Genomic DNA, 72,089 nt, shown 5'->3' with positions numbered 1-72,089 from the left:
CCACACTAGTATACTTTACAATGCAGGCATGCATTCTGAGCGGAATGCATGCCTGCATTGAGAAAAGCAGGGGTGCAGTTCATCCCTGGACCCTGTGGCCGGCACCCCAAGGGGCCTGCCACCGAGTGCAGGGATCGCAGAGGGGCACCATAGATGCCCCCTGGCTGCCATTTGGCAGCCTTGCATCCATGGGGGCCCCCAGAGAAAGTTTCGGACACACCGGCATGAAAAGGCAGTGAAAAACTGCCCTCGTACTCCCTTGGTCGTAAAGAGGTGACTGGGGGAGTACTGAAGGATTTTCGGATGGCAGATGGGCTCTCCGAGCCCGTCATAGGCCATCCGGAAATCCGAGTTGGATTCCATTCCGATTGAGCCCATCGGAATGGCTTGGTCGGAAAGGAACCCGGCCAGCACTAACCGATTCGGTTGGAAGGGCTCCGAACATGGTTCGGAGCCTTTCCTACCGGAATCGGAATCAACCTGTAAGTATAGATCATGTCACCAATAGCAACTCTGTATACTAAATTAAAAAATTAATAGCCCTGGCCTATGTACCAACAACTGAAGTAAAAAAATTACACAGAAGGGGGCCCCTGAGCAAATACGTCGGCAGGGGAAAACATAATCAACAAACAAGAAACCCTGTTGCCTGAAACGTATTAGGAAAACATGCTGACCGTCACTGATACAACATCAAAACAGCAATGTCACATACCCCGAAGAAGGCAATACAGTGTGCTAGAGGCCAAGATGGCCACACATATGTCAAAAACTAACAAACTTTAAACATGTTTGTTGAAAATAGTGATATCAAATTTATTAGAACAAAATCTCAAAAATGCCAATAATACATACAATTGATAAATATTGAATAATATACAGTACAATATAAGAAAAACCCAGGCGCATCACTCACACTAAAGAACCACTCATTCTCTCAGACCAATTCATACTCATTCATTCACACATACATAAAAAAAATTATACATGTACTCCAGTCTCCAAATTCCATCAGTTGGTCATTCCCCACAAAAGGCAAATAACACTGTGATGACTACAATAAACTAAGTGGTAGAATGGTAATTCAATAATATAATTTCATTGCATGAAGCCAAATATTGACACAATTTATTTAAACATTTCACTAATAGATAACCAATCTTGGGGGGAGAGATGTAGAAGACAGAGGACTCCAGCGCCAACGCGCATTTCGGCATGCGACCCCAATTCGTGAGTCTCACCTTCTTCAGGGCGCATTGAGGTGTGATGGCAAGTAGAGACAGGGTAGAGCGCCTGGGAAATATAAAAACAACAACTATTGAAGAATAGCACCAATTTGACTGATATGTAAAAAGAAGCAACACTGAAGGCAAAATGAATAATGGGGGGGTCGAACGCTAAAGGATTAAGGAATGACGCCAAGTAAAGGGAACGGAAACGTGCATGGAACACAGGAGAATCAGAGGAAAAAAGATAAGAAAAGGAACAAGGAATACCCAAGTTATAGCGTAGAAAGCTGTGAACTTACACCTGATCCAAGGTGATTGGAATAAGAAAAATGTGCGTAAGAAAACTTGCCCTCACAACTCCTCACCAAAGAGTGTGTAAAAACCTAGGAAACAATCAGTTTTATCTGAGTTAACACAAAAACATTCCAACGCAGGAAGAATCCAGGGACATCCAGATATATAGAGCGAGATGAACTGATGTCCTTTCAAGAAAAGAAACACAAAACATGTATATAAGCAAACTAGTTCTAAACAGAGGTAACAAAAACCATACCAACAGATGGCCAGGTAGGGACACCCTCTCACCAACTATCCCACACTTACCCAACAGCAGATAGCAGCCACTCGTACTGATAGAAAAGATGATCTATATTGAAAGACTGCCAATGTAGGCCAAACTGGTAGGTTAAAAGACCGTGTCCTGGTCGAGACACCCGACATTTTGAGGTGGAGGGAGGAATACTCGAGAGACGTCTTGAAAGGCTACGCACTAGAATAAAGAAAACATGTGCTATTGCAACTAGGAGGGAACATCAATGGGTCGGTAGAAAGGTGGCCCAGCTAGGGGATCGAATTTCTATGTTTCCAGAATAAAGGCAGGGTGGGAAAGTAGATGGCGATGAGGGAGTCAGAAAGGTTTAGAACAGACATGATTCAGTACAGGATATAAAAAGCCTTCCACGACAAGTCAAGGTAAATTGAATATTGGTGGAGCAGGGTGCTCCAAATGATAGAGACATGGCAAATAACCAACGGGAAATTTCCACAAACTCTTCCCACACGTGCAACTCTTACCGTAAGCGGTAATTAGCTCCAGCAGGAATAGCTAGCGACCATCCTACGATGCCGACTTGGGCACAGACAGCATGTATCAGATGGACAGTGGTGTTCCTGCTAATGCTTAATTAAATCATAGGGACTAAACCATATAAGGAGGAATCGGCAGGGCAAAAGTAAACATGCAGGACCGACAACTCATAAATTGGCAAGTCCTGGGGGCCTTACACAAAATGGGCTAAGGCATCCACCTTGAACCAAGGGCAATATGGTCCTCCCGAGCAGGAAACTATAATTAACGTGGACCATCACTTACCCCCGATGAGGCTTGCGAGATGTAGACACCATTTCCTACACTGGTAGTCGTGAGAGCAGACCTCCCTCAGCGTGCACACGTCGTGCTGAATGCGCGTCCTATCAAGTGACGAGCATGTTGGGGCGGCGGAGAATCCACTGTCAAGGTTACGAAGAAGAGGGCCATATTGAAGTGAAGGCGAATGAGCCAAAGACAGTCTGAATTTGGGAGATACTAACCCACCGATCTCGGTGGAGACAAGAAAGGGGAACAAATTAAGTATAATACACGAGGCTGCCTATGTGAAAACAACCAGAGAGGGTGAGGAGAGGGAAAGAATGTAGCCTTACGGCTAGAGCGGTCGACCTCGGACCTGGGAAACCGGGTCCATGTCTCGGCAACAACGCTACACATCCTGTGATTCTGGGCAAATCACTTAGGGGCCGATTCACTAACCTTAAACTACTTTTGGTATTCACAGAATGCATTTAGTAGTAGTAAAGTTAGGATTCCTACCTTTACTACTACTAAATCCCTTTTCTGAATACCGAAAGTCGTAAAGTTAGGATTTTGTCTCAGTTTAGTAGTAGAAAAGTTAGGAATCCTAACTTTACTACTACTAAATACCTTTTGTGAATACCGAAAGTCGTAAATTTAGGATTTTGTCTCAGTTTAGTAGTATTAAAAGTTAGGAATCCTAACTTTACTACTACTAAGTGCATTCTGTGAATACCAACAGTAGTAAGTTTAGGATTTTGTCTCAGATTAGTTCTGTGAATCGGCCCCTTAGTCTCCCCCGTGCCTAACAACAACAAAAAAATGAATGCGTTTATCTGCAAAGAAACTGGTGCTCATATAAAGCTATCTGATTCCAATACCTTGGGTCTAGTTTGTGCTATATAAAAATCCATTTTTTTTATACAACCAAAATGAATCTACAACAAAATACAGAATCCTGTAAAACATTGTTAAACGGGTGGCCAAAGGCCCACCAATATTAAAAAGTAAGAAACGCTGTCCCAAATACGGTCACAACACAGACAAGACCAATATGAACAACGTCCCTCTAATAAATGTTCTTTAGGGAACAGATGGGGCAATTACTGCCCAAGATTTCGGAACCAACAACAGAGAGGATATTACCAAGAGCAGGAACAACCACAGAAATATCTTCAAACCCGAAGTCAACAGTATTGGTGAACTTAACCACCACCCTAGTATTCAATTTATCCTCAGATAATATTGACACTAATACTGAAACTCTCCTTACTAGAGGTCTGTCATTTGTTCCCACCACCATCATCAACAGATTTAAACTTACAAAGATCTGTTTTCTTTTTTTCGGAGAATTAGATTAAAAATATTATTCCAGACCAGACAAACTATCAATGAAGAAAACTCCTCTGGACTGAAACCTTCGTCGAACTTTATCTCCAGCTCTTCTTGGTCCGGAGGTGGAGATCTTTGAAAAGTCAGTCATTTGTAAAGTACAAAAGGCCATCAGGTTTGTCCCCAAGCCCCTTTTTAATATGTCTAAAGAGGAAAACATGGCCCTGAAATTTCTTAAAGACAACAACAGGGTCATTGTTAAGCCTTGCGACAAGGGGGGAGGCATTGTGATTTTTGACACAACACAATACAGTGAAAAAATGCTTGAACTGTTGGGGTCGCATAGGCATTACAAGAGGATCATCAACAACCTGGAACTCACTCTGAAACGAAGGATTGCCAACATTGTAGAAAATGCATCGCTAGTGGTGCGAAAAAGACGCGGAATTTCTCACTCCAGTGTTCACACGAATACCCATTATATATGGCATCCCCAAGACAAATAAGGATGAGGTGAACCCTACTCTGAGACCTATTGTTTCCACTATTGAGGCGGCAACCAAACCCCTATCCAAATATGTGGATATATTCCTCAAGTTCATCGTTCACAAACTTCCATCTTACGTGAAGGACACTGGACATTTCATCTCAAGAATAGAGGATCTCCCCTTCAATGATCAGAGAGAATTCATAGTCACTATCGACCTGGAGGCCCTCTATACTCATATTCCGCAAAAAAAGGTCATGAGGATCATACGAGAAGTCTTGGAAAAGGAGGCCGATTGTACCAACTCAGCATTTATCCTGGAGTTTTTGGATTTGGCTCTCAGTGAGAATTTTTTGTAATTCAATAGGGATCTTTTCCAACAGATACAGGGGGTAAGCATGAGGGCCGCTTGGGCCCCTAGCGTTGCCTGCCTATATATGGGCGACTTTGAATTCCATCATATATATAATGAAGTGGCACCGTTTTTTTAAAATGTCCTTCATTGGTCACGCTTTATTGATGACATTTTTTCATGTGGAGGGGAGACCAGGAAATCCTGGCAGAATTCATACTATGGGTTAATGTGTGTGTGATCCAAACCTCAAATTCACCGCAGATACCAGCAATTTGAAAGCTGAATTCCTGGACGGGTGGGTGGAACACCACAATTCCCATCTAGTGGTGTCATTATACACCAAACCCACAGCCAGGAATACGCCACCACATTTTAGCAGCTTTCACCCCCAATGCCAGAAGGATGGAATCCCATTCAGTCGATTTCTCTGATTAAGAAGAAATTGTACCACCATCACAGATTTCATGATCCAAGCAGAGATCCTCAAGTACAAACTTATCACCAGAGGATACCCAGCCAGATTGAGTAAAGACTCCATGAAGAGAGCAAGATACTATGACTGGGAGACCATGTTTAGACCCAATAACAAACAAAGCAAGATAAATTGGTTTGCTTCACTAAACACTCTAACATCAAAATTCGCCAAATTATCAATACGCAATGGCACCTACCTAACATCAATGACAGTGACCATAAATTTCCCAGACCTCTCTTTGCCTTCAAGAGAAATAAGTGTGAGAAAGTGGCTCTATATGTACTGGACTAAAGTAAGGTGCACTGTGTATAGAGGCCACCAACCCCAGAGGAATAACAGAGGTTAAAGTCAGGGCTGACCTTACTCTCAAAAGTGGTAGCTTGTTCGAGCAGTAAGGCAGTACCAGATGACAGTGTAAAAGCATTTGTTGTACAGTCAGTAAAAGGATTCACACACTCAAGGACTGAACTCCAGGCCAACTGTTTTTATATCAAAAGATATAGTTGTTTTATTTTTAGAACCAACAGGTATCAAAATATACTTTTCTCAGTGATGAGTAATCTCAGGTTATTGCTTTGCAGAAAGGCAATAACTTTGTAAACACAATAGGTACAGGGGTTGCAATAGGCAACACAGTTCTACACACAAGTTAGCACTGAGCTCAATGGGTTTTTCTACACAATTACAGTTGATTACTTTGCAGATTACTTTTGTAAGTCCAAGACTGGAACCTAGATTCAGTCCTGGGGTTTAAGCTGGAAGCAGTTTAGTAAAAACGTTTTGGTTATTACAATGATTTCTAAGGAATAAAAAGGTATTTCAAAAGTTCACACTGTGAAAATCTGGCAATGTTATCCAATGAGAGAAAATTCAGGTTACAGGTGAAGTATGTTCTCGTTACTTTTGTAATCCAGTACTGGGCTCCTAGATCCAGCCCTGGGATCTCTACTTAAGACAGGTGAGTAATTACGTTTCAGTAGTATGTGCGAATTTGAAAGAATATTTCAAGTTTTCAAAAGTAGACAGAAAAAATTTCATAGAAAAGCAGACAATGGATTCCTATGAAGAAAATGCAGGTTCGTGCTTAATGGTAAACCCGGTTCGGATTACTTTTGTGGTTCAATACTGGGCTACAAGGTACAGTACTGGCTTCTCTCCTGATCACATGTGAGCACTTCGGAATTCGTTACTCGGTTGATTTTATAGGAATATTTTAAGTTTTCAAAACTTCACACTTAAAAGATTTTTCGAGTCAAACCAGTCAATGTTATCCAATGGCAGGTAAGTGAGTTACCGGTTTACAGGTGAGTACTCGGCTGGTGAAATTAAGGTTCTGGGCATAGACTCAGGGGTCCCCCAGGGTCAGGTAGATACAGTTGGTTCACCCTCAGCGGCACAGGACCAGCCGGGTGGAGAGGTAGTTAGGCCCAATGTTAGCCAAAGAGGGGCAGGGGGCCTTCGGTTGGTGGCTGCTGGCTAGCAGGCCACGCGGCTGTGGGAGTTGGGCTCCTGGTCACTTGCTCAGGGCAAATGGGGAAATAGGATAGGGCAAAGGTTGCACTGCCAGAGGCACTCGTGCAGCTGGGTGCAGGGTGCTTTTGAGCCGTCGGGACCTCAATGTTATTCAATAGGAACGGTAAAAAGGGAACAAAGGCTGGAGACTCGGGGACGGTGATTTTCCAGGTGCGACCACCACTTTGAGGGGTAAGTTGGGATCCTGGAGAAGAGGTAGGTACCCCAAAGGGAGGCGCAGCGAGCCGCAGGGCGCCAGGTACAGGGGTGTCTTTGGGTGTCAGGAAATCTTACCCTCGGCTGGTCGCGGTTGGACGGGTCCCTGGTTCTGAGGCTGCAGGCTTCGTTTGGTTCGTCGAGGAGGGTCTTTGGTCACTGGACTTCGGGTCCCAGTCGCCGGGGGGATGTTCTCAAGGTCTTGGATCACTCAGGTACGGACCGGGCTCGGCGGGTGCAGAGTTGGCAGGTCTTGAGCTTCCTGGCTGGCACCAGGGGTTGGTTGTTGAAGCAGAGCCTCTGCTTATGGGAGTCCCAGTCACTAAGAGGGTCAAAGCAGGCAGGTCCTCCGCGTGTCCCAAGGTTGCTGTCCGCAGGAGTCGCCGGGATTAAGCAGGAGCAGGTTCCAGGCTTGACAGGCCGTTGGGGCTGGGGCCAACTTAGTGGGTATCGTCCTGTTGCTAGCAGCTGCACGACGGGTCTTCTTCTTCTTGATTTTCTTTCTTCTTTTCTCTTCGGGATCTGAGGAAGGAAGGTTCAGGGAGCCCCAAAATACTGAATTTAGGGGAGTTACAGGTAGGGCAAGGGCAGGGTCCAATAGGTCCCTGTCCTGAAGTGGGTACACCCCCTAGCCTGCTCCTCTCTGGTGGGAGGGTGGCAGGACCCTAGCAGTGATTGGGCAGGGCTTCCAATCTTCAAGATGGCCGGAGCCCGGGTCGTGCTTCACCTCACCTCCCCCACCTGAGGGGTGGGGTTGGCACAGGTTGGCACACCCCTCTCCTGATGTAGGGTTTCCCGCCAGTCTTCCCGCCAGAGTGGGGTCAGAACTAGTGGGGGCCAGTTGCTGGGTACAGCAAATGGTCTGGAGAAGCTCACAGAGACGGCCTGCCTTTGAAGCTTCCCCCTGCCCATCCTGGGGAAGGAGACCTAGCACCTCTCGCAGGATGTGCATTATTGCAGGCCCAGGAAAGCGAGGGGATCTCCACCCAGGGGTCCAGCAACATGTCTGCTGTGTGGCAGCCTGGGCAGCCACTCAGTCCAGACGTGGAATGTAGGTTAGGTTTCAGGTGGCATCTCTAAGATGCCCTCTGGTGCATTTTACATTAAACCTCACACTGGCATCAGTGCAGGTTTAATGTGTTGAGGAGTTTGATACCAAACTTCTCATTCTTCAGTGAAGCCATCCTGGTGCTGTGGCGTTCCATATACTCTTAAATGGCAGCACTGCACTTACAGTGCCCAGGAATGGCCCTGGGTACTGTAGGGGCACAGGGCTCATGCACCTGTGCCCACACCACTGTTATAGGGCACCCCGCTAGAGGGGTGACTGATATATGCCAGGGCAGTGGGGTTTGTGGGCATGGCACACAGGGATCTGTGCCATTTCGACTCTCTGTTTAGTTCTGTACAGGGCCCCTAAGAGCCCTTAGGGTTCTTCTCTGGTCACCATGCCCTGAGTACCTAGGGTACTATTTCCTAGGGGTTGTTATGTGGCCAGAGATGCCAATTGGGTTGTGTTTCAACACAGCTTTAGGGAAGGAACACAGGCCCTGGGTACCTGGTTGGCAGGGGCCCAGGGCACACTCAGTCAAAGCACGTTAGCAGTTCAGAAAAAAGTGGGGACATACCAATGCAAGAAAGATGGCACTTTCTCACAATAAGTACTTACGGAACCTCCTTGCCAGGGTGAAAAAAACAGAAAAGGAGAACTTCTGCCAAAAATCCATTTCAGAGGGTGATACCATCAAAGGTAACCACAAATGTGGTTCCTGCCAAGCCTTCCTCAATGCCATTGTGGCTGATAACATCAGGATAAACAACAGAACTATGTTCCTTAAGGACATGACCAACCTGCCTTTCTTCTAATATCATATATCTTATCCTATGCCCATGTGGCCTGGCATATGTCAGTAAAACTGACCGCAAATGTAGGAAGAGAATTGCAATCATAAATCTAACATCCAGATCGCTAAACATTCGGCTCCTTTAGTCCATCATTGGACGGAAGACAACCACACAAAGGGTGAGTTGAAGTGGATTGTTTTGGAGAAGATAATACCTCAGCAGGACAGGGACACCGCCACCATGCATAGGAAAAGGGAAATCTTTTAGATTTTCAAATTGCAAACCAAGGAAAAAGGATTAAACAAACAAATCTCATGGGAAATCACAATCTCCTAGTAGTCTTCCCCCCAGATCCGGGGCGACTGCCTTAAGCTCCCATTTGAGCCTGCCTGTCTCTCCTCTAGATGCTGTGGTCATCCCATCCCAGTAGTTTAATCTCTGAGCTGGGGTTGAGGAGCCCACCCCCCAGTCGGGATTCTGCCCCCCTTTGTGATTGTGGTCCAGACATCTGATTGCCCTTTGTCTGCCTTGTTGAATGGATGTGGGACTTCTCTGCCCTGGTCCTTACTGCACAGTATTTTTTGCTACAGTTATTATTTTGTGATAGGCTTTTTCTTTTACCGCCTTTCAGGGGACATGTAGCCTGTGTGGGGCTCTACTAACCAGCCCACTTTTTCTTTGGTTTTTGATATCTTCATTCCCATCTTTTCGAGGTCACTCTTTCAAGATGGCCGCAACCCTCTTACAAGCCCAGTTATTATTTGACTATCTTACTGCTGTTGCAGATGTCATTTGATGGTATGAGTGTAAAAAGCTCTTGTCCCCTGTATAGCTGTAATGTTTTATGGTTTTGTACTGTGTTGTGACCGTATTCAGTAGGGAGTGTTTCTCACTTTTTAATATTGGTGGCCCTTTGGCCACCCGTTTAACAATTTTTCACATGAATTTATGTTTTTTTGTAGATTTATTTTGGTTGTTTTTACTTAGGTAGCCTCATGTATTATACTTAATTTATTCCCCTTTCTTGTCTCCACTGAGATCAGTGAGTAAGTATCACCCAAATTCGGACTGTCTTTGGCTTATTCGCTTACACTTCAATATGGTACCTTTTCTTTGTAACAACAAGGAACTAAAGAGGGAAAATATACGCCAGATCACCCTCCAATCATCAAATATTCAAACACAAAAGATCTGGCAACATTGGGCAACACCCATGTATTCTAAGTGAGACTGGTATAGGGGGTTTCTACCTCAAACCAACCACTGCTACATCAGTTATAAAGTCTGATCCAGTCCCCTGTTCCCATCTTTCTAATGATTTTATTAAAAAAAAGGGGGAAGAATGTAGATCAGATCACTCGTAAAACGACATACCCTCAGCAATTAGGTGTATGTGTATCACAAAGAAAAATGTGTGGAGAAATGAGAAAGCACCTGCTTACAGATCCGCCCGCCGCAATGTTAATGTCGAGGATGCGCCCGCCAGTGTGACGGGTGCATCCTAATTTGCATGGCAGAACCATCGCAACTCCGGCGGTCGGTCCCGTGCTCTGTTGCTGTGTCCGCCCTCCATCGTAATAGGCCCCAAAGTGTGCTAGGTCCTGATTGGGCAAATGTTCCTAACTCATGTGGCATCTGACTTCATGGTGTTTTTAGGAGCACGTACACCCACCAGCCATGTGTACCTAATTAGGGCAATCTCCCCTAAACAGAGTAATGTCGCTTTGCCTATCTGGAATTGATCAGGGTTTCCTTCCTGAGTGTTTGCCTGCCAGCTATGCACCCCCCACCCGTGACCCATCAATCCTGGTCCTAGGTTGCTGGGCCTGCCTGACCACATACTTACATGTGGAGGTAGATGTGGAGGTCATAACGGGTGATTTCAAATGCATTGATGTCCATATTAGTATTTCCCCTCTCTAGTTGATTCTTCAATTACACTATCTAACTCACTTTTCTGTACCATTATTTTATAAGAGGTCCTGCTGTTCTCTATGCTCAAATTTGAGTACAACAACATTCCTAATTACTTGCTTTTTACCTAGTTTGAGGACTGCATGTAAACAGCAAGTGATCCCCAATTGTATAACCCTGCAAACCAATAGAAACACAACAATAACTGGCATCAGTGATTTACACAGACCCCACATCCACTGTGGGAGCCAGGAGAGCCAATTAGAGAACCACTGCTGCTCAGGGGCACCCCCTTCTTCACACATTCTTCTCTGTAGGTTATGCAGTGCTTGGATGGCAAGTGTCAATGTTCCATTGTCCATGTCGTTCGCTAGGATGAAGGTGTAGCAGGCACCACATATCTAGGTGTAGACCCCTCCCTCCATTTCACTCATTAAGTGCAGCAAATATCCGTTATGCAGTGCTTGGACGGCAAGTTTCAATGTTCCATTGTCCATGTCGTTCCCTGGGATGAATATGCAAGAGGCACCACATATCTAGGCGTAGACCCCTCCCTTCATTTCACTCATTAAGTACAGCACATATCTTTGATGCACTACCATGTGAAGGAAGGCGCGTGTTTCTTCCTTGATCGAATTGAGACTGAGCTCAATGCTGTTCCTCATCTTGAGCTTTTCCTACTGGGTAATCTGGAGCCAGTGGACATTTACTTTTGTCTTTAGGGTGAAGAAGGGTATCACCCCCCCCCCAACCCCAGCTGTGCTTCTGTGAACAACCTGAATTCTTCTGGAATGTATTTAAACTGAGCCCAGCTAAAGAATGGTCTGCCACTCTTCTCACAAGCTTGGTGCAGCAAGGTGGTCTTTTTCTTTAATGGGTTCTGGCACAACTCTGTTAGTTCTTCTCTGTGAACTACCAGGGTCAGGGTGTGCAAGGTCCCAAAGGAGCACAGTCCCCTCTAACCAGGAACCAGTTATGGATAGGCATGTTCACTGCTCTTCGGGTAAAAATCCATCTGTGTGGAGGTGCGTAATTGCATATCCAGAATGTGCAGAATCACTCTGCAGTTAGCATCGGTGTCCATTGGTAGCGTTCCTTTACCTCTGAAACTTAGGGAATACAGTGTAGGTTTCCCTGCAATAAAGTGTTGACCTTTCCCTTCTATTCAAATGTATTCACCCACCATGGTGTGCCAGATTTCCTGACATGGGTTAGCCATACTTTATTTGAACCCTCCCCCATGAAACCCATTCCCCTTTTAATCCCAAAGCTGGATGGCCCTATACAGGAATTCCATTTCGGGAGACCACTTGTTGTTCAAGAAGGCTAAGGCCCACCCTCGGCTCACAGATAGTTGCTGGAACAGACATGTTTGTGCACTGAGTTTGGGGTTTTGCTACCTCCAAGAATCACTTCTCTGGGAAATCTCGGGATCAAACAGTATCTTCCCTTATGGTACCCTTCCTACGCATTCTGTCCAGCTCAGTTTGTATATCATATTGAAGAGGTATAACGTTGGAAGGTTGGTGACGTATTGGGTCAGGTTTTCAGCTACCCTATGTGGTTCTAACTTTCTTGGCTGGATCTTGGCCCTTATCCTACATAAGTAAAAGGGAATGAGGCACTTTTCTTTCTCAGGGGCTACATCTTGGGACAGGTAAAGCCTATCTGTGCCTACCGCATGTAAGATCAGCGAACAAACACAACATGAACTAGCTAATGCTTTGGAGCCAACAGAGGGCATGTGTTGGTACCAATCGTTATGTAGGAGGGCACTATGTAGTGCATGCAGGATGCTAGTTTTTGGTTTAGTGTAATTGTAGTTGACATATGAGAAGTCCCTACACAGGCACTGTAGTTCCCCATTTGTGAATCTCTTTTGACCCAGAAGTTTCCTCAACAGTCCTCAAATGTGGGACTACTCTTAGTAGACAGAGGGTACATATACACAGAAATATAGATATTTTTGTTGTGACATTCTAGTTTAAGTTTTGAGTCCCCTGTGAGTCTTCTGTGCCCCTCCAATAGCGGTGTTCCTCCTTATCAGTTCCCCCCAAAAATATTCATGGTTTTTAGTTCATGAAGGTTTTGTCATGGAAGGTTTTAACCTCACGTTGGAGAGATTGACCCACACACTTTTTCCCTCCACTTTGAGGGTCATGAGTGTCGTGGAAATTACCAGATAGGCCCCCTCAAACTTGGCCTTTATACATTTTCTTACAAAATTCAGAATATACACTTCTTGTCCATGCATGATAAGGCAACTTAGTGTTGGTGCACTTGGGTGTTCGGTGGCTGACCTGTTTTGAAAGGACTTTGTTGTGTGTTAATTCAGCTAGTCAAACGTGCTCCATTATTGATAGTTTGAGGAGACCCAGTGTTTTGCCACTGGGGTGTGGTCCCGGCAGCATAATAGTCACGATCTAGTGAAGCATTGGAAGTCAACCCCTGTTAAAACATCTTTTAATGGTTTAAGTAGTGAGGGTTATTGTTATCCTCTAGACGGGTCTTATTTTTTATATGCTGTTGCATCCTCCTCCACCTACTCCCCTTGGGTGGTCTTTTGGGACCTCAAAATGTCTAGTCTGGGTGATCAGGCTGATGTTATGTATGTTTGTGAGGTGGTTCTTATGAGGACAGGGAGAGATAGGACTGTGGCTCCAAGAAGGAATACTATGTGTGAGGCTCAGTATCGCTATAGGTGCGTGGAAGTGTGTGGGGAGTGTGCCGTAGCAGGAAGCTGCAACCTTCCATGCCAGGACCATAAAGCTGAGGTCTTGATCCAGCAGATACACAGACTTTTCATCCTGGTCTTAGGGACAGGGACGGGGCCATACAGCCTGGCCACAGAAGGTCTGCATTGAATAGGGATGGATTGCCAAGGAGCATCAACTCAGTCTTGTTACCATTTAGTTTTAAATATGATTAATTCATCAATTTGAATACCTCTTCTAGACAGGGACAAAGGCCGATAAAGGCATTATCAGAGTGGTTCAGAGCTATGACCAGTTGGGTGTTGTCAGTGTGAGTCACTATATGAACCCCGAATGAGAGCACGATTTCTGCAAGCGGAGTCATATAAACATTAAAACTGACGGACTAAGGGACGACCCCTGAGGAACTCCGCAATGGAGACGCAAAGGTTTTGAGGTGACATCACCCTCAAAAACATGGAAGGAGCTCTCTTCCAAGAATGATTGCAGCCATGTTAGAGCTACTCCTGTCCCCCCAAACTTCTGAGCCAATGGATCCGAATTTGGTGGTTGACTGTGTCAAAGGCTGCGCTGAGGTCCAAGAGGATAATCGCTGTTGAACCTCCAGCGTCGAGAATCTTTTTAGATTCTTCAACAACTGCCAACAGCGCAGTTTCTGTTCCTTGGCGCGGGAGGAAGCCTTTATTTGTTACGTGTCTTGTTGTCTCACCTTGTCATTCCTTTTACTGTAAAGCGCTCTGTTACCTTCGGGTCTTGTTAGCGCTATAGAAAACTTCTAAATAAATAAATAAATAATAAGATTCCAGATATGTCGAAAGTTCTGCATTGACATGATTCTCTGCTATTTTACTAATCCGTGGGAGGAGCGAGATAGGGCGGAAATTACTCAGTAGCTCTGGATCAAGACTAGGTTTTTTCAAGAGAGGCTTTACCATCACTCTTTTCCACAGGGGCTGTTGGCACTGCCACTCCAGTCACAGGGTGTCTGAAATCCTCACACATTGTGAAGCTCTGAACTAAAACGTTCTGACTAGTAGAGATTGCACTGAGTGTTTATGATGGAATAAAAAGGACTACTAGTCCCATGATTCAAAGAAAAAAATCCTGGACTGGGGCAGCACATTGCGCATGGTCTTGGAAATTTATGCCAGCTATGTTGTAGAGTATCAGGTAGCACACCATTCCAAATGACTCCTGGAGGGACCTAGTCTGAAGACTTTGACTGATGGCCTCCTTATATAAGAGGCTGCTATTCAAAGGCCCTCATAGGCTTAAACACTGTGACTATCAAAACTTTCTTCTCAGAAAACCTCTTACGTGGAGGGACTCTGAGTCTGAGAATTTTTTGCGTTGAAAATCTGAATATCCTCCTACATAAAAAAAATGATTTTACATGATTTCAAACTTGTGAGGTTCAATCTAATTTAATCAACACTAAGCAATTCTGTTTAATGAATTACATATTTTCACATACCTTTCTACAGTTGTTGCTACTATGTTGTTGGTGTGCCAAGGGCCCGTGCATTACTTCTTGGGATCGGTTGCCACACTGTGTCAGGGCGATGCTTCTGATTCTAGTGTTGATGCTCGGTTAAGCCAAGCAGCTGCTTAAACCATGCAAAAGCAGGAAATCAAGCTTGAGGATGCCCATTGTTTCAGAAGGCTACCCAATTATGCCAGGGGAAGGGTGGTATGCTCTTAATCGTATTGTGCTGATACTGCTGCAATACATACTCTGTAAAGTGCAAGCTTCCGAAGTTAGGAGGTGGCCAAGGTCAGAGCCGAGGAACTCTAGTGCCATATGTGATCCTGACTGTGCCCGCTGTTGCCGAAGAAATGCACAATACTTGTTAAAGATAAATAAAGCATTTCTCTGCACCCGGCTTTGTCTGTACCAGGGGGTGTCCATAAAGTCAGTGCTGCCTCTCAATTATATTCACATGGGCAATCATGATGGCCATTATGCCAATGGTGTATTGATGTGTGTCGGTACTGTCATGATGCTAGCTGCTCATCCTAATAACATGTTTGATTGAAAGTTGAATTTGTTTACATTGAACCAAGGTGGGCGAGAGACCCTTCTTCCAAGCAGACTTAGGAGTGCCACATGGTGGTTATGAGATATAATGGGTGACGGTGAAACTGAAGGCGAGCTCAATCAAAAATAAACTTGATACACATACTTTGACTTTCATAAGCACAGCACAAAGAACAAACATGGCCAAGGAAGAATATCACTGCAAAAACTTTCAGACACTTTCATGCCCCACATAGGATACTAGCCTCTCAGAGTCAAGGTTCAGCATACAGGAGGAAGAGCATTATTTGGGTGATTGTTAAGCCCCTCTGGGAGTTATTTGGTTGACAAGTCCTGGGGTGTGCCTGCATTCTTTGGAGTGGTACTCTACTTGCTATACTGCAAGTGGCAGTTCAAGCACCCCTAAACCTACCTGCTAATATTGGCTGAAGAGGCCTCGAACCCACACACACCTGTGCAGAAATGGGTTTACTGGCTCTACCCACACTGGTGTTTAAAAACGTTGCTATTTGTGAATCATGTGAAAACACTATGAAGTGCATCTACCATAATACAATGGGGGGGGGACTGGTGTTGCCTTGTTGGCAGTGAGCTCCCAGTCCCCTTGATTTTTAAGCAACCCAAACATTATTCGGCTGACAAGTCATGGAATGCACCTAGGTGCTTTGGAATGGTGGATTACCTAACATACTACAAACTGCAGTACAAACACCTCAAATTCAAGCTGCTGCTTTCTGTTGATGATGGGTAAGAACCCAGAACCATATGGCCAGAAATCCAAGCACTGTCTGTGCTCACACTGGTGGCATAAACTTCACTACTTGTAATTAAAAAAAAACACTATGAACTTGTAATGAAAAAACATTATGTACTTGTAACTAAAAAACTCTATGAACTGCATGTACCATAAATGTAAATTGATACTTGTATAGCACACTACTTGCCTACTTGGGTCTCAGGGCGCTTGTACGAATACCGCTGTGGAACCCATCCTGGCTTTCTCTGTGAGGTGTCCACTCCTGGGCACCCCCAAGGTGGAGGCCAGGCATCCTTAGCGTTGTGGGGGCCGTTGTGGAGATTAAGCAAGCTATTGCCCAGAGTTGCAGAGTGGGACTCCATAACTGGAATAGGCACCGAGGCGTGAATTATCAAGTCCATGGAATTTTGAGCCCAAGACCCGCCGAGCCTAGGTCCCGGGCTAGACCTCTGCATCAGGGTCTGCCGCTCTAATCATTGAGCCACGCTTCTCCACACTCCACACTTACCATAATGCCATGCAAGAACTGGTGCTGACTTACTGGCAGTGCGCTCCCTCCCCCATTGATTTTATAAGCTCCCCCAATGTCCTTTGAGGCATTGGCCTGCTTTGGAGTGGTACTTTATCTGATGTGTCACAAGCAGCATTTCAAGCGCCCGCACACAAGACTGTAATTTATGCTGTAGGCCTAAAAACTATGAACTGCATGTACCAGAAAACAATGGGAGAAATGGTCCTGACTTTGTAGCAGTGTTCTCCCTACTCCTTTAAGTGTCACTTTCCTCCAGAAGTCATCTGGTTGGCCACCCCAAGGATGCACCTGCATAGTTTGGAGCTTTGCTTTCCTGTTATACTACAAGCAGCATTTCAAGCATCTCAAAATCTACCTGCTACTTTCTGCTGAAGACAGACAAGAGCGCAGAAACACATGCCCAATAATGGAAGATCTGATTGCACCACACTGCTAGCAAGCACTTTTCTAATTGTAATTCAAAAAACACTGTGAACTGCATGTACCACAATGCAACAGGAGAACTAGTGCTGTACACCTCCCCTGATTCTAATGCTACTCCGGAGTCATTTGGTTAACGAGTCATGGACTACAAAAGCATACTTTAGAATGGTCAGAAACACATGTCCAGAAATGCAAGTACTAGCTTCGCCTCGTGGGTGCCAAACAGTTTTTGACTAATGAGAAATCCAAGAACTCTAGGAACTGCTTCAGCCATAATGCAATGGGAGAACTGGTGCTGAATTGCGGTGCCCTCTGCTTGCTCCTTCCACCTTAAAATAAGTACATACAAGAAGGTTGCAATGTGCCTGACTGGTATATTTCATGAAATCTTTTGTTTTAAGGACTGTTTTTTGGGTGGGAAAATTCGCAAACAACGTGCCAGAAACATTATTTTGATCTTATTGTCAGCTCAAATGTACTCGTCACCTTCGTTAAGCTCATTGTTTATTGGGTACGCTGAATTAACTGTACCCTCTTTGTCGATTTAAACTCCCTTACCTTCTGAGAATACATGCTCCGTAAAAAATTGCCTCTGGTCTTACTTACACGGTGATGTTTTGCTCACAACAAACCATGTTTACTGCAATTCAAAGAACACATGCTCTTAAATGGCATGTGATTGTGGGCGAAATATGTAATAACTTCCTGGCGCGGTATGTTCTGCAACCCAACCCAGCGCAGAAGTAGGTGAGAGGTCACAAGGCTGAGGCGTTCAAGTGCAGCACGCGCCCTTCCCACGGCGCAGTCTCTGGATAAGCACGAGATGTTTTTCATTCTCCTTCATGAACTTAGCTCTAATTGGGTGCAAGTCAAAGGAAAATTATGCAGCTAGTGCGCTAGAACAGTAATCTCTGTCACTGCGGCTGGAATTTCAGTGTTGCTGCCAATGAAACGCCGAAGTCAGTCCTAGGGCCTCTCAAGTTGAGAAGTCCAACAAAACACACGCCTCATACAACTGCCCTGAGGTGGTAATTGTAAAAGTTTTCGAATTTCCAGAAGCATTGAAAACTGTACGTACATTAGGGGTGGTGAAATGTGTGGTAGGTGAGGAGCTTGGGTTTGGGAAAGGCATTGACAGGAGCAGGGTCAGAGCATTCAGAGGGTCTGCTTGTCCAGGTGCTTATACGTAGTTGATCACACAACCAAGACATTGGGAGGGAGGGCGAGGGGGGGGGGGTTAAAGCAGACCAGAAACTTGAGTGTGGAAAAGGCCACTTTATTAGGAACAGGTGCACATTACAAAATCAATAACCTCGGCAACGCCTTCCAAAAATAGACCTCACTAAATAAATAAATAAACCTGACCCCCACTGCCACCGCCTCCCCTAAAATTTTCATGGCCCCTCCCCCACCCATGCAATACAACATTTCAAACATTATAACAACATTATAAAACATTACATCATCATTAATAAGCATAACGTCATCATATCAATCCCAATAACTTACACATACCAGGCCCATCCTTAACCAATCACCTGCCTGCCCCTTCACCTCTGTCAAACCCCCAAAACCTATGATCATCCAACCAATGACCAACTTATCCTTTCCCTGTCGCTAACACAAACCTGAACAACAATCAACCAAAATCTGACACCAACTGCCCAGAAACAACTAGACCCCGCACTGCACCTGCTCCCAGCGACAAAGTACAATTATAAAAAAAAACCTTGCACCCCTGCTCCAAACAAAACGCCTCAAAACAAAGAAAACAGAAAACAAATAAAAGGAAGAGAAACTATCTGAAAAAATTAATAGGGAGGGAGGGTGGGACAAAAACTAAGCTAAGCCTCCAGGCACCAGGTCACCAAACCTAAAATGGTGACTATGGGGAGGAGTCAGGGAGTCTTATATGTTGGGCTGCGAAAAACCTACCAAAAAGCAGCCCAACGGAACCTTCTAGAAGGATCTGGAAAGGGGAAACCCCCTCCCAGCCCGGAGCCTTCCCAAACAGCCTGGGGGGGAGACCTCCCGATGGTCGGCACCCTCCCAAGCCCCCTTGGGAGGGAGGGCGAGGGGGGGTTAAAGCAGACCAGAAACTTGAGTGTGGAAAAGGCCGCTTTATTAGGAACAGGTGCACATTACAAAATCAATAACCTCGGCAACGCCTTCCAAAACTAGACCTCACTAAATAAATAAATAAACCTGACCCCGCTGCCACACCCTCCCCTAAAATGTTCATGGCCCCTTCCCCACCCATGCAATACAACATTTCAAACATTACAACAACATTATAAAACATTACATCATCAGTAATAAACATAACGTCATCATATCAATCCCAATAACTTACACATACCAGGCCCATCCTTAACCAATCACCTGCCTGCCCCTTCACCTCTGTCAAACCCCCAAAACCCATGATCATCCAACCAATGACCAACTTATCCTTTCCCTGTCGCTAACACAAACCTGAACAATAATCAACCAAAATCTGACACCAACTGCCCAGAAACAACTAGACCCCGCCACCCAGGAAGGAGGGGGGGGAGCAACACTACTTATCCCCCTTTCTGCCCCCCCAATAGGAAAAAAGGGGGGTATGAAAACCAAACACTCAACGCTGCATGGTCAAAGCCCTCGCCAAAACCTCTCGTAACTCCAACAAATACAAGTCTATGCCTATTCTGGATAAATGGACTCCATCGTCCCTAAAACACTCAACCGACTCAAAACGAATCTCTCTGTGGGAAAGTCTCCCAAACCCCAGCTGTCGGCAAAAACGAGAAACCTCGGCATTCACCTTCTTTCTGGCCCTGTCAACTGCTCTCGGGTTCACTGCTCCACGCCAAATCCTGCGGGGTATAAGTTCGGTCCAAAAAACATGGCAACCAGCCCAACGTTCGTTAATAAAACTTAAATCCCGCTTCATTGCCCGCAACAAAACAACCCCTTTAGTTGCACAGAGATCATTCTCGTCTAAGTGGATTACCAAAGTATCTGGACAACCATTCCCAACCAAACCTTTGTTAAGACACGGAATTAATTCATTCCAAAGCATCCCCCCTTTACCCTTCCAAACAATATTGAACATTTTATCGTTAAATCCCAACAATTCTCCAAAATAACTTTGGGCAGCCTGAACCCGGGCCCACTTGACGAACGAATGGCCCACAATCCACACCGTCACCGCTTGGGATCGGGGCCCAGCCACAGAACCTGTAAAAGAGAAAACAATGAATGCTCAAGGAAAAGAGGATGACGCACTTAGATGACCAGCGGCCCAACTTCATGATGTCCCCTTCAGACCATCCCCTGTTATGCGCTTCTGTTGCCGAACCAATACAAAACAAGTGTGTCCCGAATTGGTCCCCATCCAAACCAATCTGCTGCAGCGCTTTACGCAAAACCATGCGCAATTGGTATGCTGTAACCAGAGCTTTGTTAACGTGCTGGAAAACAAGATCACCATCTGAACCCCCTGACAAATTGCGCCAGCGTCGAGCCAACCGCAACGGACATGTAATCTTAGGGGAACGCGCTTCTAACCACACCCCTTTATCCAATTTCCTTTGATCAGTCTTGGAACAAGAGAGCCACACATGAACACCCTCTTCGGAGCAAAAAACATCTCTCCAGCAGATACCAACCTTAGCTTTAGAACACAACAATTCTGAAACACCAAAAGCCCCAAAGAACATAAAGGCCATCAAAATGGAAAACAAACAAGCTTTGAAATCGTCGCTACAAACTGAAGGCAGGACAGCTAATACACGAGCCAATGTCTGCCAAGATAAAGCAGCCCTAGACATTGTGGAACCTCCCTGGCCTAACCCTCCAGCATTCTCTTGCCAATCTCACCAGCTGAAGGAGAATATCCCCAAAAAAGTTTACCCATGAAGGATATCCCTGTCAACTTTCCAGCGATGGTGACTCTAGACAAACCTTTATCCATAAGGTCCAAAATAAACTGGATCACATCTGTCATGAAAACACTGTTACTGGGCATGAAAGATGTTTAGACTGTGCTGTTTAGTAATAATTGATCCCGATGTTCATAGTTGCATGTAGCAGTGCTTGTTTGCTGGTTATAACGCTGTGACGGTTTACTCCAATGTTTGTTGGCTGTCTGTGCGTGCTCTCACGTGGAATTGGTGCGCTCCACTCACGCTGTCACACACGTGCAGCACTGCCTATAAAAAGGCTCACCGGTTCCCTGCCGACGCTTCGCTTCTTTCGGCTTGCGCGTCACTTTGGAGCTTCCAGGCTCCCGATTCCCCGCACCCGGACCCCGCCCTCACCCGGACCTCGCCCTTCACTGAGGGGGCACGACAGCTGCAGCCTACCTGGCTCCTTGTGGCAGAGCCCAGCAATCATCGGACTCCTCTTCGATTTCCTGTGATCACAGGAGCGCTTCCAGTGCCGGCAGAGACAAGTCTCCCGGCTTCCGGTTTTCTCATCGGAGCAGTTTGATAGGCGGACCTGCCTCTCCCTTCCGGCTTCAGGACTTGGATTCCCGGAGACACCGAAGGCATCAAAAGAGGACAGTAAGACCTTTCTATGTTTTGGGGCCAAGAAACAAACATTGGCAAAAGCAATTCGGATCTGGTGCAATTACAAAGAGACCTTGGCAAAGGAAAATAGAACTGTTCCTAGAATTTCTAATTATGTACAATTCCTGGTTATGTACAACGCCCAGTATTCAATATTGATATTTGTTGTAGTGATTGAACTACAGTGATTGATGTTTGATAGCAGTATCTTGTGGGGCTTGTTCTTTCTTTCTTGTTTCCCTTGTTTTCACAGAATCCCCTTTAAAGACCTCACGTAGTAAGTGTAAGGTAAGAAAGAGCGCTGCATGCCAATTGTTAAAGTTACTACTAACCAGTTAATAGAACGGTAAACTGTAATGCTCATGCATCTCATGCTCTGTATCTCTTAAGGTGATTAAAGACTGCTAGACTGCAATTAAGTTTAGTGAACGTTTGAACCTTGCGCACGAAGTACAGGAATGGGCTTGTAAATCAGTAGGTATGCATGTATGTTTTTACTAGTTTTTACTGTGGTACTTGAGAAGTTAGGAAGGATGTCCTAAATGATGATTCTTTAATGCAGCTCAGCATTTAATCAAACAGTACTGATCCGTGAAGGCCCAGAGTACTTCAAAGAGAGAAACGGTCATCTCAAGAAGAGATCCAGTGTTGTTTTTCTCTCTCTCACTTTCCGTCCCATCCACTACCCCTTTTCCGCCCCCGCTTCCCTTCCCCTTTAGAGGTCAGCACTTGTGACAGGTGTTGTATTCCTTGTCACATTTGTTGGTTTCTGGAGGTGTTGGGATTAGTCATCATCAAGACGGAAAGAACCTGGACTTCTGAAGTGGCACGCCTGACAGAAAGCGAAGCCAAAATAGAAAAAGTCCTTATTTCCTCTTGTGTGTGACTAATCCCATGGAGGACATGGACATCAACCAGTTAGCAGAGTTGGTGCGAAAAATGAATGACGAAATACAGGACCTACGTTTAGAAAACCAATCCCTTAGGCAAGAACTAGACCACACCAGGGACGAATTGGAGAGCACTAGAGACGGTTTTACCTCTTGGAGGGATGCAGGGGGAGCCAAAAAACCTATTCTAACACCACCTAAGTTTGGAGTACCATTTCAAACTCAAACCCAGGGCTCAAGTTTGGGTCAAGGCCAGTCTGCTCATATCACAGTTGTCTCCCCACAACCGGTTCCCTTAGCCACTCCAGAGCGCTTCTCGGGAGACAGTGCTCATTTTACCACCTTTATGAGTCAATGTCAGTTACACTTCTTATGTAAACCCCACATTTTCACTTCAGACACCACAAAGGTTGCCTTTATAATCTCTTACTTAGGGGGGGTAGCGGCAAATTGGGCCATGCCACTGGTGGATAAAAATGACCCCCTTCTACATAACCTAACCAATTTCAAAGCAGCAATGTCTAGTTTATTTGCGAAACATGTTTTTCTTCAAGCTTCCGATAACGAGTTACTCAATCTTCGCCAGGGGTCTCGGGATTTAATTTCCTACGTGACCACCTTTAACCGCTTGTTAGCTGAAACACAGTGGCCAGAAGACAAAAGAACATCCTTATTTTACCGAGGGCTTAGAGAGGAATTGAAGGATTCCTTGGCACACATAGTGAACCTACCTACTGATTTCACCGAATTTCAGGACCTCGTAGTCAAGTTAGATCATAGACTAGGTGAAAGAAGAACAGAAAGACCGAAGGCAGATTTCAGGACTTTACACTTCAAATCAGAGAAAAAGGTTACTGAGGATAGGAATGCCCAGGTAGAGCCTATGCAGATTGGAGGAATAAAAGGACCCCTTACACAAGATGAAAAGGATAGAAGGAGGAAAGCCAATTTGTGTCTTTACTGTGGGAAGGCAGGTCACTTTGCTAAAGAGTGTCCAATCCGGCCAGCCAAGAAGAAACTTTTGGCCACGATTCAAGACCAGGAATCGGAAAACTAGTAGTCTCGAGGAAAGGAGAGGTCGATTCCTCGGGAGGCACTGTTAAGATCTCTCGGTACATAACTAGTATTACTAAACATGTACCTCGTCATTTCACGATACGAATGATTTTGATCCTGGCCAATCAACAAAAACATAGCATACCAGTACTTATTGATTCAGGAGCTACCGGAAACTTTTTCGACCTAGGATTCGCTGAAACTCTAAATGTAAATAAGATTCCCAAGAAAGAACCAGAACCCGTGCGAGCTGTAGATGGTTCGGCACTTTCATCTGGTTTAATTAAGTTTCACACTTCTCCACTACTTCTTCTATCCGACAATGGTCATACTGAACTGACGGTATTTGATTTAATTGACACGCCAGCATTTGGGGTGATCTTAGGCATTCCTTGGTTGGAGCTCCATAACCCAAAGATTGATTGGGTTAAGCGTACAGTAATTTTGGACTCCACACACTGTAAAGTTCATTGTTATCAAGAGCATAGAGATCCTGAATTACCCCTAATCTGTGCTGCCACCCAACCCAATGCTGTCGAGTTGCCAGTTGAAATCCAAGATTTTGCTGACGTTTTTGACCCTGTGAAAGCAACCAAGCTACCCCCTCATAGGGTTTACGACTGCAGGATCGATTTAATTCCTGGAGCAGTGCTACCCTGCAGTCGGATTTACGCACTCACTGAACCTGAAAACCAGTATCTTCGAACTTATTTGGACGAGTTGTTGGAGTTGGGTTTCATTCGGCATTCCACTTCCCCGGTCTCATCTCCATTGTTTTTCGTGGCAAAAAAGACTGGTGATTTGAGGGCCTGCATAGACTATCGTGCAGTGAACAAAGCTACAATTAAAAACCGATACCCATTGCCTCTGATTCCTGTGCTACTAAACCAGGTTAAGGGATCTACAATTTACACCAAACTGGATCTCCGTGGGGCTTACCACTTGATCCGAGTAAAAGAAGGTGACGAGTGGAAGACGGCCTTCCGCACCAAATTCGGACTTTTCGAATATACAGTGATGCCCTTCGGTCTTTGCAATGCCCCAGCAGCTTTCCAATACTTCATTAATGAAGTTTTGCATGAGCTGTTGGATGTCTGCGTCATTGTATATATCGACGACATTCTGATTTTTTCCAAAAATCCTGAGGATCATGTGTTACATGTCAGGTCGGTCTTACAGAAACTACGGGATAACTCCTTGTTTGTCAAATTAGAGAAATGTGTTTTTAATACATCAACAGTAGAATTCCTAGGTTACTGGTTATCACCAGAAGGAATAGTCATGGATCCCAAAAAAGTAAAAGCAATTCTGGATTGGCCTACCCCCACATCGGTCAAAGAAATCCAAAGAATTTTGGGTTTTGCAAACTTCTACAGGAGGTTTATCTCAAAATTCTCGGAAATCGTGGTGCCAATTACAAGCCTTCTAAAGAAAGGTAAAAAATTTCAATGGAGTGCCGAAGCAGAACAAGCCTTTGACATTTTAAAGAAAGCCTTTACTTCTGCTCCCATTTTAACGCATCCCGACCCGGACAGACCATTTTTTGTTGAAGCAGATGCTTCGCAATCGGCAATTGGAGGAGTACTGCTGCAAAAAGACACAAATTCAGGAAACTTCCACCCAATAGCCTTCTTTTCTAGAAAACTGCTACCAGCTGAACAGAACTACACAATTGCCGAGCGCGAACTTCTGGCAATCAAGGCTGTCTTTCAAGAATGGAGACATCATCTCCTGGGAGCCAAACATACAATAACCATATTCTCGGACCACAAAAATTTACAATTCTACTCCACCGTGAAGGCCTTCATACCGCGGCAGATGCGGTGGTTGCAATTCTTTAGCGAATTCGATTTCATTATTACCTATAGGCCTGGAACCAAACAATTGTTGTCCGATACTCTTTCACGTCTGGTTTGCGATAAAAGTTGTGAGACAGGAAAAGGACAACAGAGCATAATACCCATAGAAAAGGTTTGTGCAGAAGTCACTCAAGTAGATTTTTTATCGATGCTCAGGGACCAGATCAAAGACCTGGATCAAAGCGATTGGCTCTCACAAAAGCTGACTTCAGTATCAGATGGTATATTTTATCTAAAAGACAAGATATACCTTCCCAAAGAAGACCTGAGAGAACTAGTGATTAAATGGAATCACGATCTAGCCTTAGTCGCTCATCCTGGCATTACCAAGACTACTGAGTTGTGTCAAAGATATTTCTGGTGGAAGGGAATGAAGTCGGACATTCAGCAATATGTTCAAGCCTGTCCGGTCTGTGCCAGACAAAAAATTTCACACTCATTCCCTGTAGGTCTGTTACAACCAATGGAAGTACCCCCAACACCATGGCATACTATCAGTGTAGACTTCATCACAGATTTACCGAGATCATCAGGAATGACCACAATTTTGGTGGTTGTGGATTTGCTGTCAAAAATGGGACATTTTGTTCCTTTACCTAAACTTCCTTTGGCAGTAGAATTCAGTAATGTGTTTCTAACCAACATTGTTAAATTACACGGTTTGCCACAAAAGATTATCTCAGACAGAGGTCCACAATTCCTTTCAAAATTCTGGAAACAACTGAGCACACAATTAGGTATAGCTTTAGCGTTGTCTTCGGCTTTCCATCCTCAGACTGATGGTCAGACTGAAAAGGTGAATCAATACCTAGAACAAAGTCTGCGTTGCTTAACCACCACTTTGTCCTCAGAATGGATAGATGCCCTGCCCTTAGCCGAGTTTACTTATAACAACACAGTACACTCCGCTCTCGGTTGTTCTCCATTTTATTTTCTCACTGGCCAGCATCCCAGAACCCTACCAATAGTATTTCCTGAAAAAGACACTACCATGCCTGCAGTTTCCGATAGACTGGCCAGTTTGCGTAAGTTCCAAGAAAATGTGAAAGAAACGCTGATTAAACAAAAAGGAAAGATGAAATTTTATGCAGACCGACATAGGACACCAGCGCCAGTTTATAAACCAGGGGATCAGGTTTGGCTTTCAACCAAGAATATACAAATTGAGGGACCTAAGAAACTAAAACCAAGGTTCATTGGTCCATTTCCCATTGAAAAAATTGTAAATCCTGTTTCTGTGAAGTTGACCCTTCCCCAAGACTACAAGATTCATCCGGTGTTCCATGTATCCTTGATTAAACCTGTGCATCCTGACACCCGTCCCGATTCTCCGCCCCCTCCAATTGTTGTTGGAGACCATGTTGAGTATGAAGTCAAGAAAATCCTGGACTCAAAGAGACTGAGGGGGCGTTTGTATTATTTGATTGATTGGAAGGGTTATGATAGTTCTGAGAGATCATGGGAACCAGAGTATAATGTCCACGCCCCCCGTTTGATTCGCTCTTTCCACGCTCAGAATCCCACTAAACCGCGACCCTTGAGGAGGCCTTTGGGGGGAGGAACTGTCATGAAAACACTGTTACTGGGCATGAAAGATGTTTAGACTGTGCTGTTTAGTAATAATTGATCCCGATGTTCATAGTTGCATGTAGCAGTGCTTGTTTGCTGGTTATAACGCTGTGACGGTTTACTCCAATGTTTGTTGGCTGTCTGTGCGTGCTCTCACGTGGAATTGGTGCGCTCCACTCACGCTGTCACACACGTGCAGCACTGCCTATAAAAAGGCTCACCGGTTCCCTGCCGACGCTTCGCTTCTTTCGGCTTGCGCGTCACTTTGGAGCTTCCAGGCTCCCGATTCCCCGGACCCCGCCCTCACCCGGACCTCGCCCTTCACTGAGGGGGCACGACAGCTGCAGCCTACCTGGCTCCTTGTGGCAGAGCCCAGCAATCATCGGACTCCTCTTCGATTTCCTGTGATCACAGGAGCGCTTCCAGTGCCGGCAGAGACGAGTCTCCCGGCTTCCGGTTTTCTCATCGGAGCAGTTTGATAGGCGGACCTGCCTCTCCCTTCCGGCTTCAGGACTTGGATTCCCGGAGACACCGAAGGCATCAAAAGAGGACAGTAAGACCTTTCTATGTTTTGGGGCCAAGAAACAAACATTGGCAAAAGCAATTCGGATCTGGTGCAATTACAAAGAGACCTTGTCAAAGGAAAATAGAACTGTTCCTAGAATTTCTAATTATGTACAATTCCTGGTTATGTACAACGCCCAGTATTCAATATTGATATTTGTTGTAGTGATTGAACTACAGTGATTGATGTTTGATAGCAGTATCTTGTGGGGCTTGTTCTTTCTTTCTTGTTTCCCTTGTTTTCACAGAATCCCCTTTAAAGACCTCACGTAGTAAGTGTAAGGTAAGAAAGAGCGCTGCATGCCAATTGTTAAAGTTACTACTAACCAGTTAATAGAACGGTAAACTGTAATGCTCATGCATCTCATGCTCTGTATCTCTTAAGGTGATTAAAGACTGCTAGACTGCAATTAAGTTTAGTGAACGTTTGAACCTTGCGCACGAAGTACAGGAATGGGCTTGTAAATCAGTAGGTATGCATGTATGTTTTTACTAGTTTTTACTGTGGTACTTGAGAAGTTAGGAAGGATGTCCTAAATGATGATTCTTTAATGCAGCTCAGCATTTAATCAAACAGTACTGATCCGTGAAGGCCCAGAGTACTTCAAAGAGAGAAACGGTCATCTCAAGAAGAGATCCAGTGTTGTTTTTCTCTCTCTCACTTTCCGTCCCATCCACTACCCCTTTTCCGCCCCTGCTTCCCTTCCCCTTTAGAGGTCAGCACTTGTGACAGGTGTTGTATTCCTTGTCACATTTGTTGGTTTCTGGAGGTGTTGGGATTAGTCATCATCAAGACGGAAAGAACCTGGACTTCTGAAGTGGCACGCCTGACAACATCCTCTGAACGGCATCAAACTTCCTCACGCCTGAACGCCCCCGATTCTAGGAACTCCTTCCCTGCCAAGGAATAAGCTGAACGCGTGGACATAGACAAAGAACTTACCACCAGTTGTAATACCCGGCGTTGCCTACGTGCCACAGATGAATCGGCATTGGGGTCGGTGATCTGCCCGCCTCCCTGGCAAGTCCACGGAATCTCCCCCACTGTGAACGAGACAAAGCATCCGCTATGTCATTGTCCACACCAGGAATGTGTAAGGCTCGAAATGCAATGTCATGCTTCAAACAACCCAACACAAAGACTCTCATTAGCTTCAGAACCTGCTCATCTCTGGCTGACTGCCGATTCACAATCTCGACCACTGCCATGTTGTCCACACGAAAAAGTACTTTTTTGTGTGCCAAGTCCTAACCCCACAGAGTCAAAGCCACCAGCAAAGGAAAAAGCTCAAGAAATGTTATATTCCTTCCCCCATTCAACCATTCTTCCGGCCATCTCTCCGCACACCATCTCCCATTCCAGTACAGGCCAAAACCCTCCCTGCCTGCAGCGTCAGAAAACATCTGCACATGCCACTGAAAATCCATGTCTCTGAACAAAGGCACACCATGAAAGGAGGTAAGGAAAAATTTCCACATCCGCAAATCTTCTTTGACTCCTGCCGACAGACACACACGATGGTGCGGCAAGTGTTGTCCAGCCAGAGCCCTGCCCAACCGCTGACAAAAAGTCCTCCCCGCTCTCACCACTCTGCACGCAAAATTAAGGTGCCCCAGCAACACTTGAATCTCTTTCACCTGCACCTTCTGTTTCAACCACATACCACTCAATAGTTCCAGCATTTTTGTTTTCTTATCCTTCGGCAGGCGAGCCTGCATCGCCACAGAATCAATTTCAATGCCTAAGAATGATAATACTGTGGCAGGACCCATAGTCTTCTCAGGAGCCAAAGGCACGCCTAGTTCCTCCATGAGCCCATGAAAAGTGTCCAGAGCTGCCTGGCACTCCGCGGAGCCCGGGGAACCCACAAAAAAGAAATCATCTAAATAGTGCGTAACCAGAGAGTGACCAGAATGGTGTGTGAAATGCCACTGCAAAAAAGTGCTGAAACATTCAAAAAGAGCACATGACATGGAACAACCCATCGGCAATGCTTTGTCCACGTACCATTTCCCTTCAAAATGGATACCCAGAAGACACCAGTCATCTGGATGGACTGGAAGCAGCCGGAATGCAGACTTAATGTCACACTAAGCCATCTCAGCAGTTGCGCCCGCAGTCACAACAAGTGACATGGCCACGTCAACTGAGGAATATGAAACCGAAGCAGCCTCCTCATCAATGAAATCATTCACAGAAGACCCCTCCGGCCATGATAAATGCTGAATAAGTCTGGACTGTCCCTGCTCCTTTTTAGGGACCACACCAATTGGTGAAATTATTAAATCTTGGATCGGCCAGTTATGAAAAGGGCCTGCCATCCGACCTTCACGCACTTCTTTACTCAATTTCTCTCGCACCACTGCCTTATGCTCGAAAGCGGACTTTAAGTTGTCTGCCCAACGCCTCTGCCTTGGCCCCAGGTAGCGCAAACGAAAACCAAATTGAGAGCCCTCCAAGAGCTTCTGCTTAACAGCTGCATTCTCATAATCCTGAAGGGCCCATTGTAACTGCGGCAGCTTAACTGGTGTAAGAGCCCTTTGGCCCAGAGCCCTGCGCGCCTCTACCTCCCCGGCCCCCTTTAAACTGCTGTGACGATCCTGCCGCACCTGAACTTGTCTGATTCCCTTGTGGGCCACCTACCGGCTTGGGCCCCCAGCATTTAAACAAGGGGTGTCGCCTTCCACAGCCTGAGCACTCATGCCTATATTTGCAATACTCTCTGGTGCACAACCCCTTATTGAAATCCCAGCAAGCACCATTTCCTGACTGTGAACCTGAACCACTCCCCACCCCTCCCCGGGTGGGCTTCCCCTGAAAGGGCTGATAAATTAAAGGGAGACCGCTGGCCGTAAAAATGGTGTTGCCCCCAGAGGCGGCCCCCATCGTATGCTGCCATAAATCAGTATCCAACTCCCCCCACTTTGCTTCCGAGTCCCATGCCATCCTTGTCCTAAATTCTTTGTTATACTGGGCCCATGCATATCCCCCACCAGTAAGCTGCGCTTTCCGTATCACATCCATGTATTTAAATATAGAAACGCTGCGCTCTGGAAATTTCTCACAATAAACACTTGCATAAATGAGAAAAGCTGCTGTCCAATTCTCAATCGTCAGCGGTACCTTTGTGCGTTTTGCTAGCTCATACTCCTCTTCCTTTGAGCCTTCTTTAGACCTAACTTCACGGTGAAGGAGCTTCAATATCTCCACATATTCACCCTTCCAAATGCGCTCTTTCGTTGCCAACATAAGATGAGCACCCAAAGGTTTAGTGACAACCATATATGGCAACTTTTTAATCTTCAACTCTTTACTGTGCAGTGGGTCTTTAACTCCTACAGCATCCGTATTTGTACCACTTTCAGTCTTACCTTCAACTGACCCAACACTGACCTCCGTACCTACACCTGTATCCTTAACATATCTCCCTTTCAACTATCTCACTTCCTAACCCCCCCAACCCCCTCCACTGCCGTCCCCACAGACACCTTTTTTGGTTTGGCCTGTGTAAGTGCTCTCTCACCTGGCTCTAAAGGAATTGTCTTTGCCGCCTCTGTCCGTGGCGCAGAAAAATCCAACATGGTCCTTCCTCGAGGAGCCCTACTGGATGGGCCATGCTCCATTCTCTCCTTTGACTTTTTTGCAACTGACGACACCTGTAAAACACTATGGGACACATGAGAGGACTCACCCTCCGCCCCTTCACGCAATTATCCTTCCTCAGGAGTGTCATCATCATAGTCCAAAACCACTGGATCCATCTCCAGAAGCCCCACATTTTCATGTGCCATAACACCTCGGGTCTTACCCAACCCGTCATTAGAAACATTAAGCTCAGACTGAATAGAATGTCTTCCTGGAGGGGGAGCAGACTGTACACGCCTGTACCTTCCCCCGTGCTGACTCTGTAGCTCCATAGCCGACGGCAAGGTCGACAACCTAGACCTGCTATTTGTTGGGGCCAGCGAGGTTGCGCAATACCTTTGTGTGCTGACCGCGACGGGATCCCTCGGTGGAATAGAGATCGGCCCGCTAGGCTCTCTCCTCACTTCACCTCGGCGAAATTGGACTGGACCACGCCCTACCGAGTCTGGACCGCCGAACTGATCTATGACCTGAAAAGAAAAAGTTTGGACTGGTGTGCTGGGACCCCTCATAACAAAACCTGTGCCAGCCGTAGGCTGCTGCAAGACAACTGGATTAACTGACCTTGCCTGCAAACTATCAAGAGACAAAACCCTACCCTCACTCCTCAAAGGTGCCCCCCCCAGGAGAATCACCCACCACATCCTCATCGTCACTAGAAACCATTCTAGTAGGCGCAACCACCAAAGGCACCCTGCCACACGTCCTCTCAGCCAACGCCTGGTCCCACCCTTCTCTTTGCATTCCAATCCAATCCATGCCCACCCTCCCAAAACTCCCAACCAGAAGGTTGATACTCAAAATGTGCACCACCCCTGCCCTCTGTAAAACAAGGAACGGCATCTGAAGCCCCTTGAACTGAAACACTACCCACTCGCCCAAAATCCCTACCATATTGAGAGAATGTAGAAGGAACCCCAGTGCCAATACCAACATCTAAAACATTTTGCCAAACCTCGGAAAAATTCCCTACTGCCGACCCCCCAGCACGTGCTTGACCTACCTCTAGGTCTGTGAAACCGGATGGAGCAGCACCCCTATCTCCCACAATAACCCCATCACCCTCACCCCGTGTACCCACAAAACCCCTAACAGGTAAAACATCACCATGCCCAATAATACTGCCACCACGAGAAAGAGAACAAGGTACACCCTGAGCAACCCCACCTTTCATCTGAAGCAATGCAAAATTATCAGAAAAACGTACAACCTGACCACCCGCCCCTGATCTGTTAACACTCCCCTCAAAAACCGTGCCAACACTGGCACCCCCCTCCCAAACTTGAGCCCACTCCCCTTCACCTCTAGAACTTCCTAAAACAGACACAGCCTCCTCATGCTCCGAAGGAGGACCAGAAAACAACAAGGGGCTATGCGCAAAACCTGCCCCTTCAAATGTCCCCTCTTCCTGTGGAACATCTATAGGAACAGAAGCCTGGCCAAAATCCTCATGAGGTAAATTAGAAACTACCATATTCACAGCCTCTAACAGGTGATGATCAAATTGAACACGACCAGGTGCCGCATGAGGAAAATAGAAAACGTCCCTGCCCTCAACAAAACCACCCCTCCCCTCACCCAAACCAATTGAACCTCTGCGCGCGCCACGCTATGGAGCACCGGCTCCCTAAACCTCCTGTCGCTCCAATACCGTCAATGAAGAAGAACGCTTCGCGCTCTTTTTACGGCCTCCACGACCGTGAACGGCCGCCGAGGAAGGTTCGAGAAAACCAAAAAGCGCATCGCCACCGGCGCCTTCAAAAGTACACCCAGACACCTGCCCTCTGCTCCAGCACCCGGAGGGTCACCTGAAACACCCGACACCTCCCCTTTCCCCGCACGCGCCTTTGCAGACGAAGTCGCCTTCCTAGTACGAGATCGGCCCCTCTCACTTACCACCTGAGACCGGCGCTTCTTCGGCGATGAACATGCTGCCACCACAGCAGCCACGCCAGCAGAGGCCTGGCGCGAGGGCCGCGCCGGGCCTCCCCCAATCACCAAATCCATCCTACCAGCTTCGGACAAGAAACGCAGAGCCTCCAACACACTGTGATCTTCCATCGCAGAGAAATAATCTACAAAATACACTAACCTAAAATATAAAGCTAAATGTACATATTATTACCGCACAAATATTTAGACAAAAACTAAGCTAAGCCTCCAGCCACCAGGTCACCAACCCTAAAATGGTGCCTGAGGGGAGAAGTCAGGGAGTCTTATATGTTGGGCTGCGAAAAACCTACCAAAAAGCAGCCCAACGGAATCTTCTAGAAGGATCTGGAAAGGGGAAACCCCCTCCCCTCCCGGAGCCCTCCTAAACAGCCCGGGGAGGAGACCTCCCGTTGGTCGGCACCCCCCCAAGCCCCCCTAACAATATTTGCAGTGTTGCCACATGCGCATGCGTCCACTGTAAGCCACTTATGACATAAACACTCAAAACAGAAGTCTGGGGACAGCCGGAGACTAACCAGCACTAGCTGTAAGGAGCGGGACAGCACTATTTGAAGCTCAGAAACAACCTGGTTCACAATCTGTCTAATGTTGTGTGCTCCACCACTATACGATAATTGAGTTATATCTGCTCGTTGTATCCACTAGGTTTGTTTCCTGACAACTTTTCCACCGGCAATGTAGTGGTCTTGCCCATGGATCAAAACATTGGTGCAGCGTATACCAGACTCCTGAAGTACCCCTTCTGCTAAAATACACAATAAATGTGTTTCCAAAAGCTTTAAACTGTCAGCAAGGCAGTCTTTCCCATGCATGTTTGTGAGGCCACATTGGTGCACTGTGCAACACACTCCTGAGGTTTTCCTTCCTCCAGTGATTACTGGGGTGAGTTGTTTCACCGAAAAGATAAAGAAACTGCATCACCATCCACAAATAATTCATCAGTAGCCCCTGCAGTGACGTCATTGCTTTTGGCGCCTCTCCATTTCGACTAAGGTTGTTTTCAGAGAACTGTGGACGAAGATGGAGTCGGTGAGCCTAAAGGTGAGTAATAAAAACCATTGCTGCCATCGTACTAAGAAGAATGCAAGAAGGGTCTCCTGATGCACTGCAAAGGGTTAAGGGTGAAAACATATTTGAATTTTAAATGGAAGATATTCATTTATATAAACAAATGATAGACGGAATGCTGAATAAATCATACATTCACCCCCAGTCAACAGATCTGGGTTAGATCCATCCTTCTTTTGCTCATCATGCCACCTCAGTTAAGACCCGGCCATATGCAAATTAGACTTGTCCCTGTGCCTCATGGGAACATTCCAGACCAAACTGCCAAGCCAGCTCCTCGCTGGACCGGAGACAAGCATCCTGGGACCGGTTTCTGGGTATTACCATTCATCAGCCTGGCTAGCTTGAATCCAGTGGCACAGTGAGCAAGGGACCCACGTCTGGGCATACCTATCCCACTTAGGGTGAAAAGTGCTACGCTAACAAATGATGGATAGAATGCTGAATAAATCATACATTCACCCCCAGTCAAGAGATCTGGGTTAAATCCATTGTTCTTTTGCTCACCATGTTTCCAGTCTGGGGAGGACATAGCCTGGCAGTTGGGCTGGAATGTTCCCCAATTGGGTGCTGGGTCAAGACTGATTTGCATATGGCTGGGTCCAACTGGAATGGCATGGTAGCAAAAAAACGATGGATTTAGGCCCAGATCTCTGTACTGGGGTGAATGTATGACATTGTTCTGCATTCTGTCCATCAATTGTTCTTTAGTAAGTCTGTTAAAACCTTTTCTTCCCACCCAAAATGTTGACTGTGAACATTATGTGTTTCTCTCACATTGGTCAGAGACCATTGGTTTGATTGTCGTGGGCCTCACTGGGGTAGGGGAGGCCTCAGAATTCAATAAATACTGTCAAGATGTGTTAGAGACTATTGGCAGGTGTTGTGGGAAGATCTATTTACATTAAATATGGGAGCCTGCAATCCCTGTATAAAAAGCCTATCTCTAGTTTCCTTATTACAGGTGACATTTGACAGCTGTACTCACATGTAATAAAAACATGTTGTTACAGCTCAACTGTATGATAACTTATTACAGATGAGTTCTAGGAAATGCCTATTTTTGCATAATGATACCCAAAGTTTTGAACTGATGCTGCTGGTTTTTTGACTCTGAGAGTGGACTGAGGTAGTGCTTAATTTAAGCCAGTGGTTTCCGATGTTTGGCACCAGCAATTAATTGCCAACTCTGGCCCTTATGACAGCTGCCATATGGTGGTGCTGTTTCTGTAATTTAGGGATGAACAGAACAACAGTTGTTTATTAATTACAAGCCACACTTGTAGAGAAGTGTGGCTCAATGGTTAGAGTGGCAGACCCTGATGCAGTAGTCTGGCCGGGACCAGGGTTCAATTCACGCCTCAGCGGGTCTCAGGCTCAATTTCCTCGCACCTGATAATTCTCGCTTTGGTGCCTATTCTAATCATGAGTCCCACTCTGCACCTCTGGGCAATAGCTTGCTTAATCTCTAAAACGGTACACAGACAAAATATCGATTTTTAAATATCGATATGCAAAAATATCGAAGTTTAAATATCGATATACAAAAATATCGATGGTAAGTAATATCGACAGTCTAAATATCGATATTGGTATGATATCAGTAATATCGAAGTTGTAAATATCGATGTTAATAATATCGAAATTAATAACTTTGATGTTACTAATATCAATTTTTAAATAAATTTAGTGTATATTATATTGTATTTATTATGTTTTATTATTTATTTTTAATGTTATTTTATTAAATATTGTCTTTTACTACTGTAGCAGGTTGTGGGTTTATAGGGGAATAGGGTGGGAAGTAATTTAATTATGTTAAATTAATTATTAATTAGTAGGAATTATTAATTAATTAATTGAGAATTAATTTTTAATTATTTTTAATTATTTTATTAATTGATAAATATGTTCTGTAGCGGGTTATGGGTTTATAGGGGAATAGGGTGGGAAGTAATTTAATAATAATTAATTAATTGATATATGTTTGTACATACTTTAATTAATAATTAATTGGTAATTAATTTCTATTAATTAGTTAATTAATTATTATAATTTTTACATATTTATAATTATTAATTAGTTAGTAATTAATTAATATTAATTATTTAATTACATTAATTATCGTAATTTTTTTATATATAATTTATTGTTATTCTTAATTAATTAATTGTGCAAAATAATATTATTTATTAAATTAAATTAATTACAGCAAATGTGCTAATATATTTACTTTATTGTTATTGTTAATTAATAATTAATTGGTAATTAAATAATATTAATTAATTTTGGGTACAGGGGTATTTTTAGGGTTCAGGGTCAGTTTTCAGTTCATGGGTACAGGGGTATTTTTAGGGTTCAGGGTCAGTTTTCAGTTCATGGGTAAAGGGGTATTTTTAGGGTTCAGGGTCAGTTTTCAGTTTTTGGGTAAAGGGGTATTTTTAGGGTTCAGGGTCAGTTTTCAGTTTTTGGGTAAAGGGGTATTTTTAGGGTTCAGGGTCAGTTTTCAGTTTTTGGGTAAAGGGGTATTTTTAGGGTTCTGGGTCAGTTTTCAGTTCATGGGTAAAGGGGTATTTTTAGGGTTCAGGGCCAGTTTTCAGTTTTTGGGTAAAGGTGTATTTTTAGGGTTTAGGGTCAGTTTTCAGTTTTTGGGTAAAGGGGTATTTTTAGGGTTCAGGGTCAGTTTTCAGTTTTTGGGTAAAGGGGTATTTTTAGGGTTATGGGTCAGTTTTCAGTTCATGGGTAAAGTGGTATTTTTAGGGTTCAGGGTCAGTTTTCAGTTTTTGGGTAAAGGGGTATTTTTAGGGTTCAGGGTCAGTTTTCAGTATTTGGGTAAAGGGGTATTTTTAGGGTTCTGGGTCAGTTTTGGGTTTTTGGGGTACATGGATATTTTTAGGGTTCAGGGTCATTTTTGGGTTTTTGGGTAAAGGGGTATTTTTAGGGTTCAGGGTCAGTTTTGGGTTTTTGGGGTACAGTCGTACAGGGTAAAAATAAAATAAATTTAAATTAAATCAATTAAATGAAATTAAAAAATATAAAATGACATTAAATTATTACGTTTTTAATTTATTTTAAATGTATATGTATTAGTTTTAATTTTTTAATTATGTTTTAATATTTTTATTTAATATTTGTAACATTATATGTATTTTATAATTATTTTTACATTATTATTAATACATTTAAAAAAACGATATTTTTAATTTCGATATTTTTGTACTACGATATTATTTTTTCGATATTTTTGTACTTACCTTGTTAGGGATAGGATTCCTATATTTTTGACTTCGATATTTTTGTTCCGATATTTTTGTATTTCGATATTTTTGATTTCGATATTTTGTCAGACATTCCTCTAAAACAGCCCCAACACCGCTGAGGATGCCTGACTTCACCTTGGGGGTGCCCAGGAGTGGGCTACTCACAGGGAAAGCCCAGGAAGGGTTCCTCTGTGGTATTCGTACAAGCGCCGAGATGCCTACGGGTAGTTGTGTGCTATATAAGTGCGTAATCATTTCATCATTTCATTTCATTAATTCAATATAAATTTTAAAAAACTGTCGCCCAAGCCATCCTTATTGCTCTGGGGCCTCGAACAGTCTGAATTGCCACACTTGTAGGAGTATGATGGTTAGTAGCTGTGTAGGTTCTGTTATTGGCAGTGCTGGCAATGACAATGGGTGGTGAAAACTGTGGTGGCTCCTGGCACTTATTTGTTTTACAGATTAAGCACTGGACTAAGGCCTGACCTCAGTGCCAGTGTTCTGACCCCACAAAGTATATCTCTAATTTACTTCCACCCCGTTGAGATAACATTACTTACTTCTAAGTTCCTAGTATATTGTTGCACTGGTACCCAAGATCTATAAGTTAAAGTGTGACACCAAGGCTGCAGCACCTATTGTGCCACCCTGGATGCGACAACGTGTAAACATGTCTCCCAGCCTGCCACTGTCGACTGACAGAGCAGTTTTAAACTTCTATTTCAACTTTGCCATTTCAACTAATGGCAAAGCCTTGTTGCCGATGCCACTAACCTGTTGTTAGACTCAAGGCTCAATCCACGAGAGCGACCAGAACTCTCCCACACTCCTTTGATCAGTACAAGGATGAGAACATAAAGTAATCTCACACCTTTACACTGTTCCTTGGAGATGTGGGGATTTGAAGTCAAGGTGGAGATTCTTCTTATCCCCTAGCCGGTTTCACTCAAAGTGGACCAGAAATCAGGAGGGTCTAACCTACAAGGAAACACAAGATAAACAAATATGAAAATCCTTTCTCCCTCCCACTCAAGTAGTATATAACAAAGGAAGATTCAGTGCACGCTCTATAGAAACACACTTCTCGCTTACGGCTGGACATCTCTTGATGTTTTCTAAGAAAATAAAAAAGATGATCTGGAAAGTAGGTAAATACGTCTTTACCTATCTAAGTCACAAGCCACTCCTGGGAGTTCCAATAAACAAGGAGGTAAGGTAAGGTAGACAAATAATTGGACCTTTAAATTGTGGTAAATTTTAATTACCTATACGGAATTTATGCGGTAAAGTTCAATAAGAATAACTCAGTCAAAATGAAAAGGCAGAATCCGTGGTATCTGAGGTTTAAAAGGGGTTTTATTCCTTAAAAAGGAATTGGTTCGAACCAGGTAGCATGACTCATCGCCAAGAGGGTTCAGAGTGGGAATTGCAATGGACATGTACAATGATTTATTAACAGGAAATCATATATATAGTCATTTCATACAGTGACATTGAATGCAGAAGGCGTAACAGCTGAGAGAAACGAGATAAGAACAGAAATACGTAACAGAAGGCGTGCACTAGGGCGTACACGGAGGTGTGTGCTAGAAACGTCACATAAAGGTGTCATAGGTGGGTGGATCCCTAGAAGGATCCTGCAGAGTCAGCAAGAACATGTGGCAGAGATGCGCACGCGCAGCAGCATGACGTGTGATTGACGTGGAACTGGAGGGTGAATGGGACTTGACATTTAGCCCTACATGTGGAGACAGAAGTCTGGAGTGTCAGAACAACCTAATCCCAAATCATATCTAATATCTTGTGTTTGAGGAACTGTATTATCTAAAAGGAAAGGTCTCTCGGGCAGAGGCTATTCTATACTGACTGCTAATGCGTGCATATGCGACTACGTGTCTACATGAGACGTGAGGGGCCATGGGCCTACCATGGTAACGGAAGCTATGAATTACTTGCATGGAGACAGTGAGGCCGGGCCCTTTGCTCTGCAGCTGGGAAGGATGTTTACCTAAACTACTAGACAGGAATGTATTTTTCGAGGAGCGGAGCAGATAACTTGAAGGCTGAATACGGTCTTGGCAGGCCGGCAGGCTGAGCCAGGCACCGCTAGCCGCGCAGGGAGTGAGTGAAAGGTCATGGATACAGATGCGGGTCCAGGCTGCAGCTTCCAGAGGCAGAGGGCTGGAGAAAGCCTGAATGGCAGAAAACAAGGCCCAACTCGCCAGGGCCAGAAAAACGTGAAAGTGCACCATGTAAAGACGTTGGCAAGGCACACTTAGGAGCTGAATATCGGACCCATTCATGGTGGATCTGAGAGAGGACATGTTAACGTTGGACGCAAATGTATTTGCGTCTTCATAGCTGGAAGTGGAGGGAACTTACATGTACTAGAAGCATGTACATGGAGCCGTTGGGGTCTACGATAGGGGACACAATTGACCATAAAAATTCATATTACCTCATTCCCTCCTTGTCCCCTACGGACCCTTCATGATATATCAATCCTCATTAATCTATCAATCTGTTCATGTAACATCATTTGCTCTTCTTTCTTCTTACGGCCTTTTGAATGAGGACTTGAATGAGGAATACATGATGTGGCGCACAAGCCGCAAATCGCTGGCCCACATTGCAGACATAGGCAACAACTGAATACTATGAGAAGGCCAATACCTAGGAAGGATAGGACTTTCCATCCCCAGGCTGACAACGTGGTCCAGAACCAACCGGACCAAGTCCAGGTGCCTGGATTCTGGTGTATCAGACTTGCAATCTTGTGAAGACGGGTGATGGCTCTATACACTGATGGCGCGTTTTCTGGAATGAAAACACAGCAGCTCGACCCGATGACCTTACAGGCTCCGCCCCTATCGGCCAGGATGACGTCAAGGACGAGACGATTTTGAAGAACAACAATCCGTATAGCAGACTGCTCCTCTGTTAAGTTACTTAGGGCGGAAGTAGCTTCATTCACTACTGCTTCAAGGGTTCTGGTTAGTTTTCGTATCAATTTACTATTGGAGACAGTACCTAAGGGATGTACCATGTTACAACGCATACCATTACAACTACCTACCATTACAACGCGACCATTACAACGCATACCATTACAACGCATAGCGCTTTGAGGTGCTGGATAGTGGTAAGTATAATTTACTATTCCAACTCCAGTCCCCGTGGACACTAGGGAAGGTGTTGGATAGTAAATTATACTTATTCCCTATCCTAGAGCGCCCCCCAGCGCAATGCGTTGTAATGGTATGCGTTGTAAAAGTTGCGTTGTAACAGTAGGTAGTTGTAAAAGTTGCGTTGTAACAGGTGTATACCGTACCTAAGTAGGGAAAGAAACCTTTATTGAAGTCTGTGTATTGCTCCCATGCCGTTTCAGTGTAGTCGACAATCGGGAGATCTCTCTGTGGTCTATTGTGTACTAGATGGATGTCCCTATGATAATCAGGAGGGGCTAGAAAAACAGGTGGCAGAAGGAATGCAATGTAACAGGTGCCATCCCAATCTAGAGGTAAGCGTATATATGCAGTATGACCACAAACGAAATAGGAATGACGTGAAGCTTTGAAGGTAGACTTGCCCTTATCACTGAATTCGATCACAGTAGTACATTTACTATGACCCAGGTGTACTGAACCATTCTTTCTGACACATAATTCACCCTTGACTGGAAGTACGGACATGGCGGGCAAGACTGGTTCTGTTTCGGATTCAACACTGAGAATCATGAGGTTAAGTGTAAAGTTACCTAATCCATATACTTCATTTTCTAGATCAGTTCCTGTCCTTTTGGTGAGACCCTCCTTGTCAGGGAAACAGACTTTATGCAAAACGATGTTCAGGTTTCCCCATACCCAGTTACCCTGGTAAACTACGGAGTCTGAATCCAAGGAATTAATCAAACTAAACCATGCACCACAGGACCCATTATGTGTGAACGGGTACGGAAAAAGAGGCAGAACTCCTTTGTATTTCTGATAGGGAGGGAGTCGGCCACATATCCAACAATTAGTAGCATTGCTGGTCTGATGGGAATGATGTAACATACTAATGAATTTATTGTTGCGCAGCGCAAGTCTGTAAGATAGTTCATGCGGGGGCAGTTCACTAAAAGAATGCTCGGCAGTGACGTTGAAGGGAGAATTTGCACGCTTGAATATAGGATAGTATATGTGTAGAAGCACACTTGCAGCAATAATCATAAGGCTTAGAAACAACATAATCAATAAAGTCACAATGCAGTGGCTGCGAAGAGATTTGCAATATTCACGTTTCTTGAGCTGTTTCTGTCTATCTCTCTCTCTGTTGGGGTCTAGGGGATACATGTCAGAAAACACGTCTAACCGATTCACCTAGGGGAGGACTTAAACAATTAAACTGTCTGACTTGCTAGACCTCAATTTTTCTTTATACTCCTGCTGTGGAGTTTTCTCTATCAGGGGAAGTTTAGAGTCACTAGAATCTGGACAGTCCTTAGAGGGGGAGGGTGAGTCAGTCTCTGGCAATGCATGAAATTTTTTCACATGACTCGAGTGGAGCCACCCTTTGCGGCCCTCGACCTTGATTGCAGTCCTCGTCGTGAGAAGTACCAACTTCGGCGCCTGCCACCGGGGCTCCAGCGGACTTTTCCTGTCGAAATTTCTCACAAGCACAATATCTCCTGGAACAACGTCATGCGGTTTCACCTCGGTGTTGTCGGGAAAGGCTGCAGCGACCTGTGAACGACATGATTGTAGTGCAGACATCAAGGAGGCAAGGTAATCTGTCAACATATTACAATCGACATCAGTAATTTTTCTAGGCAAAGGCGTCCCCCACATATTCGGTGGTCTACCAAAGACCACCTCATACGGGGATAGCCCTGTTCTGGAGTGGGCGACCATTCTCATGTAAAAAAGGGCGACCGGCAAAGCTACGATCCAGTCGACACCCTTCTCCCTACAGATTTTTGCAAGACGGGTTTTCAGGGTCTGATTGTGTCTCTCTACGAGACCTGCTGCTTCAGGATGTCGGACACAGTGGAACTTCCATTGGTAGCCTAGCAGGAGTGATACCTGCTTCATAAGCTCGGACGAGAATGGCTGACCGTTGTCTGAGTATACGACATGGGGCAAACCATATCGAGGGAAGAATTCACGAACCAGCTGCTTGGCAGTGGTCAGAGCAGTGTAATCTGGGACTGGATATGCTTCTGTCCAACGGGAAAGTGCACAAACAACTACGAGGACATATTTGAAACCTCGACAACGTTCCATCTGAATATAATCCATCTGGAGGACTTCAAAAGGGTGATCGGGAGGATGAAAACCACCTTGTTCTACGGGAACGCCTTTACCTGGGTTGAACTGACAACAAATCATGCAAGTACGCACTTTCTGTTTGGCTGCTGCTCGTAAGTGTTTATTGAACCAGAGATGTTGAATACTGTCTAACATGGCTTTTTCTCCTAAATGTGCTGGACTGTGTACGGTATTAATGATAACTTGAACCATAGAGTCGGGGAGAAACCATGTGGATTTTCCTTTCGTCATCCATCCTTGATCCGTCTGGGTCCCTCCTAGTTCAATCCATTTCTTGATTTCGTCTGGCGTAGCATGTGTCTGTATGTCAATTACATCTAGGGCGGGATCCTTAACTGTCATGCAATGTGTCGGTGTCGCGACTATTGTCTTTGTCAGGTCAATGGCGTGAATCTGATTCTGAGCTGTATGTTTTGCGGTTCGGTCTGCCAGGTCATTACCCTGGGAAATAGTATCTGTAACTTTTGTATGTGCCTTACACTTCATGATAGATATTGCTGTAGGTAGATGTCTTGCATCTAATAGAGTTTGAATGAGGGGACCGTGTTGAATTTTGGCACCGTGAGAAGTCAAAAAACCTCTCTCTCGCCAGAGGACACCGAAGTCGTGGACAACTCCGAATGCATAACGGGAATCTGTGTATATGTTAACTCTCTTGTTCTTGGCTTGAATACAGGCTTGTGTCAGAGAGATGAGCTCTGCTGCTTGAGCTGACAGGGTATCAATACAACTCGTTTCTATGACTTCAGTTTCTGTTGTGACTGCGTCGGCGGCCACTAATTCTCCTGTACTTGTTCTCATGCATGAACCATCCACGTAAAGTGTCAGGTCTGGATCTGGTAATGGAGTGTCTGTCAAGTCTTGTCTGGGTTTCGTCGAGATAGTAATGACTTCAATGCAATCATGTGCCAATGGGTCTGTTTCAATTAACGGCAAAAGTGTAGCAGGATTCAATGTATTACAACGTCTAATTTCTATGTGTGGCCTATCTGTCGCCTATAAAAGCCCGCACCTCCTTCTGTGTCCTGGGTGGTAACATACCGGCAATTAACTGGATGCGATCGGGCGTTAGCTGTCTCCCCCATTTGGACAGCAAGTGGCCTAAGTAAACAACTTGCTGAACACAGAATTGCAGCTTCGAAGGGGATACCTTGTGCCCCTTGTCAGCCAGGAAGTGTAAAACCGTCAGCGACGCTAGTTCACATTCAGGTTCACTTCGGGCGGTGATCAGTAGATCGTCGACATACTGGAGTAAGGCAGTGTTTTCAGGCATGTGAATACTGTCGAGTTGTCTTTTCAGTGCTTGGCTATAGATGCTGGGGCTTTCTGTGAATCCTTGAGGTGCGCGTGCAAATTTGAAGCTTCGTCCATTTAAACAGAATCCGAAAAGGTATTGGCTTTCCGGATCAATAGGGACACTAAAGAAGGCGTTCTTAAGATCAATAACAGTAAAGAACGTTGCTTCAGAATCAATAGCTGTCAACAGAGATGAGATATCTGGGACCACAGGGTACTGCGGTACAATGCATTTATTCAATTTGCGCAGATCAATAACCAATCGGTAAACGGGTGGTGCATTGGGATCTGTACGTTTAAGAATTGGAATGATAGGAGAATTACATAAATTCGAGTTGGTTTCCACAACCACTCCTTGTGCAATGAGCTCTTCAATGATTTTCAGTAAAGCCACTACAGCATCGGGGGGTAATTTGTATTGTCGAATTCGTGGTAAAACAACACCTGGCTTGAGTGTGACTCGATACGGTGTAATGTGCATACAACCTACATCAGTGGGGCCTTGCGCCCATAAATGTGCAGGTACATTCTGTAATCGGGGATCAATATCTCTCAACACATAGTGACCTTTAAAGTCACGTAGAAACAACCGTACTCCTTCCGGAGAACAACAAATAACAGCTCCTAGAGCTTTCAGTGTCTTGATACCTAACAAGTTTTCTGGACATGACTTTGTGAGCAGTAAATCTGTAGTACGTGTTAAGGGACCAACTGCAAGGGGAAGTGGTTGCGATACTTCATTAATAATAGGCTTGCCTGAAAAACCAAGGGAAACATTCTGTGAGCCTGAGAGAGGTGCCCCTGGGACCTCGTCATGACTTATCGTTGTTCGGCTTGCCCCTGTATCAATTAGAAACTTTCTGTCTTTTCCTAATACTTGACTATGTACATAAGGACCTTCTTGATCTACTGGAACCTCAATAAGAGGCAAGCCAACTTCCCTCTCTAGGCTGTTTCATGTGTATCGCTGATAATCAGGATAATCTGTCTGTGCATACTGGTACATCTGTTGTGTCGTGTTTTGTGTTGCAGCAATGGGCTGTGGCTGTGGTACCGCTACTGTCTGTTGTGAGGCCTGCATAGGCTGGATATTCTGTGGTACTTGTTGTTGGACCTGGTCCTGTCTAGGAGGACGCGGTCTCTCTTTAGTCTTACCAGTAAGTATATTATGTTTCAAGACTGCACAATCGTTTATATAGTGACCTGGCTGTTTACAATAATTGCATGTCCCTTTAACAGGAGCTGCTGAATTATTAGACTGTGTCGTGCCCTTTTTCTGACCGTCAGCTGGAACTGACTGAGCAACTAACATCTTCATTTTCGTGTCTTTCATACGTCTTTGTTCATGATCATGTTCTTCTCTAATTCTGTTCTGGTGGTACTGTAACATTTGTAACATTTGTGAAGGGGTATTAGCTTGCCAAGTGCTCTCGACTTTCAGAACACGGTTCTTAACTTGGGGCAGAGAATTTTCGACCAATTTAGATACAAAAAGATGTGGATATGACTCGCTACTTTGTTTCAAGCCACTATTAATAACAAAACATTTCTCAAAACGGGAATAAAAATCACTAGTGTCTTCATCGGGTTTCTGTTTGCAGGCTGAGATAGCATCCCAGTCTTCTTTTTTTGTTGCTAACAAACGTGGCAATACTTGTACTAACAATCCTGGTAATGCTTTAGTTTTGTCCCCGAGCCCTAGGCCTGGGGTTCTAGTATTTTCTTTGTTCTCTAATTTGGCCCAAATAATCTTTGACTCTCCCACCTCCCATTCTTTTTCCTTGAGTTTCTCGTAAATACTGGCAGGCAATAATACCTTTAATATTTTCATGATGTCTGGATAGGTGTAATCACCCATGAGTAACATGTCTTTTATTTCACGGTGAAAACCTGCTGGATCTTTGTCATGGCTAGGTACTAATTTCTTCATTTCTAATAGTTCCATCTTCGTTATGGGCGTGTACACAAACACGCGTCTAAGGGTATTATCAGCATTCTGGACTGGATGCACTTCTCGCAAGGGGTTCTGTCTGTCTATGTAATACATTTTTCTTTCTACAGGTGGAGCTGGAACAAACCGTGTATTCAGAAAAGTATTATATCTGTGCCGATGTTCTAGAATTACTTTAATCAAGTCAGTACCTAGATCTCTCCATTGTGGCGAGAGTAGTTCTATTAAAATATCAGGTAAGGGACCTGGATCAGAATGTTGGCCTTTGAATAATGTAATGAGATGCTGAACCATATATATACCAGCTAATTTCTGTTCATCAGGGGAAAGGTTTAAAAAGGTCTGCGCTAAACCATCATCACTATATTTATCAGGATCGTCAGTCCATTGTACGGCTGACCTGGCCAATTCTTGTTCATCCATGGAATTGAGTACATGGTACCCCATGCGTTCTTGAAGTATTCTATCGGTAGCCTGGAATAGATGTTCGGGGGTTTTTGGATTTGACATGGCAGCTTGAAAGATTCTTTTACTTTCCGGACGTACCGGACGCATTGAATTATTATAGGGTCTTCCCTTACCTACATATGCTATCATTTCTCTAACTGGTAATTGTAATGGTCCTGTTGCCGTTTCTGGTGTTTCCTCCTCCTCCGAGGATTCAGTCTTATCTGCTTCTAGCTCTCTTTCGGGCCGTGGTCTTTCATGTATTTGTTCGACTGCTTTTCGGATCCTTCGGCACATATTTTCTATACTATTCTGTCTATCATGTTTTCCGTCCGCTATGTTCTGACCCCATTTATTAAGTGCTTTCATTTCTTCCTGGTCTACACCAGGCCTGTCTTGGTTTCTTATCAAGCAGTTTATGAAAAAACGTAATATCATTTTCTGAGTGTCAACTTTCTGGTATGCTATGGCATCGCCAATACTTTCAGGGCCTTCCCCCATCTGAACAAAGTGATATATTCTGTCTAGATGATCAATCATTCCTGGTAATATCATTAAATAGTTTGCAACTCGTCGTAGACGTACTGATGATAGCATCATTCTGTCGTCTTTACCGGGTACTGGATCATATCTACAGTCTGTAAGAGGCTCATTAAGTATGTCGTAACCCGCTGTTTGGGGTGTACGTTGGTGTGCTAAATCCCTATAAGTCAATCGGTGTGCTGGTGGCGGTGTTTGAAAACCTATCGCACCTCCCGAGGTGCCAGGACCAAAATGATTTAATGGGTGAATGATCGGAAGAATAGGTGCAGGAAGGGTTGGGGGAACAGGTGCAGGGGGTGGAACGGGAGAAGGAGTTCGTTGCGGAGGTAGGAGTAGATGATTTCGGGGTGGAGTACCATCGGCGGGTAGTGGTTGAGCATGTGGATTTGTATATGCAGGAGCTACATCGTCTAGATAGGAAGAAAGGAATATGTCTTTTGTAGTCTTGTGATGTACTTTAGTCGGGAGCAAGGGAGGTGGCAGATCCTTCGGTATTTCCAGAGTGGCCTTAGGTAAACCCTCGGTCAGCAAAGGATACATACCATTCATAAGAGTGTTTCGTTGTCGGTCTACTTGTTCTGCTTTCACTCGTATCCCTTCCTCAACTAATACGTTTTCTTGGGCTTTGTCTGAATCCTCTTTACTTTTCTCTGCTTTTCTGAGTGCTTTCTCTGTGCGTCTGTGCGATTCTTTACGCCATAGTTCAATGGCGTCTTTCTGTGACTTTTCTTTGAGACAAGGGGAACCCAGTGGATAGCTAAGGGCCATGGGTATAACTTTGTTATAAAAAGACAGTGGAACTTAGCTTATTCATCATATACACAATATATAGTATAGGAACTCAATGGAAGCTATACAAATCAGGTTGTCCTGACCCAGCCGGGGCAGGAGTTTTATTACCAAAAGAAACAATGTCAAATACACAATACAATTTTCAAGACACAAGCCTGTGCCTGTACTGACAAAACAGGAGAAAAATAGATATAGGGTGAAGAAAAGGGTGATTTTCAGGCAAGGAAAGAGAGCAAAGGCAGGGCACTGCATAAAATGCAAAGGTTACTAGCAGTGTCGCCTGGAGTGGAATGTACACAAGATTTAACAATATTTCAAGTGTCAACCCACTCTTGGGTGTCGACGTTTCGATCCCTAAACGCTCTAGTAGATGCACGGGATCATCATCAGGACTTATTTAAATAGCAAAACATGCCTGAATTAGCAAAGCCTGGTTAGAGAAAAGAGAACAAAAGGAAACAAAGTTTTTATAGATACTTTGCCAACAAAAAATTCATAGAGACCTAACTGCCCAAACTGTAAATACAATCGGAATCGCTGTGCGTGAACCCGTGCATGGTGTTTTGTGTTACGTGAACATTACAAAACTGTACAATGCATATTACCATAATTTCCGGAATCGCAGTGGCATGCGTGAGGTTCACTCGGCTCTGAGGTTCCTTGGTGAAAGTGTGCCTAGTATAGGTCTGTCAAGCAGTACCAAGTGCCCTTTACTATGTTTTAGCAGAATTGTGAAGGGACTAGGGGCCGACGGGTGAGTCTAAGGAAGGTCTATTAAGATACTCGCTAACCATTGGGACAAAGACAATGTTACACGTACCATCAGGTTGCGCTCACACATAAGAGTTAAATGGTTGTATCACTATGGTAAAAACTTCAAACGTCAGTCTGTAGGAGGCAGTACTATAGTGAAGAAATCAAAAAATAGAGATTTAAAACCGGGAAGTTGCAACCCAGCAGGCATAACCCATGTGGGGACGAGGTGGTTACCTTTTCAGATATGTGCTAGCGTCGGATTTGATTGTAAATAAACATCAATGGTTCCGTATTTTGTAACAGTAATTGGACTCCTTTCTGGGGATTAAAGAGGAGACTCAGCTTACTTAAATGATTGCAAAGTGGTGGCAATACTATGAGTTAATCTAGGGCCGACGCACGTTACTTACGAAGTTAACGTTTCCAGGCTTGCTTCGCCCTGGGCTTCAACTATGTGGATACCGGACGCTGAAACAAGAGTATTAGAATCAGCATGCGCGGAATAAAAGCTAGCCCCGGTTCAGTGCTTGGTGACAGAGCTTGCCGCTGGACACTCGCGTTCTACTTACTTGGTCAAAATATGCCAGCGCCTCTCCCAGGGGTGCTCGGACGATGCCGGTTACAGAGTGCAGGCATGTCCGCGATGGTGGTTTGTAAGGCTTGTTCCGATCACGTGATGTGGGCGGAAGATGTCAAATGGTGCCGGCGCCTACGCTAAGTTGTCGGCCATCTTGGAGTGGAGAGATTTAGGGTGCTGAGGATAGACAGTATAGAGTTACCTGCAGCACTACTGTTAGGACACAGGCGTGATGTAAATATTCATAAGGACCTGTCTTCAGGGATTAGTGTGAACCTGTTCGGAATAAGTTTGGATAATATTGACATGTGTGTACCCAAGTGACAGTTGTGCATAAGTGAAAAGTGACTGTTCATTCTAATAGAAGAAATTCTTAAAAAATAAAATAATTCCCAATCGTCATCTCCAGATGCCTTGATGCAATCAGAAATTCTCATTCTCACAACATTTTTAATCTTTTATCAAGTCTTTAAGTGGGACCATCGAAGTCTCGTTGAGCATCACAGTCTTGTTTACAGAATGTTTTCCGGACCAGATGTTTCCTCAAAGCAATGTTGTCCAGTCCTCGTTCCGATTCAAACCTGTGCGGATCGTGTTGAATTGGATGATAGATTTTAGTTCTTCCCTGTTGAGCAGTTGTTGTAAATTCCCTCCTCTCTGTGGTAGCTTGACAGTTTTGAGGATAGTCCATTTCAAGTCGTCTGCCGAATGGTTCATATTTGTGAAATGTTCCACCAACGGGGCATTCATGGTCCCACAACGTATGCGGCTCCGATGTTGACTAATTCTAGTCTTGATTTTCTGGGTCGTTTGTCCTACGTACATTAAAGGACATGGACATACAATGGCATAGATCACATTGCAAGTGTTGCAGTTTGTGAAATCTTTTAAGTGGTTCGTGGACTGGACAACATTGCTTTGAGGAAACATCTGGTCCGGAAAACATTCTGTAAACAAGACTGTGATGCTCAACGAGACTTCGATGGTCCCACTTAAAGACTTGATAAAAGATTAAAAATTTTGTGAGAATGAGAATTTCTGATTGCATCAAGGCATCTGGAGATGACGATTGGGAATTATTTTATTTTTTAAGAATTTCTTCTATTAGAATGAACAGTCACTTTTCACTTATGCACAACTGTCACTTGGGTACACACATGTCAATATTATCCAAACTTATTCCGAACAGGTTCACACTAATCCCTGAAGACAGGTCCTTATGAATATTTACATCACGCCTGTGTCCTAACAGTAGTGCTGCAGGTAACTCTATACTGTCTATCCTCAGCACCCTAAATCTCTCCACTCCAAGATGGCCGACAACTTAGCGTAGGCGCCGGCACCATTTGACATCTTCCGCCCACATCACGTGATCGGAACAAGCCTTACAAACCACCATCGCGGACATGCCTGCACTCTGTAACCGGCATCGTCCGAGCACCCCTGGGAGAGGCGCTGGCATATTTTGACCAAGTAAGTAGAACGCGAGTGTCCAGCGGCAAGCTCTGTCACCAAGCACTGAACCGGGGCTAGCTTTTATTCCGCGCATGCTGATTCTAATACTCTTGTTTCAGCGTCCGGTATCCACATAGTTGAAGCCCAGGGCGAAGCAAGCCTGGAAACGTTAACTTCGTAAGTAACGTGCGTCGGCCCTAGATTAACTCATAGTATTGCCACCACTTTGCAATCATTTAAGTAAGCTGAGTCTCCTCTTTAATCCCCAGAAAGGAGTCCAATTACTGTTACAAAATACGGAACCATTGATGTTTATTTACAATCAAATCCGACGCTAGCACATATCTGAAAAGGTAACCACCTCGTCCCCACATGGGTTATGCCTGCTGGGTTGCAACTTCCCGGTTTTAAATCTCTATTTTTTGATTTCTTCACTATAGTACTGCCTCCTACAGACTGACGTTTGAAGTTTTTACCATAGTGATACAACCAATTAACTCTTATGTGTGAGCGCAACCTGATGGTACGTGTAACATTGTCTTTGTCCCAATGGTTAGCGAGTATCTTAATAGACCTTCCTTAGACTCACCCGTCGGCCCCTAGTCCCTTCACAATTCTGCTAAAACATAGTAAAGGGCACTTGGTACTGCTTGACAGACCTATACTAGGCACACTTTCACCAAGGAACCTCAGAGCCGAGTGAACCTCACGCATGCCACTGCGATTCCGGAAATTATGGTAATATGCATTGTACAGTTTTGTAATGTTCACGTAACACAAAACACCATGCACGGGTTCACGCACAGCGATTCCGATTGTATTTACAGTTTGGGCAGTTAGGTCTCTATGAATTTTTTGTTGGCAAAGTATCTATAAAAACTTTGTTTCCTTTTGTTCTCTTTTCTCTAACCAGGCTTTGCTAATTCAGGCATGTTTTGCTATTTAAATAAGTCCTGATGATGATCCCGTGCATCTACTAGAGCGTTTAGGGATCGAAACGTCGACACCCAAGAGTGGGTTGACACTTGAAATATTGTTAAATCTTGTGTACATTCCACTCCAGGCGACACTGCTAGTAACCTTTGCATTTTATGCAGTGCCCTGCCTTTGCTCTCTTTCCTTGCCTGAAAATCACCCTTTTCTTCACCCTATATCTATTTTTCTCCTGTTTTGTCAGTACAGGCACAGGCTTGTGTCTTGAAAATTGTATTGTGTATTTGACATTGTTTCTTTTGGTAATAAAACTCCTGCCCCGGCTGGGTCAGGACAACCTGATTTGTATAGCTTCCATTGAGTTCCTATACTATATATTGTGTCTTTCTGTGACTGTCTGGCTTTCTTTTTCCATAATGCTTCCTCTACTCTCATGATGCACTCGGCATCCCATGTCCCCGTGGCAGGCCATCTTTGATTCTCTGCTAAATCTTTAGTATAGTCTACCCACAAATCGAGATATAATACAGCATCTAGGCCGTGTTTGTGGTACATAAAGTGCCCTGGAGTGTCCCTAGGCGGAACAGGCACTGCTTCTTCTAGAATCCCTTTTCTAGTTCCTATCTATCTTAGTTTAGAGAACAGCGGCATGTTTCAGTCGTGCTACTCTGGGCTTGATACTTACTCGAACTTGGATACAACTAATACAGTAAACACAATAATGCAGATCGAACAATCACTCATACCACGACATTAAAACATACTAAAACATTTCAGAACGAACAATAATGATTAGAATAAAACTAGTTAATTTCATACTGGATATACTGCTAAACAGTACAGATACACTGCTAAACAGTGCAGACCGGGTCTGTGTACCCAAACCCGTCTTGACCGGCACAAATTAATGCGCTCGTCTAGATGCGTCCCCAGCAACGGTACTCACCGGGAAGCACGGAACAGAAGGCCTCGGAAACTCGACACTGGACTGGACCGGACTGGACTGGACTCGACTCGTGACGTAAGCACTTCGGAACTTCGGAACTGGTGGGCCTCCGGATACCTCGGACTTTGCTCTCTCCAGCTAGGCTCTGGTCGGGATCCTCCGCACTCCTCACCGCCTCGTCTGGGTGTCGATCGCAGCCTCAGTCACCTCCGTTGGCCTGAGGGAGATACAGGAAATCCTGCGGGTACGCGTAGTTGTCCGTCAGCGCTGTGGCAGGGGACCGGGCCTGCAACGCACCGCCGGCGCGTGGGGTGGGGGAGGGGTCCCTGTTCGGGCGCCAAATTATGTGGTAAATTTTAATTACCTATACGGAATTTATGCGGTAAAGTTCAATAAGAATAACTCAGTCAAAATGAAAAGGCAGAATCCGTGGTATCTGAGGTTTAAAAGGGGTTTTATTCCTTAAAAAGGAATTGGTTCGAACCAGGTAGCATGACTCATCGCCAAGAGGGTTCAGAGTGGGAATTGCAATGGACATGTACAATGATTTATTAACAGGAAATCATATATATAGTCATTTCATACAGTGACATTGAATGCAGAAGGCGTAACAGCTGAGAGAAACGAGATAAGAACAGAAATACGTAACAGAAGGCGTGCACTAGGGCGTACACGGAGGTATGTGCTAGAAACATCACATAAAGGTGTCATAGGTGGGTGGATCCCTAGAAGGATCCTGCAGAGTCAGCAAGAACATGTGGCAGAGATGCGCACGCGCAGCAGCATGACGTGTGATTGACGTGGAACTGGAGGGTGAAGGGGACTTGACAATTAGCCCTACATGTGGAGACAGAAGTCTGGAGTGTCAGAACAACCTAATCCCAAATCATATCTAATATCTTGTGTTTGAGGAACTGTATTATCTAAAAGGAAAGGTCTCTCGGGCAGAGGCTATTCTATACTGACTGCTAATGCGTGCATATGCGACTACGTGTCTACATGAGACGTGAGGGGCCATGGGCCTACCATGGTAACGGAAGCTATGAATTACTTGCATGGAGACAGTGAGGTCGGGCCCTTTGCTCTGCAGCTGGGAAGGATGTTTACCTAAACTACTAGACAGGAATGTATTTTTCGAGGAGCGGAGCAGATAACTTGAAGGCTGAATACGGTCTTGGCAGGCCGGCAGGCTGAGCCAGGCACCGCTAGCCGCACAGGGAGTGAGTGAAAGGTCATGGATACAGATGCAGGTCCAGGCTGCAGCTTCCAGAGGCAGAGGGCTGGAGAAAGCCTGAATGGCAGAAAACAAGGCCCAACTCGCCAGGGCCAGAAAAACGTGAAAGTGCACCATGTAAAGATGTTGGCAAGGCACACTTAGGAGCTGAATATCGGACCCATTCATGGTGGATCTGAGAGAGGACATGTTAACGTTGGACGCAAATGAATGATGCAGCTAGGCTCATATTCAAAAAACCCAGGACTGCCCATGCCTCTCCCCTGATGCAGGAGCTGCATTGGCTCCCAATACGTCAGCGAATTGTATTCAAGGGATTGTGTATTGCTCACAAGGCTCTGCACGGCAAAGCACCCAAATATCTGAAATCCCGAATATCCCCCTACACGCCGGGTAGGACTTTGCGTTCGTCGGACGCCACTTTTCTGTCCCAATCTCGCTTCAAACTGACCACGGTGGGGGGCCGTGCGTTCTCCAACATGCTCCCAGCTTTATGGAATAAATTGGATTCAGATCTCAGGAAGGAAAGTAATTTACTTCTCTTCAGAAAAAAACTAAAAACTGTGTTGTTTAAACAAGCATGGAGTAGCTCTTAGGTGCACAGCTGGTTTCAAGTGAATGTAACATCTCATCACGTAACATCTTTCACGTAAATCTGGACAGACAGCGCTTAGAGACCCCTGTGGTTATAACGCGCCATACAAATTAAATAAATAAATAAATAAATAAATAAATAAATTTGCGTCTTCATAGCTGGAAGTGGAGGGAACTTACATGTACTAGAAGCATGTACATGGAGCCGTTGGCGTCTACGATAGGGGACACAATTGACCATAAAAATTCATATTACCTCAAAATGCAGCAGAGTTCTATTGCTGGAGTCTTGAGTGAAATAATTAGGAGCAAACGGATTTAAAATAAGCACAGAGTAAAAAATAGCAGGCGGTACCAAACCTATCCTAAAAAAATGAATCTATCTGGCTGTGCGAGTAGGTAGATTCAGGGATACACAGCGGTGATGAAGCGAGTTTCAGAAATAAATTATGTTTTTGACTCGCGAAGTTAAACTTCCATAATTATTAATCATATTAATGAGTTTATGCACGTAGATGTACTACTCAACCTAGATTAAAATGCATACACGACATAAGGGTTTAACATTATGAGCTCTTTGTTGCACTTGCAAGTACGTTGAAAAATAATGAACTAACTTTGTCTATTTGTTTTGTCAACATTAATTGCGGCTGTTTAATTAATGGCATGTGCTTATTTTTGCTTTTGCAAAGGCTCGTGGAGAATCCTGGAGGCCTATAAGAAGAAGGTTTTTATAAATGCTGCTTTCATGTGCTTAAAGCTAGATAAAAAACAAATGGGTTAATATTTAGCAAGGGGGTGGGTAACAGAATAATCTTCATTACTCAAATTAATTAATGTTTTGTGTTTCTTTGCATACTAGTTTTCGAGAAAGAGACCTGAGGCCTAGCTTTTAAAAGGGTGTTTGGAATCCTGTCGTCATGAGCCGAGCACAGCTAAGAAAGCGTGGAAAAGTTTGCCACAGTGATATCCGTCAGTAAATAAATAAATGGAACTGTGCAAGATGTGCTCTGAATTGAATAACCTCAAGGACAGGAAGCGGCAGAACAGCCAAGCTGAGGAAGCAGCGTACTGTTATTTAATAAGATGTTGCAAAATCCTCGGAAGCTAATGTCGCCTGTGGACAAAGGACAAAGACGTTTTAGAAAGGCACAACTTTGGATTGAACAGGTTATGATCTCACATGAACTGACAGTTGTCAGCCAATAGAAATGCTGAATGACGAAGAAAAAGTATTCTTTTAGTGTAGATTAGTAAGTTTTAGCTAGAGAAAAGGTATAAAACCTGACCCCTTGGGAGGGGGGTTGGTTGCTCGTTCCCGAATCCTGAAGGGCGTGAAGTGCTGTCGGACTTTTGACTCACGTAAGGATAACAAAACTAATGACTTTTCCTTTTAGGTTTATTTAAGTTTAGACAGGGAAATAGATTTTAGGGAATTAGATCTTTTCTACATTAATTCTCTGCAAGCTGATCTGTTTTGAAATGTCAGTCTAACTTGCCTTACTTTGATTAAAGATGCTTTCAAAATGCTAATAAAAAGATTTCTAATTCTAAAGAATGCTCTTTGATTGAAAATAAAATAAAATAGATTTTGAAATGACAAATGTTTCCGTTATATTTTCATGATTATGATGATGAAAAACTGCAGTTGTATATAAAGTGTAAGTAGTTTGTGAATAGTTCCAATTAATTAGGTCACAAGATTCAGTTGCCCAATGTTTGTCTCGGTTATTTATGGGCCATGTGAAGAGTTTATGATTAATGGGGAGTATTATGGTGTTGGGTAGTGCTTTTGAGACAGATTTTCTTTAGGGCCGCTGGATCAATTTTCTGGTAGCAGAGTTACGGTTACTATGGTAACGGACATGCTACATGGTAGTTACATAGGATCCATGTCTAAAACATGTTAAGTTTGTTCTCTTGTTACATGTAGTCGAAAGGTTTTTTCCAGTAGTGTGAAAATTCCTGGTTGCCGGCAAAAGAGTAGTGTAACAGGTGCAGTTACACAGTGCATTTGTTCTGTTTCAAAATAGTGGTATCGACATATCACTAGTGTTGTGGACGTACAGCACAAGTTTAGGGATTTTAGGTGTGATAGGTAAAATGTATAGTGAGGATTGCCTATGAATTGTAGCTTTGAGTATATGGACTAAGGGCCTGTTTTAAAACTCTGTGAAAAGAGTGATAGGATTTATCTAAGCTTGAGTGAAGGGTAAGGAAGCGTCGTCTATTCTTACTGGAGAATGAGGATTTTCTATTGGCAGGTTAAAGTCCTACCAAAGATTTCATGTATATATGGTTTGGGTTTTCTGTTTGAATGATTTTATGAGAATAGCGTCGTCTATTTCACGAGAAAGAACACTTGAATGATTGAGAAAACAATCTCTTTATTTAGTGAAACAGACAAATGGTTTGTTTTTCTGTAGTTACTAATTGAATTTCATTGAAAAGAATTGTTAAAATGGAGCTGTGAAAATATTTTGGAAAGGAGGGGTGAGTTTACGGAGCGGAGACAGTGAAGCTACAGCGGCAGTATACGTCACAAGGTTCGCGCTGTGATTGGTTAACATACGTCACAGCAAGCGCACTGGTTGGTTCTCGTGACCAAAACGAGCCGAATGCTGATTGGTCCTTTCTGAAAACAGTACTTCCATTGGTTGAGCAAGGTAGTGACATCGCTTAACCTGACTGGCTTGTTGGTGAGTTTCGCGCACGGATTGGCTAGAGTAGCGGAACGACAAGAAATACTTACGATCTTTTCCAAAACTAAGCGGAATAGTTTTAAAACATGAGTTATTGGTAAGGTGGAAAAGAAGCCTTCATGGTTTCAGAAATTGAAAAATATATTCAGTCCCGATAAGAAAATTGAAACGCGTGGTGGAAAATTACAAAACCCTCGCAGCATATATGGAAGGTGAACATGGTTATCATACTGTACTTTGGTTTGAAAATTGGATGCAATATACCAAAGATGATGGTGTATTAGCGTGGCCAGAAGATGGGTCATTTAATATTACATTTTTGAAAAACGTGAGCGAAAAAATGATGGCTCTTGTGCCAAAGCCTAGACTTACACAATTTGAGGCTTTAGTTCAATGGGAGGTTGAAAGGATGGAACTCGAACGAGAAACCAGAGGTATAACAAGAGGCCCAAAATTAGACATTAATAGGGAAACCCATGAAGATAGAGTACGACGTTGGAGAAAAGCAGACATGTGTGATGGTTTGTACCCAGTAAGAGTGATGATTACTGAAACACCAGGTCAAAAGAATACCCGAAAGAGAAGTCATCTTGATGAAGAATTAGATGATGCGGTTTTAGAAGAAATATATACTACAAATCGTAACCCGCCACCCTATCAACCAGATTGTTCACAGTCTACCCCGAGAGTTTCTTCAGGAACTTCTCCAAGTGCACCTCTTAGAGAATTTGATGAAAAGTCACCTAGATTTTTAAGATTACCTGAAAGAGTAGGGACAAGAAGTAATTCTAGTACTCCAAGAGTAAACAGAAATGATCCTGAGATTCCAGAACAGAGAAATGAATTCCTGAGGAATGTAAAAATAACAGAGAGACTTGGGAATATACCAGAAGTTTCTGAATATTTAAAAGCAAAAGAAGAATTAATACAGCAATTAACTAAAGGGATGGAAGCAGTAACAGTACCAGCAACAATTGGTCCTGTTGTACCGGTTTTTGACCAAAGAGAAAATAGACACTCAGCTCTGACTGTAAATGCGGAAATTCAGAAAGTAGCTGAAAAATTTTATTCAGATTTATCAGAAATACATCGAGAAAAAACAATGCCAGATTTAACTTTTTAATCAAAGTTTGTCAAATGTTCAGACACCATCTGTTGCAGGTTCTGATTCTGGATCTCCAGAAAAGAGCATGAATAAAATAGATTTAACACAGACACCACAGACCCCACAAGTCCCTGAATTTAAACAACTTGATGTTGCAAAATTGAAAGCAGATTTGGAAGAATTAATTATTGGCACAATTGGAACTGACAGTTTAAAGCAATATCAGGATGATGAATTACTGTTTATAGGCAAAAGCATACAATGGAAAACAAAAAATAAGTATGATCAATTTGAAGAATTGGCTGCTGAATTAGAAATAGATTTGACTAGACAGAAACAATTGCAAAAGCATTACAGAGTGGATTTCTCTGAAAAAGATATTGAAAATTTGAACACCACAGGTAGGATAACACATGTAAAAAAATTGATTGTGTTTCTAAAAAGATTAGGTGAATTAAGTAAATGGAGAGTGAAATGGACAAAGAAAAGAGAAGAAGAAAAGAGAGAAAGAGGGGAAGTTGAAAATGAGTTTCCTATGAGAGAAATAGCTGGTGGAGGTTATGTTCATGTCCCTTGGACAAGACAGGACATTTTACTGTTTACAAATGATTTTCCTCGGCTGAGAGAAAAGCCAGTAGAATGGTATGGACAGGTAGACAGATTCATTAAGGTTTCAAAAGTTCTGTGGATTGATCTTGATGGATTCTTTGACATTGTTGTCCCATCAGATCTTTGGACAGAATGTAAAATTTCTGTAAGTTGGCCCAAAGAAGAACCAGCTCGAGATAAAATAACAGGTGCTCCTTCAGCAGATGCCATGGATTTATATGACAAAGTAATTGTGTGGCTGAAAAACAAAATTGCTCCAAAATAAGTAGATTGAGTTAAAATTGACAGAACAAACCAAGAACCGAAAGAGTCAGTACATTCATTTTATGAAAGATTACTGCTGGTATTTAAACAATACAGTGGTTATGAAAAATTAAGTGAAAAAGACATGAGCCACTTCATATACAGGTTTGTTTATGGCTTGAGACCTGAAATTGGTGAAATGATTAGAAATGGAATTGTCTGATGGCAATCATTAACAGTCGATGACATCCTGAGAAAAGCAAAATACTGCAGTGACGAGATAGATGCAAAGCAAAAGAAGCTTAAGGAAAAAGCAATGTGGGCACAGGTGAAGGTAGCTGAACAGTAAATAGCGACCTTAGAAAATAAAAATGTTTACCAGAATCAAGGGAAATTTAAGGGAAATTTTAACTTTAATTTAAATATTGAAGAGCTCAAGCAGAAGCTCCCATGTTTTAATTGCGGCAAAATTGGACACTGGAAGCGTGAATGTAAGAATCCGCCCAGAAATTTTAAAAATACATCATTAAATCCACAGATGCAGAATGAGATAAATCAGCAGCAACAGCTACAGCGAAAGTTAAATGAAATAAGTCTGCAGCAACAGCTACAGTGACAGTTAGTGAATCAGCAGAGCCAAATTCCACAACCGCCACTTCCAAACTGTGTGAATGGGCAAAGGTACAGTCCTGAGACAGGATTCTGCGGAGGTGATCAGGTAAACACACCGCCGAGAGTGAATGTGTCAAATGTTTCCTAACAATTTTGGTTAAAAGAAAAGGAAGGGAGTGATTCAGATGATTACTCATGACGGTGCCTGAGAGAGGAAGAAGAGTGTGTGCTTGGGGCCACTCTTGAGGTAGATCAGTCCGGTCCAGTTGTTAATGGTAAAGTGAATGATGTAGAAATCACTTTTCTTGTGGACGCTGGAGCTACCCGTTCTACAGTTTGATCAGTGGAAATAGAAAAACCTTCCTCTCTCTGGTGAGTCTATCCAAGTAGTTGGCGTAGCAAATCAACATATTAAAACAGATTTAACAGAACCAGTTAAAATTGAGATTGGAAATTTCAAAGATAAACACAGATTTGTAGTTTGTAACAGCAGTCCAGTAAACCTGTTAGGGAGGGACATTTTGTGCAAGATGAATTGCAAAATATATTGCTCACCGGATGGTATTGAGCTTCAAACTTTGGAAGAAGATGGTCTGTACAAGCTAACAATGCTAATGGTTGAAGAAGAAAATAAACTATTTCCTGCTTTTGATAAAATTAATTTACCTGAAGAACTGAAAGAGACAGTTAATGCAAAAATCTGGGATTTACCTGGAGATGAAATGGATTTAATGAAACATGTAGACCCAGTGCAAATTACTGTAAAACAAGGAGTAGATTTCCCAAATATTCCTCAGTATAAAATGAAAGCTGTAACTATTGAAGGTGTCATTCCTGTGATTGAGAAATTCATAAAACAAGGTGTTTTAAAAGAAATTGAGAGCAGCCCATGTAATTCACCGATTATGGGAATCAAAAAGTGGAATGGAACTTACAGAATGTTCGGGACCTGAGAAAGGTTAATCAAATAGTTGTTCCATGTTGCCCAATTGTTCCAAACCTAGCGGTAATTCTATATCAGATTTCCGCATGATGCAGAATGGTACACGGTCATAGACCTATGTAATGCTTTCTTTACTGTTCCATTGCATCCAGAGAGCCAACAAATGTTTGCGTTCAGATTCCAGGATCGCATCTTAGCATGGTGTCGTATCCCTCAAGGGTATACTGAGAGTCCATCTATCTTTAATCAGTTGTTAAAGAAATCTTTGGAAGATCTAGATTTACCTGTAAAATCAACATTGGTCCAGTACATTGATGATCTTCTAGTGGCTGCAAAAACACGAGAAAATTGTGTAAGAGACACTATTACGCTTTTGAATCGTTTGGCAGATGAGGGACATAAAGTGTCACCAGCAAAATTACAGTTTTGCAAACAAGAAGTAAAATATCTTGGCCACAGAATTCAAAGGGAATCAGACAAGTGACAGTTGAGAGAATAAAAATGATTTGAGCAATACAACCTACAACAACACAGAGACAGGTCGGAATGTTTCTAGGAATGGTAGGTTATTGTCGTCAATGGATTAGTGGATTTTCATTAATTGCAAAACCACTGCAGAGACTGACAAAAGCAGACATAAAAGATCCGATCACCCTAACAAAAACTGAGTTAGAGGCTTTTGAGCAGTTAAAAAAGAGTTTGTGTGAAGCTCCAGCATTGGGCATGCCAGATTATGAGAAAGAATTTGAGCTGTACTGCAGTGAAAGGGAAGGTTGTGCATTATCAGTTCTGATTCAGAGACTTGGAAAACTGAGAAAGCCAATAGCTTACTTCTCAGCTGTTCTTGATCCTGTTGCAAAAGCATTGCCAGGTTGCTTAAAAGAAGTGGATGCAACAAGTGTAAGCCTTGAGCAGAGTGAAGGAATAATAACGAGGTTTCCTGTAAAAGTATATGTACCTCATTCAGTTGAAATTCTTCTTATCCGAAGCAAGACACAACACCTAACAAGTAACAGGTTGACTAAATATGAAAAAGGTATTCTGGGATCAGATAATGTCTCAATTGCAAGATGTGTGCATTTAAATCTTTCCACATTATTGCCTGATGGTGCTATTACTGAAATCAAAAACGAGACTGATGTTGACCATGAGTGCTTGGATGTTTTAGATTACTGCACTAAACCTGGGAAAGACATAAAAGATGTACCCTTACCAGAATCAGATTTTGTTTACTTTGTTGATGGCTCCTGCTTAAGAACGGATGAGGGCATTCTGAGAGCAGCTTGCTCTGTCTGTACAGTTGCAGGAGTAGTTGAGGGTTCCTCTCTTGAAGGAATTCGTTCAGCTCAAGTGGCGGAATTAATTGCTTTAATTCGTGCATGTGAAAGGGCAAAAGGGCAAAAGGGAAAAAGATTACCATAGTGACTGATAGTCATTATGGATATGGCGTAGTCCATGACTATGGCCAGCTTTGGTCTCAAAGAGGTTATTTGACTTCTGCGGGCACACCAATCAGGAATGCAAAATTGATCAACAGATTGATTGATGGCATTCAATTACCAGAAAGAATTGCTGTAGTAAAATGCGCAGCACATAAAAAAGGGTGAGGACTATATTACTAAAGGAAATTCCTTTGCTGATGAGATTGCACGATACTGTGCGAAAAACAATTTTTCAATTAATCGAGAAAAAGACAATGATCATGTTTTGAACTCACTCATGCTAATATCTGTAGTTGAGACATGGCAAGGAGTAAAAGATCTACAAGATGAGGCAGATGATGAGGAAAAATACACATGACTAAAAGCAGGTTGCAGACAGCGGGAGGAAGATGAGGTTTGGGTTTACCAAGATGACAGACCTGTAATGCCAAATTGCATGATTGCTGACATGGCACGGAGGTATCATGGTCCAGGCATTTAGGAAGAGACTCTATGATCAGGTTGTTTAGGCAAACATGGTTTAATCCCAAATTTAGGATTATTGCAGAGTCACTTTGCCAGAGATGTTTGATCTGCCAACACATTAATCCAAACAGAAAAACAGTTGTGAGCATGGGAACCATAGGACGGGAGGGTGGTCCTTTTACTAGGTTGCAAATGGATTTCATTGACATGCCACCTCACAATAGATTTAGGTACGTCCTAGTGATTGTCTGTCTGTTTTCAAGATGAGTGGAAGCGTTTCCAACATGTCACAATGACTCAGTTACTGTGGCAAAATTGCTTTTGAGGGAGATCATACCTAGGTATGGATTTCCAGTTACAATTGAAAGTGATCGTGGAACAAATTTTGAAAACAGATTGTTACAAATGATTTGTGAAGCCCTGAACATTAAGCAGAAGCTACACTGTGCATACAGACCAGAAGCATCAGGTGTTGTTGAACAAATTAATGGTACAATAAAAAATAGAATAGCCAAGATGTGCCTGGTGTTATCCTCCAAGTCCTCGGAATCAGCAGGTTGATGTGATAAAGGCCACCTCCTGATCTAACCGAACCCAGAAAGCTATTACAGCCTGGGTCCAGGAAGGATCAAGTGAGGGCAAATGGGAAAATAAACAGGAAGGAAAGGAAGGGGACAGCAGGGAGGGAGATCTGTAACGACAAAAGATAAATAATAATCGTATCTTTTCTTGAAGTATGTCAGTCACAAACAAAATACTCAAAAAACCACTGTACCCTATACCTGTAACAAAACTAAGAGTAGGCCCTGAAGATACTTCTCTTCCCCTACTATCTGGTCCGAGGTATGGGTATGAAGCGTATATAAACTCCACCTGTAATACACAAGCAGTCGAGCCCTTAATGAGGATATGACCTATTCCTGTCACTTAAATAATACTATTGCTAAGTACATACCATGCATACACTGATGGTGGCTGAGAACGTGGTTCAACATCCCATTGCAAGGACCAAGTTTCTTAAATGTATAATAATTCAAGAATAAAGGAAAATATTGGGTTACGTCACCCCTTATAATTTTAATTACAGTACCTGATAGAAGAACCACAGGTCTGGATCAGGCAGGAAAGAATAACGTAGCGTTCCCCGCACGAGCCGGTGCAAGAAGGCTCAGCCAACCGGGACGCCGAAAGGAGGAAGCAAAACTTCTGGCGTTCCCCGCACGAGCCGGTGCAAGAAGGCTCAGCCAACAGGAACGCCGAATGATGGAACACAAATCTTGGCGTTCCCCGCACGAGCCGGTGCAAGAAGGTTCAGCCAACGGGGACGCTGAAGGATGGAACACAAAGCTTGGCGTTCCCCGCACGAGCCGGTGCAAGAAGGCTTAGTCAATGGGGACGCCGAAATGATACACGACGAAAAGGTGAACACCGTGTCTTCCGCACCAACCGTGGTGAAGTACAGTACACGGAAACACTTCCCCGCACCAGCTGGTGCAAGAAAGGCTCACCCAACGAAAAAACAACGAAGAGGACTGAGTGAACTGCAAAAAGGCACGAAGAATAGCAAGACAGGAACTCCAACGATGAACAACACTCCACCCTGGGTCCGGAACCAGAATATCCGACGCAAAGCATCAGCAGGTTCCTCCTTATATACTCCTCCCCCAACGCCAAGGATTCTGGGACATGTAGTCTTGAGGGTATGGATTGTACCTGGAGGCGCTTCCTGACACTTGACAGTATATCCCCCTTCACCGAGAGCGCCTCAAGGTCCAGGACGCAAAGGGAACCGCCTATGGTAGGCCGCCACCAGGCGCGGAGCATGCACACCCGACGCAGGTTCCCAAGAGTTCTCCTCAGGTCCATACCCTTTCCAGGAAACCAAATAGCTCAAACCTCTGCCCCGTCGCCTGGAATCAAGAATACCATCCACCTCGTATTCCGGACCGTCCGGGGAAGCAACAGGAGGAGGTGGCCGCCGACGTTGCGGGGACAAGGAGGGTTTCAAGAGCGACACATGAAACACCGGATGCAACCTCAAATGGCGTGGCAACTTAAGTTTCATGGCCACCGGGTTGACATGCTTCAGAACAGGAAAGGGGCCGACGTACTTCGGATTGAACACACTGTATTTTCGGAATCTGACATTTCGTGTAGACAACCACACCAGATCCCCCACTTGATACAGCGGACACGGTCTTCTGGGTTTATCCGCTGTTCCTTTGTAAGCCACCTTAGATGCCTTTAGATGAGCTTGGGCCTTCACCAACGTGTCCTTGATGTGCGACACCCTCCTGGCCGCCTCAGGCACCGTCTGATCCCCAAGAGGATGGAGAAAAGGAACGAAGCGTGGATGGCGCCCATAAGTACAATAAAAGGGGGAGACACGAATGGCACTGTGAGTGGTGTTATTATAGGCCACCTCCGCAAGTCACAAATAACTCACCCAGTTGTCTTTTCCCTGGTCCACATAGCATCTCAAGAACTGTTACAAGGTTTGATTGAGACGCTTAGTCTGCCCATCAGTTTGGGGGTGGAAGCTGGTTGATAAAGCTGTCTCAATATGCAGAAATGAACACCATGCCTTCCAAAAACGTGCTGTGAATTGGGAACCCCTATCAGAGACTATCACAGCAGGTAGTCCATGCAGCCGTACTACATTTTCCATCAGTAATCCTGCCAATTGACCAGCTGAAGGCACTTGCGGGCACGCAATAAAGTGGCCCATCTTGGTCAGATAGTCAATAACCACCAACACTGCCGTACATCCCTGATCCTTAGGCAGACCCACCACAAAATCTAAAGAAATGCGTTCCCAGGGAACTGCTGGAGTGGGAAGCGGTTGTAGAAGCCCAGCCGGGTGTCTATGATCTGTCTTTGCTGTTGCACACACCTCACACTGGGTAATCCATCCCTTGACATCCGTTCGTAATGAAGGCCACCAACATATTCTCAAGAGCTGATCGATTGTCTTGTCAACCCCCATGTGACCCGCACTAGGAGACTCATGGCACCATTTATAAACCTGTTTACGAAGAGGCAACGTGGGTATCAACAACCGTCCATTGTTTACTGGATAACCATCCTTGATTTGCCATTCTGGATGCCTGCAGATCCAGTCCCTCCAATACATGGTCTTGATTCCCATGCGGATTCCCTGCAGGAATGCGTCTGGCTGAATGGCACATATCATATTCGCTGGATCGATGATGGCCGTTTCCCCCACCTTCTCCGGAACTGTCAGAGATGATTGGCGTGTCAAGGCATCAGCCTTCCTATTGTCCACCCCAGGGCGGAAGGTGATGGTGAAATGGAACCCCCGAAAAGAACAACATCCACCGGAGTTGCCTCGGTGTAAGGTGTGTAGCCGATGTCATGTACTGCAAATTCCTGTGGTCGGTATACACAGTTGAACAAAATAGGATGGGGGGGGCCTATAGGGAGTTTAAAGACCTAGCAGTGACATGTTCCCTAGCAAACTAGAATTACAAATGATGTCACTGGGTCTAAACAAAAAAAGGTGGTACTACTAACAGTATGTGAGTGTACTTACATCTATGTGTTTGTAAGACTAGGTAGGCACCTTGTGAACCCTAACAGGGTACCCATCAGTCACCACTCGGAACCGCCCTTCATCATTTGGGATTCCTGTATAGCCATTTGTTAGGAACAGCAAGGGTAGCACAGTAGAGGAGATGTTAAACCTCTGATGTTACTAATGCCGTCCTGTATGGTCTGAGTCTCACAGGCTATTTTGAAGCTGGAAAAAAGAGAGAGTGACTGAGTATGCAGTGCATGTAGTGAGAGTGAAAAGTGAAGCTAAAATTGGGTGAGAGGGCAAAAAAATGTTGTCTACAATGTGACATACAACAACTGCGGAATCAGATGACACCTAAAGGATCCAGGTGATCTCCATTCAGGTCGCAGATTAATATTTGTAGTCACTTTTTATTACTTCACATTATTGCAGTAGCTTCAGCTAAAGAAAGGTCCTGATGAATGCAACGGACTCTGTGGTCCACTAATTGCAGAAACATGTTGACCAATACATCTGGGTGAATATTTGTTTAATTTACCCCACTGCCTTTTAACATTGGAGGAGCGAGCAAAACATGGGATAAAGAAATCTTTTTGCCCTCTCACCCAATTTTAGCTTCACTTTTCACTCTCACTACATGCACTGCATACTCAGTCACTCTCTCTTTTTTCCAGCTTCAAAATAGCCTGTGAGACTCAGACCATACAGGACGGCATTAGTAACAACATTTTTCCAATCAAATGGCTATACAGGAATCCCAAATGATGAAGGGCGGTTCCGAGTGGTGACTGATGGGTACCCTGTTAGGGTTCACAAGGTGCCTACCTAGTCTTACAAACACATAGATGTAAGTACACTCACATACTGTTAGTAGTACCACCTTTTTTTGTTTAGACCCAGTGACATCATTTGTAATTCCGGTATACACAGTTACCATGTGTCTAGCTCCCATCAAAAAATGTCTCCATTTGGTGAGTGCCGTCTTTATCGCTAATAGTTCTTTTTCAGCGATGCAATAATTGGTTTCGGCTCCATTCAGCTTTTTAGACATGTATGCGACAGGATGCATCTGCCCTGTTGACTCATGTCTTTGTGAGAGAATGGCCCCAATAGCAACATCGGAGGCATCTGCCTCTACGATGAAGGGTTTCTCCGGGTCCGGATGTGCCAACACCGGAGCTGACACAAAAGCTGCTTTCAAGGTTTTGAAAGCCTCATCTGCCTCTTGCGTCCATAGGAAAGGCTGCGTCTTCCTCAACAGATGTGTAATGGGAGCCACCACCTGGGAAAAATGCTTGATAAAGCGCCTGTAAAAATTGGCGAAGCCTAGAAAGCACTGAATGTCCCTGATGTTTTGAGGAACAGGCCACTCCTTGACGGCTCTGATCTTTCTCTCTGCCATTTCTTGCCCCTGAGGACTGAGCATTACCCCCAGGAATTCGACCGTGGTTACATGGAAGTCGCATTTGCTCAACTTGCAAAAGAGACTATGCTGTTGTAACCTTCCTAATACCTCCTTGACATGCTGAATATGGGAATCCACTGACTCTGAGTATATCAGAATGTCATCTATATAGACAACAACGTATCAATCCAGTATCTCTCGTAGCACATCGTTCAAGAAATACTGGAACGCCGCCAGAGCGTTGCATAGCCCAAAAGGCATAACCAAATATTCGTAAAGGCCATATCTGGTTTTAAAGGCAGTCTTCCACTCATCCCCCTTTCTCATTCTTACGAGATGATAGGCTCCCTTTAAATCCAGTTTGGTGTAAATGGTGGCTGTCTTTACCTGTTCCAATAACACATGAATGAGAGGAAGGGGGTAGCGTTTTTTTGCGGTGACTGCATTCAGGGCCCTAAAGTCAACACACGCCCTCAGTTCTCCATTCGCCTTAGGTATGAAGAAAAGAGGGGATGCAGCAGGCGACTTGGAAGGCCGGATGAACCCCAACTTGACCAGTTTGTCCAGATAAGACCTTAAATGAGTGTTTTCAGGTTCAGTCAATGCATGACTGTCGCCTGGTGCTTCCCCGTGTTATTTTCTGTACCCCTACTGTGTGCCTGTCGCCTGGTGCTTCCCCGTTTTATTTTCTGTACCCCTACTGTGTGCCTGACGCCTGGTGGCTCCCCATTTTATTTTCTGTACCCCTGCTGTGTGCCTGTTGCTTCCCCCGCCCGCCGCCTGATCACCCTTCCCTCCATTTCCCTCTCCTCCGCCTCGGCTGCCCTCCGGGTTGCTCTTCCCGCCACTGCGCTCCGCCCCCCCTCCTGCCCATTGGCCGCCCCGCTCCCGCCACCCAGCTGAACCGCCCTCCCGGCTCCTCACTTAAGGAGTTCCAGCTCAGTGTTCTGGAGTGACCGCTCGAGCCTGCCCAGGCGAGGTCGCCCCACCTACGACGCTCCTGCCTGCTACTGCCAGCACGCTGCCCTTCTGCCGGCTGCCCTGCTGACGGCTGCGCTCTTCCTGCTACCTCCACCTTACCGCTGCCTGCCTGCCTTCCACTACGTGCCTGGTTCCCTTGCCGCCTGTTGCTTCCCCGTGTTATTTTTCTGTACCCCTGCTGTGTGCCTGTCGCCTGGTGCTTCCCCATTTTATTTTCTGTACCCCTACTGTGTGACTGTCGCCTGGTGCTTCCCCATTTTATTTTCTGTACCCCTACTGTGTGCCTGACGCCTGGTGCTTCCCCGTTTTATTTTCTGTACCCCTACTGTGTGCCCGACGCCTGGTGCTTCCCCATTTTATTTTCTGTACCCCTGCTGTGTGCCTGTTGCTTCCCCCGCCCGCCGCCTGATCACCCTTCCCTCCGTTTCCCTCTCCCCCGCCTCGGCTGCCCTCTGGGTTGCTCTTGCTGCCTTCTTCCCGCCACTGCCCTCTGGCGCTCCGCCCCCCCCCTGCCCATTGGCCGCCCCGCTCCCGCCACCCAGCTGAACCGCCCTCCCGGCTCCTCACTTATGGCGCCCCCGGAGCGACCGCGCAGCGGACGCGCGCAGCGGGAGCGCCGACTGAGCGCCGAAGGTGCGCCTAAGGTAAGTCCGTCTGCGCCCGTCCGCGCCTGGACCGCGCCCAGTGCCAGGACCCCTGGTCCCCGCAGACCCCAGCCCGCCCGCCAGACGTACGACGCCGCCACCCTCAACGCACTCAACACCGGCCGATTCCCGGGATGCTACCGAGCCACCCCGAGACGCACCCACGGACCCTTCAGCTGCCACGCCTGCAAGTTCTCCTGCATCCGGACCTGCCTCGCACCAGCACCCGCCAAGCCGAGCACCAGCAGCAACCACCTCAAGTGCATCCTGCTCAACACCCGCTCCGTCCACAGACACGCCATCGAACTCTGAAACCTCCTCGACACCACAGCTCCTGACGTTGCCTTCCTCACGGAAACCTGGATGAACGCCTCCTCAGCGCCCGACATCGCCATCGCCATCCCAGAGGGCTACAAGATCTCCCGGAGGGACCGCACCGCCAACCAGATGGGAGGAGGCATCGCCATCATCCACAGGGGCACCATCCACATCACGACCAACACCGACGACACCCTGACTACCGCCGAACACCTACACTTCCAGATCCACACCGACCCGAAGACCACCCTCAGAGGCACCCTGATCTACTGACCCCCGGGACCTCGCACTCAATTCAGCGAGGACATCGCCGACTTCGTCAGCCCACATGCCCTCCCCTCCGCTGACTACATCCTCCTGGGGGACATCAACTTCCACCTGGAGAACAACAACGACCGCAACACCATCACCCTGCTCGACAACCTCGCCAACCTCGGACTCAAGCAGCTGGTGTCCACCCCCACCCACCTTGCTGGACACACACTCGACGCCATCTTCTCATCCAGCAAAGACATCGCCTTCAGCCACGCCACAGGACTCCACTGGACGGACCACAGCTGCGTCCACTTCACCTTCAGAAGAACGACGATCCACCACCACCAGCAACAGGTTGCTCGAAGAAGCTGGAACAAGATCACTGCCGACAAGCTCGCCGCTTCCCTGAGCCAGCACCCTCCCGCCAGCTCAGCGAACCCCAGCCAGGCCGCCGACAACCTCACGAAGTGGATCAGCAACTGCGCGGACGAACTCGCCCCACTGAGGACCCCGCCCAGCAGACCCGGCAGCAAGAAGGCCCCATGGTTCACCGACGAACTCAAGAGCTCCAAGAAGAACTGCCGAGCCCTCGAGAAAGCCTGGAGAAGGGAACCAACACCGGACAACATGACCACCCTCAAGCTTGCCACCCAGAAGCACCACCAACTGATCCGCGCCACCAAGAAAACTGCATTCAAGGACCGGCTGGACAACAACGCACACAACTGCAAGGAACTCTTCAACATCGTGAAAGAGCTCTCCAACCCCAACGCCGGAAACAACGACATTACCCCATCGCAAGACCTCTGCAACTCCCTCGCCTCCTACTTCCACAACAAGATCGCGGACATACACAACAGCTTCAGCACTCAACCGACGCACGCCACGACCGCACCAACGCCCCCCACCACCACCCTTCGCGCCTGGAGTCCGATCAGCATCGAAGACACCGTCCGCATGATGAACTCCATCCACTCCGGATCTCCGACCGACCCCTGCCCTCACCACGTCTTCAACAAGGCCGACGCTGTCATCGCACCCCACCTGCGGGACATCATCAACACCTCCTTCGACACCGCCACCTTCCCGGAGAGCTGGAAGGACGCCAAACTCAGCGCTCTACTAAAGAAACCAACAGCGGACCCCACCGAACTCAAGAATTACCGCCCAATCTCGCTCCTCCCGTTTCCAGCCAAAGTCATCGAGAAGACTGTCAACAAACAGCTGGCCGCCTTCCTCGAGACGAATGGATCCCTCGACCCCTCACAGTCTGGCTTCCGAGCCAACCACAGCACCGAGACCGCCCTCATCGCTGCCACCGACGACATCCGAGCCCTGATGGACAACGGAGAAACAGCGGCCCTCATCCTCCTAGACCTCTCCGCGGCATTCGACACTGTCTGCCACCGCACCCTAGTGCAGCGCCTCAGCAATGTCGGAATCCAGGAGAAGGCACTGGAATGGATCATCTCCTTCCTCAACGGAAGAACACAGAGAGTCCGCCTACCACCGTACAAGTCCGAGGCCACCGAAATCATCTGCGGCGTCCCTCAAGGATCCTCGCTGAGCCCCACCCTCTTCAACGTCTACATGAGCCCACTCGTGGCCATCGCACGCCAACACCCACCCACCAGGCAGGACATCTACTGGACTGTGTCTGTTCTAATCTCCCCTCGTTGACAACTAAATCCCCTTGTCCTCAGGTTTGGACAGATCACTTTTTTATTCCCTTTTCCATAGCTGGGACCCGGAAACCCACAATAAACTCCTCAAACTGTAAGGATAAATCCCACACGAAATCCACCCCGGACTGGAAATCGCTAGCCATGAGAGCTGATATTGCCGGAAAACTTAAAGATAGGCCACCAGTCCCTGTTGACTGCACCTCTTCAGACTATCAGATCTTTTGTGACTGGATTGCTGGCGTGGGCATGTTGCTTAAACCATCTAATAAGGAGAACTCTAAATCTAGGAATAAGAAAAATAAGAAAAATGCCCCCTGGTTTTCACCAGCTCTTAAGTCTGAACTAGGTGAAGTAAAGACACTAGAACGAAGGTGGCGTCGTAACCACGACACCGCTGCTCGTTACGTCTTTATTGCAGCAAGACGGAAGTATCACGCAGAAATAAAACTAGCAAAAAAATCTCACTATCTACAAGCCATTTCCGTAGCAGGTCAAGAACAAAAAGCAATCTTTAGGATTGTTAAGGATTTTATGAATCCTTCAGCTCTATCGCAAGAGATCCCTCCATCCCAAGAACTCTGTAATGCGATATCTGATTACTTTGACAATAAAATCCTGACCATTACCAAGACTTTTCCTTTGGAAAACACTACGATAATGGATGATCAAGAGCTAGTGAAGACAACTTCCTTCTTCCATCTTGATGAGTTT

This window comes from Lissotriton vulgaris, chromosome 10 (assembly GCF_964263255.1).
Source record: "Lissotriton vulgaris chromosome 10, aLisVul1.2, whole genome shotgun sequence".
Lineage (NCBI taxonomy): Eukaryota > Metazoa > Chordata > Amphibia > Caudata > Salamandridae > Lissotriton > Lissotriton vulgaris.
This window is presented reverse-complemented; position numbering follows the sequence as displayed.